The sequence below is a fragment of the Drosophila miranda genome, assembly GCF_003369915.1.
Source record: "Drosophila miranda strain MSH22 chromosome Y unlocalized genomic scaffold, D.miranda_PacBio2.1 Contig_Y2_pilon, whole genome shotgun sequence".
NCBI lineage: Eukaryota > Metazoa > Arthropoda > Insecta > Diptera > Drosophilidae > Drosophila > Drosophila miranda.
Window position 1 is genome coordinate 27,679,690 of NW_022881614.1, and position 60,948 is coordinate 27,740,637.

The 60,948-nt window shown below is 46.8% G+C and overlaps 1 protein-coding gene and 2 pseudogenes across 2 annotated transcripts; 1 reads left to right on the forward strand and 2 right to left on the reverse strand.

The window, feature by feature from the left end:
- Nucleotides 1–1,255: 1,255 nt before the first annotated feature.
- LOC117192572 lies at nucleotides 1,256–27,539 on the forward strand (annotated as a pseudogene).
- A 23-nt stretch (nucleotides 27,540–27,562) lies between these two features.
- LOC117192569 (probable phenylalanine--tRNA ligase, mitochondrial) lies at nucleotides 27,563–29,138 on the reverse strand. Of its 2 annotated transcripts, none has more exons than XM_033397282.1 (2): nucleotides 27,849–29,138; nucleotides 27,563–27,797 (listed from the first exon to the last, which is right to left on the reverse strand). In XM_033397282.1, exons 1-2 carry the CDS (start codon nucleotides 29,061–29,063, stop codon nucleotides 27,630–27,632), a joined length of 1,383 nt encoding a protein of 460 aa, XP_033253173.1. In that variant the 5' UTR covers nucleotides 29,064–29,138; the 3' UTR covers nucleotides 27,563–27,629. The 2 variants fall into 2 exon arrangements, with proteins under 2 accessions (XP_033253173.1, XP_033253174.1); XM_033397283.1 differs by having other exon boundaries at nucleotides 27,733–27,792.
- A 2,013-nt stretch (nucleotides 29,139–31,151) lies between these two features.
- On the reverse strand, nucleotides 31,152–60,585 carry LOC117192565 (annotated as a pseudogene).
- Nucleotides 60,586–60,948: the final 363 nt, after the last annotated feature.

A 60,948-nucleotide genomic window follows, 5' to 3' on the forward strand; every position in this document is an offset into this window, starting at 1 on the left:
TCTTCGTATGCTTTAGCACCAAAGCAACTCATTTGGAAGTCGTTCGGGATCTATCTACAGAATCCTTTCTGGCAGCATTAAGGCGTTTTATAAGTCTACGTCCCAAACCTCGAATCATCTGGTCAGACAACGCTACAAATTTTGTAGGAGCAAAAAATGAGCTTTTGGAGCTTCGGCAAATGTTCCTCAGCGATCCTCATACGTCGGCTGTGTCACATCTCTGCGTTTCTAGTGGAATCGACTGGAAATTCATCCCCCCTCGCTCACCTCATTTTGGGGGTTTGTGGGAGGCGGCTGTTAAAGCAGCTAAATATCATTTTCATCGCATCGTCGGGACCTACATTTTTACTCTTGATGAAATTCAGACCTTGGCTTGTGAAATCTCTGCTTTGTTAAATTCCCGTCCGCTTTATGCAATTACAGAAAGTCCCGATGATCTAGATGTGCTCACGCCAAACCACTTTCTCAATGGAGCCCCGAAAGCTGCATTCGACGAGCCAGATGTGGCGCATCTCCGGGTCAACCTACTTAGTCGATGGCAGCGGCTGTGTCAAATGAAGCAGGCGTTTTGGAGAAAATGGAGCACGGCGTATCTTTCGATTCTTCAGGAGCGGAGCAAGTGGCGGTCATCGTCTCCAAACATCAAGCTAGGAGCGCTCGTCATGATCAAGGAGGAAACGCTGACACCATTAAGGTGGCCGCTTGGCCGCATTGAGAGCGTCATCCCAGGAAAAGATGGAACCATCAGAGTAGCCGTCATCCGCACTCAAAAAGGCCTTTTCAAGAGGGCCGTTGGAAAAATAGCGGTTCTGCCCCTTCAGGATGGATCTGTTGAAAGCCTTTGCCTTCCAACGGGGGGTGAATGTTCGGAGCAGAACCCAGCCGATTAGCTGCTTGCCAAATAGCACCTAATTCTTGGCCCTCAGCCGCTTATTTTGTTTGTTACTTATGTCTATGTCACTCATTTGTTTGTTAAAGCTCTGCGCTTGCTTGCCCTGCTAAACGCTCTCTGCCAGCTCGCTCTTCGCTATCTCCGCTTTGCGTCTGCCTACCGACGTCGGCCGAGCGAAGCTGCGCTTAGCGATCGGAGCGGCAATGTAAAGGGCAGGCAAGCCACACTTGCAATTTGGATGTCACGCATTAAAGAACATATCGTAATTTTATTTCTGCGCCGAGTTTTGTTTAATTCGAAATAATTAGTCGGCCAATTGGGGATAAAAATATTGTATGTACATTTATAATATGTAATATTTAAATTACGCTTAGACAGGCAGTACTCCAGACCAACCAGTTCTTACTTTCTCTGCGGGCCGACAGTGGGGTCACGTCGCTTTCGCAGTCAACAGTCAGCACTGGCTCAGTCAACGCTGGCAACTGGTCGCGCGAGCAATGGAAAAGTCGCATCTCAAATTTCCCCATGATATGCGCGATGTGGAAGAGTCCACGAATGCCGAACTGCTCGAGTACTTCAAAGGTGTGTCCGATCTAGCATGTTGCCTGGGTGTAGTGTAACGTGCAACGAGTCCTGTTCGAAAACGGGCGTTCCGATTTGAGAGAGCTGGGCACGCTAATAATTATCCGGCTCTAGCTCGTCGGCTTTGGGGGTGGAGTTGTTCCTCCCTCAGATCAACCCAGACTCGAGGCTTCAATTACTAATAATATTGCCAGAATTTAGCGTGCTGCGACTTGTGCTAGAACGGTAGATTTGACGAGAAGAAGATACGAAGCTAAAGAGGATAGAGAACAGGAAGAGAGAGGGAAGCGAAAGGAAAGAAGGATAAAGAGGAAAGGGAAGTGAGAACCAAGGAAAACGGAGTGACATCGGTGTATATGTCCGCCGATGTTATGCGGAGTCTGGACCCACCCTGCCTTTGGTCATCCACGGAATAGCAGTTCTTCGATGACCCCTTTTTGACCCTTTTACGAAAACGCGCGAGCTAGCATTGAGTCCATTTTGTTCTTTTATCTAAACTTCAACATTATTTCCTTAAAACAAAAATTAAATCCGATGTGGCAACATAGTAAATGATCTTAATAACTACTAAAATTAGGTGATTAGTAATGGTTGGGTATATGAGGATATTTGATAATGTAATGAGTATATATATATAATAAGACTGTAATTCGAGTTAAGTTCTAATTAAATTCATAAATTTCGCTTTTCGCATAACATGGGAAAATCATTGAATACTTTACGTTCGTTACTTTCGCTTTTCGCACAAATGTGGAAAAATCATTAAATCTTTTAACTTCTGAGTGAGTCGAAAATCAAAGAGGCGGTCTGGCTGACACAACGTGATCTCGTATGCGGAGTTCAGTCGATGACCGGATGCAGATGGCATCTCTAATTAGCCAACGATCAGATCGCTCAAGGCAAAGCCTCAATAGGCAGGGGTCAGAGGGTTTAAATTCGCGAGGTTGGGCAAGGATCAGTTGGTTTTCAAAACTACGTACATTTCAACTTCTGGAAGGTATGCTTACTCACTCACTGTTCAATTTCCACCGACGAAAGATCGATCTTCCCGCGTAGGCTGAAAACAAGCGTTAATTCGGAAAGGTGGTTTACAGTACGGAGACTCTATCTCTTGCTACAACTCAGAATTCCTAACTTCGACCTACTCCTTGTACGTGGAGCCACAGAACTTTTGGGAGAATTTCTCCCTGACAATTCAATCCGAACTTACTGACAACAATAGCTTGTGAATATTTATAAATATAGCTTAAGCATGATATGAGTTTAACGAATGTGTAACGAACATGAATTAAACTAGCGATGTCTTAACAATACTTATAACTGCAAATTCTGAACACATTTCCCGAACTCCCAGTGGGATCTTGAACGTTAATGAGGTTGGCTGATAATTATTCTTCATGAATATACAAATTTTGTGAGATTTTATACTTTAAACATTAGGATGGTAATAGACGAGGCTAGCATCCGCTGAACCCTATGATTTGGTGAACTGTGCTCCCTGAAGCTGCTGGAAGAGGAATCCTGGACAGAGTCGGGGCGAAGAGGACAGCCGAAGGCGGAGAATTCTGCCTCTGTTTGGCCGTCGATTGGGCAACCAGGAAGACGATGGCCGCAGGTGGCTTTATCACTGTAGCATGGTCTGCGTTCGGCAACCAAGAAAACGAAGGCCGCAGGTGGCTTTATCACTGTAGCATGGTCTGCGTTCGGCAACCAATTAAACGAAGGCCGCAGGTGGCTTTATCACTGTAGCATGGTCTGCGTTCGGCAACCAAGGAAACGAAGGCCGCAGGTGGCTTTATCACTGTAGCATGGTCTGCGTTCGGCAACCAAGAAAACGAAGGCCGCAGGTGGCTTTAGCACTGCCGCATGGTCTGCGCTCGGGCAACCAAGAGAACGATGGCCGCAGGTGGCTTTAGCACTGCAGCATCCCTGATTTGCTCCTGCTTCTTCTTCACGCGCCTTGGCGCGCGCTGCTGTTTAACCCTGTCTAGGGTGCTCCTCGCAGGCGAAGGGTTCCAAGCGGGAAGGCGTTTGCTTATTCCAGCCCCCGGCTGACTGCGCTCTGCGGCTTACTTAGCCGGCGACTGGGCGATGGGGTGCGTTTAAATAGCGGGGGTCGCTGCCCCACGCAACAAGCGAAAGACCGTCCGGTCTTTGGAGCTGTGGCGTCTTTCTTCCGAGCGGGATCTGTCGCGAGACTCCACTTGTACGAGCAAGGGAATCAGCGGGTGCGTGAGCTGCAGAAAATCAGATGAAAACCTGTTCTGTGGATTTTTCCAATCGCACTCACCCAAAATCGCGATAAACCGAAAGGTATGTCTTTTCCGTACCGTGTCGAGTTGTTTCACAAGGGAATTTTCCTATGATGGCACTTCTTACAAAAGATTCGTTTGCGCGCACAACCGTTCTCGACGAGATCTTTAACCGGAAAAGGAATTTGACATGGCCTGTCCGATGTCCAAAGCATCTTGACTTTCAATTTTTCTTTCAAACCTCAACCGATTAATCTTCCCGCCAAACCTATCGACTTCTTCTATGTCGCTTCAGGCCCGCTACAAAGCCCCCCACCAGATCAGACTAGGGGTGGTTACATCTCCTAGGCTGATACCGCATGAAGCGACTTATCATTGTCGTACGTCCTTTGCGTGGTAGTTACCCAAAGATCGTCCTTGCAAGTCTTCCAATTCATAATACGCACCGCCAAGCTGTCATCGAACTCGAGCCTTTACAAACGCTTGTCCGAATTTGGCACTGTACCCTGTTTGGAAGCAGCTTTGCTTGAAGTTCCTCCGGAACACTTCCTGACCTACGGCGAAATCTACTTGTCTTGAGCGCAGGTTGTATCGCTTCTCGTTTTGATCGTGCATCTTCTGCATTTGTTCACAGGCGCCCTTGCGTATGATTTCGAGCGAGTCGGGTCTGTTGAATACCAAGGATCGATCGTCTAGTAACTTTAATTTCCTGAGTAGCGAATATGTCGACCCGGCCGTGACCATATGCTGGCCAAACACCATGTAGTACGGGGTAGTCCCTATACTAGCATGAGACGCGGATCTTAGCGCACATGAAATGCGACTTAGGTGCTCGTCCCAATCCTTTTGATCGGTTCGTAGGTACGCCCTGATCCCGCTAATCACTGACCGGTTCACACGGTCAGAGGCGCTCGCTTGCAGTGAATGCACGGCCGTGTAGCGCTTGTAGCAGGGAATGCTGAGTTTTTTGTGGCGCCATCTAGTGCTCAGAGTGGCAGGCGAACGACAGGTCAAGGGAAAACCAACAAGACGGTAACAGGTCAAAACGTCAGGCTATCTCTGTTGAAAATGCATCCAGGGACCTGTTAGAGGATTTGCCGCCAGAACGTTGGCGTCCCTATCGGCTATTCCCTCGTGAAAGTCAATTGAGTCGGTTGCGTATCGGTCCGACGGAAAGGAAAACCAAGAATTTAGTGAAGAGAAAAACTTTAGGGAATCTAAATATCTAAATCCAAGATTCGACTGCGAGATTCTTGGTTGAAGGCGAGTGGGCTATTCAGTCGTCAGAAGCCGTATAGCGCTGAGTCCGGTTGGGGTAAGTGCTGCGGGAAGAGAAGAGAAGGGCTAAAGGAGAATAAAGAGTTGTCCCATTTGTAGTCTTGGCGCTTAGTAAATCGAGTTAATCAGTGCGGATTCGATCGTCCAAGGAAGCCAGCCAGAAAACAACAACAGCCGCAAGCCTAACAAAGTGGCGTTTAAACCTTTGGGATTGTCTGGAAAGCGCTCAGCCATCGGAGAAGCGAGCGTGGAAGCAGAGGGAGAAGACATTTGGGGAACGCTCGGTCCCCCCAAGCGGCTAGCTTCCCGAGGCGTTGGCGTCGGCACTTTAGTAGTCGAGCGCGACGCGGCAGATAAGGAGGGCCCGTCCCTTGGTCGCGAGCAGATCGGCGGAGAGAAAGTGTTAATCTAGCACCGTCGGAGATTGGCCGTTTGGCCTTTTTCTTTGCTTTCGCGTACCTTTCACCTGCAGAAGCAGGGGAAAGAATTTGAGTTGTTCCCGTTCGCCCAGGAGGTGGAAAGGAAACATAGATAACAGTCGGGAGAAAGAGAATAGAAAAAAAAAGAGGAAGCAACGGATTGACGGAGTAATTGTATTCGTGTTTGTAAATGTGTAATTAATTATGATTTCTGTGCGGAGCTAATTAGGAGAGATTTAGATTTGATTCCGGTAGTGGCTTCTCGTGACTCTCGCCGATCTGCAAATATGATTTCCCCCAACCTTGTGCCCATTTAATTGTTCTTCCACCACAGCAGCTTTAGGTATTCATCGAGGAAAGCGCTTTCGCCGATGGAGCCATAAACTGGAGAAAAGGTATGAGTGGACTTAAATTCTATTATTAATAAATACAACTTGAAACAAGGGAACTAGGGCCGGTCGGTGAGTGAGAGGGAGAAGTGCCCACTCGAATTGGTTTCGTAACATTACGGAGTCAGCAAGCAAGTTAGTTTGTCCATTTCGGACTTATTTAGTATATCGTTTGTATGACACATAGCCAAGTATTTGTAGGAATTTTATACATATATTTCATTTAGCTACTCTTTTAATGTGGGTGATTATATTATGGTATTTGCGGGTAATGTTAGTGTTTTAGCCAGTAAGTGAATAAACTTTATAATGTATTAATCTACCGCTTTGCTTTCGCTGGCAAATTCCCCATGTAGGACGCCCCGGACAAAGGGGCCATTCCGTCATTAAATCGAACGGTTTGGAATGGCCATGGTAGGGTGGGCGACACGACCTCGACAACACCAGAGGCGGAGTTGAGATACCTTTCCAGCACACATCCACAATTCTATTCAGGGATAAACAGTGTCTCCCGGTTAAGCATTTTCGTCGTGACACGCTACTTCATTCGCGGTATAATGCGTATAGGCCACCAGCAGGAGGGGGGCAAGAACATCACTCCAATAGCCGACGAGCAGAGGCCGGAAACCCAAAGCGTGTGCTTCCCTTCGCTGACTGACAGCTAGCCTGGCAGGATTTATATACACAGACGTGCGTAGATGACACGTTACATTTATGAATCATAGATATAGTATTATAATTAAAAATTGGCGCCCAACGTGGGGCCACACCTATTCAGGTGTGACACCATCAACACTGTGACATCCTTTTTTTTTGTCTTTAAAACTTCCCGATTCAGTATAGACGCATTGACCAAAATTGTTTCTCTGGAAGTGGTCATTGCTCAAGAATATCTTCTTTTCTCAACACCAAGTAGAGGGCTTGTCAGACGATTCGGAAAACGGAAGCAGAAGTTTTGACTTTTCATCCGGCCACGTCTGAGGAGCGTTTCGAAAAGTGCATCGATCTTAATAATACCCTACTTTTTCTGAGGCAGGAGTCTTAAACATGGTCTTTCGGGCGCATAGGACTGCAGAGGGAATCTCGTTTACTTACGGAACCCTGCCCACGGCTGAAGGACTGTGCGGAAGGCTTAGCCATTGCTGCTGATGAGCTTTAGCGCGTTGGACATACTCGGATTAATCTTGATTATAGAATTCCGTTGGCCACGAGTGAAATCAGAAGCAGCATGCTCATTTCAAGTGTAGAGTGCCGAGCCGAGATGTTTGGACGACAGCGGCGCGAATCAAAGCAGCAGCTGGCCACGGCTCGCGCCTGCAGTTGTTGTTGGTTTTGATTAGACAGCGACAAGTGCAAGGCGTCTGCGCGCGTACACATTCTTTTCATTTTCTTTTGTGCTTAGGAATTGGGGTCTCAATTAGCATAGGGTCCGTTTCGCATGGGGATTAGCTATGCGTAAGGCAAACATTTTTATGACTTTATTTTATCGTATCATATTCTTTGCGTTCTATTCTTGTGGTTTACATTCCATGTGTGTTATTTGGTAGGGCTGTTGATTTGCTAGCTCTCTCGCTGTACAAGGGAAGCGAGACTTGAGAACAGCTGTGCCGTTTGCTGGGCCATTGACCCTAAGTTGGCAACGTAGGAAGCTATAAATTATAACACGAGGAATCAGTTCTCTTTGCAATTTGAGTTCACGTACAATTACTTATTATTTTTGAATTTTTAGGTCATCTTAGGTTTGCTAGCATAAGTTATCTGACTTTTAACTAGAATACTTAATTTAGTTTTACTATTAACACATTTTTAACTTTGGTTTTGTCTGCGTTTGATAAGTAAGTGTTTAGGTTTTGTCGTGTAGTTTTTGTGGGACATATCTTTGTCAGGACAGTTAGCAATTAAGTTTGATTTATTTTTTTTACAATGGAGAACCCCGATAACGAGCCTGAACCGGCTCCGGCGCCAAAATGCCAGTTGTGTGGGAAAACTTTGGCTTCGGCTCCTACATTGAAAACAAAGTGCAGCCACGAGTTTCACAAAACTTGTATTGAGTCACATGTCAAGACCCATACTACCTGTCCCACATGCAAGACGCTATGCGTCGATAGAAGTACTCCTCATAATACCAGGTCCCAGGCCAAGCAAAACGATGCAGCAGCCATAACCGCTGAAAGAGTTAGTAGCATGGTTACACAGGCCATCAGCACGATGCAAAACGAGGTGGTAGCCCAGCTCACGGACAAAATGGCTCAAATCATTCAGTCCAGCATAGCAGCAAATTTCCAAGAGACTGGCAATAGCATTCCTCAAGGGAATAGACGTGGGGAAGCGGATAATCCGGTCCAACAAAATAGGGACAGAGAAGGGGAGGAAACATTCCGACAGGGACTGAATAGTCAGTATTCAGCACAGTTTCCGAGCTACGACCGTCCAAGCAGTGCAGTCTCAGATCTGAGTCAGCGACCGGACAAAGTCGCCCATATCCTCAATAGTTGGAAATTACGTTTTAATGGTACCCAAGAAGGATTGAGCATTGATAATTTTCTCTATAGGGTAGAGGCTTTGACGCATCAGGCTCTCGAAGGAAATTTTCCAGTTCTGTGCAGTAACGCCAGTCTGCTTTTTGACGGAAAGGCCAGAGATTTTTATTGGCGTTACCACAAAACTTCCGGACCGATGAGATGGGACCGGTTATGCCAAGCCCTAAGAAAGCAGTTTAGGGATTCTCGAACCGATGTGGATATCAGAGAAGCGATAAGGGACAGGAAGCAAAAAGAAAAAGAAAATTTCGATTCCTTCCACGACGCCCTGATACAGCTGATGGATGATTTGGAAACTCCCATGTCAGAGAAAGCGATTGTGGAAACTTTACGGCGCAATTTGCGACCTGAAATTAGACATGAGCTCCTGAATGTCCAAATCGACTCCGTAGAACGCTTGAGAGAAGTCTGTCGTAGAAGGGAGGGTTTTCTCGACGACGTTAGGCGGAGTCATGGGTACCAGAAATTGATTACTTTCCGGAAACAGGTTGCGGAATTGGTAGAGGAAGCCCAATTAGAGGAGGCCTCCGAATTCTCGGATGTAGAAGAAGAGGACGAGGTGGCAGCCATGGCACTGATTTGCTGGAACTGCGAAAGGAGGGGCATCGCTACCACGATTGCGATAGCAAAAGGAAAATTTGTTGCTTTGGGTGCGGAGCACCTAATAAATATAAGCCGTCGTGTAGCAAATGCCAAAAAAACGGCAAAGTGAACACCCAGCCTCGCCAGCCGGTCAGTGTTCAGCGCAAGCAGTCGAGTGCAGAGGCGAAATCCCAGTAGGGATACTTAAAACTACCGCCCAGCTTCCGTCTGAGAAATCAGAATCCGACATACACCAAGCTTTAGTCTGGCCACAACTAGTCCATGCCAGATCCCATTCGCTTTTCACCAACGACCAACCCAGTAATAAGTCCCTCACAAGGAGTGCAAGAAGGATGAGAGCGTTCCGGCAGGCGGCGAAAGCGATAAATTGCATTCGTTACAAGCAGAAGGACAAGCGTCCATATGCGGAAGTTCGCCTGTTGGATCAAACGGTCCTTGGTCTATTGGACACCGGAGCAGCTATGAGTGTTATAGGCGGAAAGTTAGCAGAACGCGTAATCCAAAGCCGAATTCCTTTTAAGAGAGGAGTTGTAAATGCTTCCACTGCGGATGGACGGAGGCAAGAGGTAGTGGGACGACTGCGGACACCGGTGCAGTATATGGGTGCAGTGAAGGACCTTGAGCTGCACATTATTCCATCGCTCAGCCAGGACTTGTATTTAGGGATCGACTTTTGGTCAAGTTTCGATTTATTACCACCCAGCATGTCGCTGGCGGAGATAGTTCATGAACCGCAGAACCTCAGCCGAGGGGAAATGGACCAGTTGCAAGCGACCATCAATTTATTTCCTTCGTTTTCCGTTTCCGGTCTAGGAAAGACGGCTCTGCTTTCGCATTCAATTGATGTAGGTGATGCAAAAGCCGTGAAGCAGAGACACTTCCCTGTATCTCCTGCGGTAGAGAAATTGTTATATGCGGAGATAGATCGGATGCTCAGCTTAGGGGTGATAGAGGAATCCGATAGTGCGTGGTCATCACCGGTAGTATTGGTGCAGAAGCCAGGAAAGGTGAGGCTATGTTTAGATAGTAGGAAAGTTAACGCGGTGACCAAAAAAGACGCGTATCCGTTACCACAAATTGATGGGATTCTAGGACGTCTACCTAAGGCGTTGTTTATTTCGAGCCTGGATCTTAAGGATGCCTATTGGCAAGTTCCCTTAGAGCCGAGCTCACGCGATAAAACAGCGTTCACGGTTCCGGGGAAACCTCTCTACCAGTATAAGGTAATGCCTTTTGGTCTCACTAATGCTTCGCAGACCATGACAAGGCTGATGGACAAGGTAATTCCGGCCAGTTTAAGAAATGAAGTTTTTGTGTACCTGGACGACCTTTTGATTGTGTCGGACAGTTTTGAGTCACATCGGAGGGTGTTGAGTGAAGTGGCAAGTTACATTAAAGCGGCAGGGTTAACGCTGAATGTGGAGAAAAGCAAGTTTTGCATGAAGTCAGTGCGGTATTTGGGGCATATAGTAGGCGAAGGGGTGATTCGTACAGATCCGGATAAGATTTCGGCCATGTCCGATTTTCCTTTGCCAAAATCCCTAAAGTCTCTGCGTCGCTTCCTAGGTATGGTAGGCTGGTACAGGAAGTTTATAAGCAACTTCGCATCGGTAGCCGCGCCTCTCACGGACTTGCTCAAACCCAGACAGAAATTTTCAATGACTCCAGAGGGTCAGGAGGCTTTTGAAAAGTTGAAGGAGATGCTTTGCTCAGCGCCAGTTTTGCGTAGTCCTGATTTTAGCAAACCATTCTATGTTCACTGCGACGCTAGCAAGACAGGCGTTGGGGGAGTGCTGGTGCAGAAGACGCCGGAGGGGGACGAATATCCGATTGCGTTTGTATCGAAAAAACTCAACAAAGCCCAAAAGAATTATTCGGTCACCGAACAAGAATGTCTGGCCGCAATAGTTTGCATAAATAGGTTCAGAGCTTATATCGAGGGGCATGAATTTACTGTAATCACTGATCACGCCTCTTTAAAGTGGCTCATGTCACAAACTGACTTACACTCACGTCTAGCCCGATGGGCATTAAAGCTGCAGAGTTTCTCGTTTAAAATCGAGCATCGTAGCGGCAGGCTTAATGTGGTTCCGGATGCTCTTTCTCGCGTAAATGAGGAGGAAGTGGCGACTCTAGACGCGAGCAATGGGTTGTTGGTGGATTTGGAATCGCCAGAATTCAAGGCAGAAGATTACGTGGAGATCGTAGAAAGGGTTAGGGCCAATATTGATAAGTTGCCAGATCTCAAAATTGTAGATAACTTGTTGTATCGTAGGTCAGATCACGCGACAGGAGAGGTGCTACATGATGTGTTCATTTGGAAACTCTGGATTCCTCAAGGGTTAGTGGTTGACGTTTTGCGTAACGCGCACGACAATCCACTGGCTTCCCATGGAGGCATTCACAAAACCCTAGAAAGGATACGGCGGTATTATTACTGGCCTGGTTTGGTTGCCGATGTGAAGAAGTATATCCAGGCTTGTGATGTCTGCAAGACTACCAAGGCCCCCAATACAATCCAGAGACCGAAGATTGGAATTGCGCCCGAGTCACAACGTTTCTTCCAGAAATTATATGTAGATTTCCTGGGGCCATATCCCCGTTCAAGAAGTGGACATATAGGCATCTTCATCGTCCTCGATCACTATTCTAAATATGTGTTTCTTAAGGCAGTGAAGAAGTTGACCGCGGACGTGGTAGTCAAATACATGCAGCAAGATCTTTTTCATGCTTTCGGGGTTCCGGAGACAATAGTATCCGACAATGGCACACAATTTAAGTCTGAGGCATTCCAAAAGCTACTCCGGGAATATAAAGTTTCGCACACTCTCACGGCCCTGTACGCACCGCAAGCTAATGCTTCCGAACGTGTAAATCGCTCGGTGATTGCAGCAATCCGATCTTATGTGCGCGAGGATCAGAAGGACTGGGACGAGCACCTCAGCAGCATTTGCTGCGCATTGCGTTCGGCGGTGCATGCAAGTCTGAATGCAACTCCTTATTATATGGTGTTCGGACAGCATTTCATCACTTCCGGGGCAACATACAAGCTTCTGAGAGCATTGCGGGTGATGGACGACAGGTCAGCAGTTTTCTCGCGGGAGGATTCATTAGACTTGTTTCGAAGCAAGGCTCTAGAAGTCATGAAAAAACAGAACGATAAGAATGAACGGCAGTATAACTTACGGTCGAGAGACATATCCTACAATGTCGGCCAGGAGGTGTTCCGAAGAAATTTCAGGCAGAGCAATTTTCAGTCAGGGTACAGCGCGAAGTTGGGTCCGGCCTTTCTGAAGGCCAGGGTCAAAAAGAAGATAGGGCAGGCCTACTATGAGTTAGAGGATTTGCAGGGTCGTTACGTAGGACGGTTTCACGCGAAAGATCTTCGTCAGTAAACCAACTGCTTCAAGCTGTCCTGTTATCATTCTTGGGAGTGTAACCCCAAGCCTGATCTTTCGGGGGGGCTTTTGTAGCGCTTGTAGCAGGGAATGCTGAGTTTTTTGTGGCGCCATCTAGTGCTCAGAGTGGCAGGCGAACGACAGGTCAAGGGAAAACCAACAAGACGGTAACAGGTCAAAACGTCAGGCTATCTCTGTTGAAAATGCATCCAGGGACCTGTTAGAGGATTTGCCGCCAGAACGTTGGCGTCCCTATCGGCTATTCCCTCGTGAAAGTCAATTGAGTCGGTTGCGTATCGGTCCGACGGAAAGGAAAACCAAGAATTTAGTGAAGAGAAAAACTTTAGGGAATCTAAATATCTAAATCCAAGATTCGACTCCGAGATTCTTGGTTGAAGGCGAGTGGGCTATTCAGTCGTCAGAAGCCGTATAGCGCTGAGTCCGGTTGGGGTAAGTGCTGCGGGAAGAGAAGAGAAGGGCTAAAGGAGAATAAAGAGTTGTCCCATTTGTAGTCTAGGCGCTTAGTAAATCGAGTTAATCAGTGCGGATTCGATCGTCCAAGGAAGCCAGCCTGCAAACAACAACAGCCGCAAGCCTAACAAAGTGGCGTTTTAACCTTTGGGGTTGTTCGGGAAAGCGCTCAGCCATCGGAGAAGCGAGCGTGGAAGCAGAGGGAGAAGACATTTGGGGAACGCTCGGTCCCCCCAAGCGGCTAGCTTCCCGAGGCGTTGGCGTCGGCACTTTAGTAGTCGAGCGCGACGCGGCAGATAAGGAGGGCCCGTCCCTTGGTCGCGAGCAGATCGGCGGAGAGAAAGTGTTAATCTAGCACCGTCGGAGATTGGCCGTTTGGCCTTTTTCTTTGCTTTCGCGTACCTTTCACCTGCAGAAGCAGGGGAAAGAATTTGAGTTGTTCCCGTTCGCCCAGGAGGTGGAAAGGAAACATAGATAACAGTCGGGAGAAAGAGAATAGAAAAAAAAAGAGGAAGCAACGGATTGACGGAGTAATTGTATTCGTGTTTGTAAATGTGTAATTAATTATGATTTCTGTGCGGAGCTAATTAGGAGAGATTTAGATTTGATTCCGGTAGTGGCTTGTCGTGACTCTCGCCGATCTGCAAATATGATTTCCCCCAACCTTGTGCCCATTTAAGTGTTCTTCCACCACAGCAGCTTTAGGTATTCATCGAGGAAAGCGCTTTCGCCGATGGAGCCATAAACTGGAGAAAAGGTATGAGTGGACTTAAATTCTATTATTAATAAATACAACTTGAAACAAGGGAACTAGGGCCGGTCGGTGAGTGAGAGGGAGAAGTGCCCACTCGAATTGGTTTCGTAACATTACGGAGTCAGCAAGCAAGTTAGTTTGTCCATTTCGGACTTATTTAGTATATCGTTTGTATGACACATAGCCAAGTATTTGTAGGAATTTTATACATATATTTCATTTAGCTACTCTTTTAATGTGGGTGATTATATTATGGTATTTGCGGGTAATGTTAGTGTTTTAGCCAGTAAGTGAATAAACTTTATAATGTATTAATCTACCGCTTTGCTTTCGCTGGCAAATTCCCCATGTAGGACGCCCCGGACAAAGGGGCCATTCCGTCATTAAATCGAACGGTTTGGAATGGCCATGGTAGGGTGGGCGACACGACCTCGACAACACCAGAGGCGGAGTTGAGATACCTTTCCAGCACACATCCACAATTCTATTCAGGGATAAACAGTGTCTCCCGGTTAAGCATTTTCGTCGTGACACGCTACTTCATTCGCGGTATAATGCGTATAGGCCACCAGCAGGAGGGGGCAAGAACATCACTCCAATAGCCGACGAGCAGAGGCCGGAAACCCAAAGCGTGTGCTTCCCTTCGCTGAATGACAGAATGACTCAGACTAATTATATACACAGACGTGCGTAGTTGAGACGTTACAGCCGTTAAAGTGTGTGTTATTTCAAACCGACTAAAACGATTCGGATCGGAACTGGGATCTATTATCAGATTATCAGATTTCGGGAACACCAAACGTCATGAATAATTCAGTTTCGAGATACTTAACCACCATGTCAGCGCTTATTTTCTTGACGGGCTTCAGGAAGACGTATTTCGAGAAGTGGTCCAGTACGATAAAAATGCCTATGTTTCCGCCTCTCGACCTGGGATAAGGTCCCAGGAAATCCACGAACAGTCTTTGAAAGAACCGCTGACTCTCCGGCGCTTTCCCTAACGGAGGTCGAAGAACATAATTCGGGGCTTTGGTCGTCTTACACACGAGACAAGCATTGATGTGTGCTTTTACGTCGGGTACTAGACCAGGCCAGAAATAATGTCGCCTTATGCGTTCAATAGTCTTGTGGATTCCTCCGTGGGACGCTAACGAATTGTCGTGAGCGCGCGCAAGCACGTCGGGAACCATTATCTTTGGTATCCACAGCTTCCAAGCGTACTCGTCGTGAACTTGTTCTCCGGTCAGATGTTCAGCGCGACGGTACACAAATCCCTTATCCGTTTTTAAGTCAGGCAGCTGGTCCTGGTTAGCCTGGACCTTCTGTACTAAATCCGTATATTCGGACGATAAGAAGTGTTTAGAAGATAAATCGACCAACGATCCATCAGGTGAATCCAAAGCTGCTACTTCAGCTTCGTTGACCCGGGACAAAAAATCGGGTACTACGTTCTGCGCACCTTTACGATGTTCGATCTTGAATCGATACCTCTGCAGAGCAATGGCCCAACGAGCTAACCGGGAACTTAGATCTGTGTTGGACATAAGCCATTTTAACGAGGCGTGATCGGTTATGATCGTGAACTCATGACCTTCCACGTATGCTCTGAAGTTCTTCAAAGATACTATTGCCGCCAAGCATTCCTGCTCCGTCACAGTGTAATTACGTTGCGCTCTGTTTAACTTCTTTGAAACGAAGGCAATAGGGCATTCGTCTCCCTCTTTGGACAACTGTACTAATACTCCTCCCACTCCCGTTTTGCTGGCGTCGCAATGAATGTAGAAAGGTTTTGTAAAATCTGGACTTCTCAGTACCGGGGCTTCACAGAGACATTGCTTCAAGGCGTCAAAAGCTTTTACCGCTTCATCCGTCAAAGCGAATTTCCGTTTGGTGGTCATGACGTCCGTTAATGGAGCAGAGAGCGAAGCGAATGGTACGAATTTACGATACCATCCGCATAAACCCATAAAACTTCCCAGTCCCTTTAGAGTTTTGGGTAAGGGATAACTGGTGATCGCCTTGATCTTCTCGGGATCTGTTCGGATACCCCCTATGACATGACCTAGGTAACGCACTCGTCGCATGCAGAAATGACTTTTAGCAATATTGATCGTCAATCCTGCTTGTTTCAGATGCCTAGATATCTCTGACAAAACCTCTAGGTGCTTTTAAAAATTCGAGGAAACAACTAATAAATCGTCTAAATAAACGAATACTGCGTTCCGCAACCGGGCTGGAACTACTTTATCCATTAAGCGAGACATGGTGCTGGTGGCATTACACAATCCAAACGGCATTACCTTGAATTGGTACAGAGGCCTAACCGGAACCGTAAACGCGGTCTTATCACGAGACATGAGCTGTAACGGTACTTGCCAGTAGGCGTCCTTTAAATCGAGACTCGTGATGTATTCTGGTTTCGGCAGTCGGCTAAGAATGCCACTAATCTGAGGCAAAGGATAAGCGTCCTTTTCTGTGAAACCGTTTACCTTTCGACAATCTAAGCAGATCCGAACCTTTCCGGGCTTAGTAACCATTACTATCGGTGAGGACCACGGACTGTCCGATTCCTCAATCACACCTAACTGTAACATCCGGTCTATTTCGGTATACATGGCCTTTTCAACGGCTGGCGAAACAGGAAAATGACTTTGTTTTACTGGCTTGGCATTTCCTACGTCGATCACGTGTGTGATTAAGTTCGTTTTACCTAAGCCATTTACAGCGAACGAGGGATAAGCGTCTATGACCTTGGACAGTTGGCCCTTTTGGGTTCTGGTTAACGAATGTTGTTCCTCACTATCCTTCGTTCGCGGAGCCTCTATTTCTGATACCCGCAACCTACTAGGCAGTAAATCGTATAAATTCCAGAAATCGATTCCGAGATATAGGTCACGTTTCAATGAAGGAATCAAATAAATCTCTAGTGACTATTTATCACCTCCGTATTCGATGTCTATCCTCATTTTCCCTGCTATCCGTTGTGCTCTTCCATCAGCGGTTTTAGCATTTTCCGTGATTCTCTTGTAAGGTACGTTTCCGCACATCACTTCGCTCGCTAAGTTACCTCCTATACAGCTGATGGACGCTCCTGAATCCAGCAAACCGTATACTGTGCGGTCTAACAGTTGAATCGGTAAAAACGGACGAGGATCTTTAGCCATTTCAGAGAGAGAGCGCTTAGATACGCCACACCTGATTTACTCTTCTTGCCAGAATCGAATCATCCGCTTCTTTCCACGAGATTTATTCTTCCCTACGGTCTCTGGTAATTCACAGTCAGTTAAAATTTTTTTTGATCCGAGTTTGCAATCCAACGCTAAATCATTGTTGCTTTTTTGAAAGTCCGGTGTAATCAGTGATGTCACTGCTGTTGGCTCCGAAGTTAATCGGTGTTTGTGCCTTGATGGCGAAGCACACTCGAAGTCTTCAGTTTGTACTGCGACTTCGGCGTGCTGGACTTGGAGTTTTTTGTACACTTTTCGCAACTTGGTTTATAAGTGTTCGCGGCTCCACAGCCGTAACAAAAAACTTTTCGTTCTGAAACGCAATCTTGATATCTGTGACCGGTCTGATGACAGTTCCAGCAGATTAACGAGATGGCTTCTACCGCCAACTCCCTCTCGGTGTCTGAGTCTTCTCGTAGCTCCCGATCTAGCAGTAGTTCTGATACTTCACGTCGAAATGGAACAGCTTTGGTATACCAAAAACATCTCCAGCCTGCGGCACACTTCCCTGAGCTCCTGTACACTTTTTAAATCGACATTCAACAGCTCATGGCGAATTTCCGGACGCAGGTTGTTCTTTAATACACGAACCAACTTCCGAATGGTCCAGGGTACTTCCAACTGATCGGTCAAGTTAGAGATGCTATCGTAAAAACTATCGAAAGTCTCGCTTGCCCTCTGCTTTCGGTTTCGGATCAGCTCTTCGATGTCAACGTCATCTTTTTCTTGGCGAAACTGAAGTCGTAAGGCAGCACATAAAGTATTCCATTGGACTTCAACTACGGCCTTGTGATGTCGCCAGTAGAACTCGTTAGCTTTGCCTTCAAACAAAACACTCACATTCCGGCAAAGCACGGAAAAATTTCCTTCCAATGTTTGATGGGTCAATGACTCTACTCTATATATGAAGTTATCTATCGATACTCCGACTCCCGAGAACTTAATTTTCCAGCCATTAAGTATATGGACTACTTTGTCCGGTCTCTGGGATAAATCAGAAAAACCGCTTCTCAATGGTGACGGATGAGCTATGCTTTGGGGTTCTAGTCTATGGCCAGGACTAGTTCCCTCACCATAGTTGGTTGCTTGCAACTGCTCGGACAACGGCGTTGAAGAACGGTCTAAAGCTGCGGTGACCGTGGACTGACTTGAGGTTCGGGTTAACTGTTGCATTGAATCAACTACCGAGCTTTGAATCAGTTCTGCCATTCGTTTGCTTAGTGAAGTGAGCAATCTCTGTTCCATTGCCACCAGATCTATATTTTTAGAAGAACTCGCTTCTTCTCCCCCTTTTGCACGTTCCTTAGACTGAGCGCGAGTATTTTGCGCTACTACCTTCGGCACCGCCCCGCTTACAGATCTACACCTGCCTTTACATACCGGGCAAACATTGCTAGTCTTTAAATGGGTGGTCATACAGGGAAGATGGAACACGTGCTCGCAAACCGATCGGAATACCTCATCCGTGGTCAGTATGGCTTTCTGGCACAGCGCGCACAGCGGGCTGACGCCTTCACCTGCCCCTTGAGCTTCCTTTCCGGGAGATCTGTCCAAACCCATGGCCAGAAATACTATACTCAAAGTCGTGCCTATAATTCTTCCTAACTTTGTTTTATTCACCTACAATTCCGTTAATAACTTTAATGCCAATGATGAACTCAATTGACTAACTTGAACTCACTTGAACTAACTTTAACTAACTTGGTCTAGCTTGAACTCAATGCAGCTACGCAGCGAATCGTAAGGTCCTAATCATACAACCGATATCTCCCTCACCACGGAAAAAGATTAGAGTTACTACTCTCAAGAAAATCGCTTTGTCGTGGGCAGTCAGGAATCTCCAGACTTATTCCTCAAAACGAACGATGTACCCGTCAGCAGCTTACACCGAAGCGGACAGACAACTGTTCAGCAACGGTTTGTCGGTTTTCCAGCTTTCGATGGCTACCTCTAATGCTTCTTCAGAAAAATCAGCCGAAGGTTTTCTCCAGCGACCGTGGATAAAGAGACTCTCGAAAGCTGTCTATTTATTTTCCGACGCGGCAGCGTAAAAGAACCCATCTAACGTTGAACACCAATAAGTGGCCTAACGTCGCTTGCCTATTTGGAAAAATCGTCACCGAACCAGTAATCCGCGGTCAGAAGGGAATACGGGTATTCTCTCTATCTGTCTTCCAAGCGGACTCTAACACGGCAATAACTCCTCCGGAAAATAAAAGCGGAAAATTTAGAAAAGGGAAAAAATGAAAGAATCTATCTAATCATCCAGGAGTCCCCGTGGAATATTTCGAACTACCCACTGGGGCCCCACGTTGGGCGCCACTTTTAATATTATTAATAATTATAACTGTAACGTGCAACGAGTCCTGTTCGAAAGCGGGCGTTCCGATTTGAGAGAGCTGGGCACGCTAATAATTATCCGGCTCTAGCTCGTCGGCTTTGGGGGTGGAGTTGTTGCTCCCTCAGATCAACCCAGACTCGAGGCTTCAATTACTAATAATATTGCCAGAACTTAGCGTGCTGCGACTTGTGCTAGAACGGTAGATTTGACGAGAAGAAGATACGAAGCTAAAGAGGATAGAGAACAGGAAGAGAGAGGGAAGCGAAAGGAAAGAAGGATAAAGAGGAAAGGGAAGTGAGAACCAAGGAAAATGGAGTGACATCGGTGTATATGTCCGCAGATGTTATGCGGAGTCTGGAACCACCCTGCCTTTGGTCATCCTCACGGAATAGCCGTTCTTCGATGACCCCTTTTTGACCCTTTTACGAAAACGCGCGAGCTAGCATTGAGTCCATTTTGTTCTTTTATCTAAACATCAACATTATTTCCTTAAAACAAAAATTAAATCCGATGTGGCAACATAGTAAATGATCTTAATAACTACGAAAATTAGGTGATTAGTAATGGTTGGGTATATGAGGATATTTGATAATGTAATGAGTATATATATAATAAGACTGTAATTCGAGTTAAGTTCTAATTAAATTCATAAATTTCGCTTTTCGCATAACATGGGAAAATCATTGAATACTTTAAGTTCGTTACTTTCGCTTTTCGCACAAATGTGGAAAAATCATTAAATCTTTTAACTTCTGAGTGAGTCGAAAATCAAAGAGGCGGTCTGGCTGACACAACGTGATCTCGTATACGGAGTTCAGTCGATGATCGGATGCAGATGGCATCTCTAATTAGCCAACGATCAGATCGCTCAAGGCAAAGCCTCAATAGGCAGGGGTCAGAGGTTTTAAATTCGCGAGGTTGGGCAAGGATCAGTTGGTTTTCAAAACTACGTACATTTCAACTTTTGGAAGGTATGCTTACTCACTCACTGTTCAATTTCCACCGACGAAAGATCGATCTTCCCGCGTAGGCTGAAAACAAGCGTTAATTCGGAAAGGTGGTTTACAGTACGGAGACTCTATCTCTTGCTACAACTCAGAATTCCTAACTTCGACCTACTCCTTGTACGTGGAGCCACAGAACTTTTGGGAGAATTTCTCCCTGACAATTCAATCCGAACTTACTGACAACAATAGCTTGTGAATATTTATAAAGATAGCTTAAGCATGATATGAGTTTAACGAATGTGTAACGAACATGAATTAAACTAGCGATGTCTTAACAATACTTATAACTGCAAATTCTGAACACATTTCCCGAACTCCCAGTGGGATCTTGAACGTTAATGAGGTTGGCTGATAATTATTCTTCATGAATATACAAATTTTGTGAGATTTTATACTTTAAACATTAGGATGGTAATAGACGAGGCTAGCATCCGCTGAACCCTATGATTTGGTGAACTGTGCTCCCTGAAGCTGCTGGAAGAGGAATCCTGGACAGAGTCGGGGCGAAGAGGACAGCCGAAGGCGGAGAATTCTGCCTCTGTTTGGCCGACGATTGGGCAACCAGGAAGACGATGGCCGCAGGTGGCTTTATCACTGTAGCATGGTCTGCGTTCGGCAACCAAGAAAACGAAGGCCGCAGGTGGCTTTATCACTGTAGCATGGTCTGCGTTCGGCAACCAAGGAAACGAAGGCCGCAGGTGGCTTTATCACTGTAGCATGGTCTGCGTTCGGCAACCAAGTAAACGAAGGCCGCAGGTGGCTTTATCACTGTAGCATGGTCTGCGTTCGGCAACCAAGAAAACGAAGGCCGCAGGTGGCTTTAGCACTGCCGCATGGTCTGCGCTCGGGCAACCAAGAGAACGATGGCCGCAGGTGGCTTTAGCACTGCAGCATCCCTGATTTGCTCCTGCTTCTTCTTCACGCGCCTTGGCGCGCGCTGCTGTTTAACCCTGTCTAGGGTGCTCCTCGCAGGCGAGGGGGTTCCAAGCGGGAAGGCGTTTGCTTATTCCAGCCCCCGGCTGACTGCGCTCTGCGGCTTACTTAGCCGGCGACTGGACGATGGGGTGCGTTTAAATAGCGTGGGTCGCTGCCCCACGCAACAAGCGAAAGACCGTCCGGTCTTTGGAGCTGTGGCGTCTTTCTTCCGAGCGGGATCTGTCGCGAGACTCCACTTGTACGAGCAAGGGAATCAGCGGGTGCGTGAGCTGCAGAAAATCAGATGAAAACCTGTTCTGTGGATTTTTCCAATCGTACTCACCCAAAATCGCGATCAACCGAAAGGTATGTCTTTTCCGTACCGTGTCGAGTTGTTTCACAAGGGAATTTTCCTATGATGGCACTTCTTACAAAAGATTCGTTTGCGCGCACAACCGTTCTCGACGAGATCTTTAACCGGAGAAGGAATTTGACATGGCCTGTCCGATGTCCAAAGCATCTCTGCGCGTCAACAGGTCAATTCGCTTCTAGCTCTTGCTTAAGCCGGTTGTGTTTTTTTCTTGCTCCCGCATTCTCCGCCCTTTGCCTAAATATCATACAACATTGTTGTGTCTTTGTTTTGATTTATTATCGCATCTCTTTAATTTGATTCTACTTTGTGTTAACCACCAGTGTTTTGTTTGTAAACAAGTGTTTAATATAAATTCAATATTGCAACGTAACACATCGGACTCGTGCAGGCAATTTGTTATTGTTTTTTGCCCAGTCTGCTTTTCGTTATCGCTTCTTCGGTGTGCACTGTTCTCGCGCATCAGCGTTTGCATCGCCCACACTCTCTCGTGAGCATACGCGGGCTTCTCGCATTGTTGCTCTCACTCTCTCTGGATTGCCTACACTCTCCCTCTCTGTGGACTTTTCTTTTGTGTCTCTGCTTTGGTGAGTTTACCGCTCGTTTTCTGCACTTCGTTGGATCATCTGCTTTGAATTATTGCCGCTGCAGCTGATTGTCTGGCTCGCTCTGCTGTCTGCTCTCCTACTTTACCTGCTATCTCACTCCGTTCTCTTATTATTCGTGCACAGTGATTCTACTGCTGTCAATAATGGCAATCGTTTGTAGTGCAAAGAAATGTGAATTCGGTGGTGTTATCATTGGTGATTCATTTCTTAGCTGCTGGCTGTGCGACAATTTTGCCCACATAAAATGTGCTGGTGGTGGAAATTTTGGCCGGCTGAATGATCTGATCTCGAAACGCATGGGCCTGTCTTGGTCATGTCTGGCTTGTCGGGAGATTGAGGCCGAAATGCGCACATTTATGAGACAGACTCGAACTGGGTTTCTGGATGTCCGGAAACAATTTGTGGCTCTCAACGAGAAATTTCTTGCCCTTGAATCACAGTTTCTTGGGCTCAAACTCTTGAGCGAATCGCCTAGACGGAAAATTCCGCATAATGATACCAATCTCTTGCAACCTAATCCGATTGGTACGCCTGCCTCCCACCTTCATCCATCGGAAGCATTTCCGTGTAGGCATGCCACGCCGTTGTCTGTAAATCCGCCAACGGTGGCTCCGGAGTTCTTTACACCGAGCAATGTGCTTCCTTCGAGCACCCAACTCCCCAACAGCATCAATCCCATCCCTGCAGTTTCTGTGGCCGGCACTTCTGACGCGGTGAGGGCTTCTAGTGCGGGTGTGCTGGTTGCTGACGACGTCTTGCCAATTACTGCTCCAATTCCTGCTCCAATTCCTGCTGCAATTCCTGCTGCAATTCCTGCTGCAATTCCTACTCCAATTCCTGCTACAGCCATTGCTGCCAATTCCTCTGCCCTTGTACCGAGATCTCTTTTAGGTGTGGCTCCACCATCTCGATCTCGCTCGGGACTTCAACTTAAAGCAGTGGTCCCTCGGAAAGCAATATTTGTTTCTCGTCTTATTCCTGAGGCTACAACGGAGGATGTTAAACAACATCTTGCCACTAAACTTAACACTTCGCCTGTTGATATAGTTGTGACTAAATTTTCATTTAAACATAAGCGCAACATATCATCATTTAAAATTCTTCTCCCTGATTCTTTACTATCCTGTTCTCTAGAACCGTCAATATGGCCTGAGCATACAATTGTGCATGAGTTCCTTCTCAAAGACTCGAACTCGAATCCAAGAATTACCGAACATGCTCCAAAAAACTAATGTACTATTTTTCCATGCACTATCAGAACGTTCGCAGTTTGCTGGGAAAGTTGCGTCAAATTCATACTAATAGCGCGTCCTTTGATTTCGATGCCATCGCGTTTACCGAAACCTGGCTTAACTCCTCTGTCAATGATCACGAAATTTTCATTGATAGTTACACTATTTATAGAATGGACCGCCCATCTTTTGCAGGTGGGGTTCTGATTGCAGTTAAATCTGTTTTCTCATCTGAGTTATTCCCATTCAATAACATTCATGGAATTGAATTTGTTGCAGTCAAAGTTCGTGTTGGCTCCGCATTTTTCTATTTAACCTGCTCTTACATTCCTCCCAGGTCTGATGCTGAGCTTTACTTACACCACCTTTCAGCAATTAATAATGTTGTTTCTACATTAGGGTGCAATGATCGAATTATTGTCATGGGGGACTTTAACCTCCCATTTCTTTCTTGGCTGCCTTGTAATGACGCTAACCTGTTGTTTCCCAATTGCCATAATGACTTTATCAATGGGCTAACGGATATTTCCCTTGTCCAAATTAATGCCGTTAAAAACATTAGGGACAGACTTCTTGACCTCGTTTTTGTTAACGATGGTTCTCTTACTACTGTATCTAGAGCAAGCCCAATATCTCTCCCTGAAGATCCTTACCATCCAACTTTGTTGATATCACTGGAGTGTACACAATCTGGAGGTGCTGACAGTTCCATGGCTCCTTGTCACATAAAGTGTTTTCGCAAAACAAACTTTATTGATTTAGATCTACATCTCTCGCGTGTTGATTGGTCGTTTCTTTATTCATTACCGAACATAGATGCAACTGTTAACTCGTTTTATAGTTCTATTTACTCCGCCCTTAATACGTTTGTTCCAGATATCACTGTACCTGTATCGTCCAAGCCTCCCTGGTTCTCCAAGTATTTGTCATACTTAAAAAATAATAAATCCCGGCTCTATAAAAAGTACCAGAAGTCGGGCTCCACGTTGGCCTTAGCTCTATACTCCTCCGCTCGCTCTCTGTTCCTTGCCGTCAATAGTCAGTGTTATAATCATTACCTTTCACAATGTAGTAGTAATTTTCGTAGTGATCCTAAAAAATTCTATTCGTTCGTTAATTCTAAGCGCAAGTCAAACGTTTTTCCTCCGTCCCTTCATTACCAGAACAAAACAGAAGCTTCTGCTGTTGGTATTGCAAATTTATTCGCTAACTTTTTCCAAACAACGTACTCGTCTCATATTTACAACGCATCCACTCCGTATCCGTACCAGCTACCTCAAGCTAACAGTATTTTTCTGCCCTTTTTCGAGGAAAGCGTTGTTCTTGAAGGTTTGTCATCTATGGACATATCGTTTTCTGCGGGTCCAGATAAGGTACCAAGTTGCATCTTAAAACACTGTGCCCAGTCCCTTTGCAAGCCCTTGACCTTTCTCTTCAACCTCTCCTTGGAACAGTCTTGTCTCCCAGTAATTTGGAATGAGTCCTACATCATTCCGCTTCACAAAAAAGGTTCAAGATCAAACATTGAAAACTATCGTGGTATCGCAAAGCTTTCCGCCATCCCGAAGCTTCTTGAGTTCCTGGTCACCCGGCAACTGCAACATCTTTGTTGCAGCTTGATATCTCCGTCGCAACACGGTTTTTTCAGACATCGTTCAACATCGACTAACCTTCTTGAGTTTTCTAACCTAATCCACCGTGGTTTTCAAATTGGTTTGCAGACGGATGTAGTTTTTACGGACTTCAGCAAGGCATTCGATTCTGTGAACCATGCTCTGCTTATTCAAAAGCTCTCCTTATTAGGGTTCCCAACGAATCTTCTAGATTGGATTTTGTCCTATCTCTCTAACCGTACTCAACGTGTTTTGTTTTCTAACGTGTTGTCAAATACTGTTAATGTTACTTCAGGTGTGCCACAGGGAAGTCATCTGGGCCCGCTTCTGTTTATTTTATTTGTGAACGACCTTCCTCAAGTTATAACATACTCTACTACACTAATGTATGCTGATGATGTCAAAATCTGTCTTTCTTACTCTGATTGGTATATGCACACACGCCTTCAACTTGATCTAAGTGAACTACTATTGTGGTGTTCAACTAATCTTCTTTTTCTGAACCTTTCCAAATGCAAACTTATGACATTTTACCGTCGCGCTCCTCATTTTGTCTCATATGTTCTAGGAAATCATGTCCTTGAGCGAATTTCGAGTTCAAATGACCTCGGAGTCCTTTTTGATCATAAGATGTGTTTCAACACCCATATAGCTGCAACTGTAAATAAAGCTAAGGGTGTTTTAGCGTTCATCAAGCGTTGGTCCAAGGAGTTTGACGACCCGTACGGTACGAAACAACTGTACATCTCGTTAGTACGTCCTATATTGGAGTATTGTTCTTGTGTGTGGAGCCCGCAGTATAAAGAGCAGCAGGCTGTTATTGAATCCGTGCAAAAGCAATTTTTAATTTTTGCCCTTCGGAACTTTAACTGGGACTCGGGTAGAATCTTGCCACCCTACCGGTCTAGGCTAAATCTTATCGACCTGCCGTCGTTGCACCATCGCAGAATATGCAATGGCGTAATGTTCGTGCACAAGATCCTTCTTGGGACTGTTGACTCCCAAACTCTCTTGGGTCAGATTGACTTGGCCGTTCCATCCAGACCTACCCGTACTTTTAGGCCTATCCGTCTACCCATATGTAGGTCTAATTATGCTGATCATGAACCTTTTAGGGTTTTATGCCATAATTATAACTCCCTCTGTCTAACCCTATCCCCTGAACTGTCTCTTAAACTAATTGCATGCAATATTTATAATCATTTAAATTTAGCTAACTTTTAACTTATCTTTTTCTGCCTTTAGTAACTAAGTACCATTATTAACAGATAATTTGTTAATTTAATAAATAAATAAAAGTAACCCTGCGCCTGTTAACAGGTCAAAGTAACCCTGTGCCTGTCAAAGGGTGGCAGGAGAGATCGATATCATGGTCTTGACTTTCAATTTTTCTTTCAAATCTCAACCGATTAATCTTCCCGCCAAACCTATCGACTTCTTCTATGTCGCTTCAGGCCCGCTACAGTACCTGGTGTAACCTGATTCGTTTTCAGGCGAGCGGAATGGTTTTGTTCAGGTTGGAGCCGAGGGCTACTTCTTTCCAAACAATTTTAAAGACGAGGCGGAGATGTATTACAACTTTGAGGCGCGACCGAATGACGTCTGGATAGTGACAGTGCCCAGATCAGGCACCACTTGTACACAGGAGCTGATCTGGCTGCTGGCCAATGGCCTGGACTGTGAGCAGGCCCAGCGGCGACCTCTCACCGACCGTTTTCCCTTCTTCGAGTTGGTCCACTGACAATTCTGCTGGGCATCATAGTATTCACTGCGTCTTTTTCCCTTAGATTTCCACTCTTCATGCACAGCCAGGTCAAGGCAGAGCTTCTGGAGGAGAACCATGAATCAGCTGATGCCTTGGAATTCATTGAGAAGATTTCCCGGCCGGGATACGAGGTCCTAAGTGAAGTGCCTTCTTCCCAGCGACGCTTCATCAAGACGCACTTTCTATTCTCCTTGCTGCCGCCGAGTGTTTTGCAGAACAAATGCAAGGTTCGACTCTTTGTTAAGCATTTTTTTTTCATAACAAATGTAATCCAACTACGTATGTATTTCAGATCGGTTACGTTGCCCGCAATCCCAAGGACGTTGCAGTCTCCTATTACCACTTGAACCAACTCTTCCGCACGCAGGGATACATTGGCGACTTTGAGCGCTTCTGGCGATACTTCCAACGAGGATTAAGTCGGAGATCTGTCAAAACATCTGTCATATTAAAGCTTCTCCATCGAATGTACTTTGCAGATCCCTGGCTACCGTACTACAGCCATGTGAATGAAGCCCAGAACAATTGCCACTTGTCCAACGTTCTCTTTCTGCGTTACGAGGACATGCTGAAGGATCTGCCAGGCACTGTGCATAGAATTGGTTCCTTTTTGGATTGTAGACCGACTGCCGCAGACCTCGACAAACTACTCATCTGAGCATTGAAAACTTCCGCGTGAACAAGTCCGTGAACATGCATGAAATGGCCTCCGTTGGAATCCTGAACAAAAACGAGGCGGGATTCGACCGGAGAGGCGGTGGAGAGAGTGCCAAAAATGGTCCGCACACTCAAATGGAGTTTGTCGATAATCCCAAGCTGCTGAAATGCGCCAACGAATGGATCGAACAGAATGTTAAATGCTTTAAGACCATATGAAAGTGTGGAGAAATCTAGCTCGACGTCACCTGATTTTGCTTGGCACTTTTACTGTTTGTTTCTTTTTGGTTTAAGTTGAGGCTGAACTATACTAGAACTAACGTATTTGCACATTGAAACTATCCACACTGGCATTCGCTATCTGCTTGTGTATATCGTTAACCTCCGCCTGGGTCAGGGTGCGCCCCATATGCCGATAGACAAGGCGGAAGCCCACGCTCGACTTGCCCGTCTTTGGATGCTTAAATTTGTCCACAAGACTGATCTGAGAGAAAAAGAGTTAGATTTATAGGGACTTATCCTCCACTCTACTTACTTGTTCCACAATGTCACCAGCCACCGTCCGAACCAGATCGTAGAAATCGTTGGGCGAGAAGCCAGCATCAACCTCCACATCGGAGGGCAGCCAGAAGGACAGGTCGTTGGTACACTGCGGATAGTGGGAGATGGGTTTGTACTTTGGCAGATTGTGCAGATCCTTTTCGATGAACTGCGAAAGGAAGCCGCTGTCATTGGACCAGAACAGGCGAATGTCCGGTATATCAAAGAGCACCATAGCCAGACGCTCGAGGCCGACACCAAAAGCGTAGCCAATTGACTGGTGGACGCCGGACTGCTGGAGGATTTCGTGGCGAATAATGCCACAGCCAAGAACCTCCAGCCAGTTGTTTTTGAAGTAGATCTCCAACTCCCAGGAGGGTTGCGTGAAAGGGAAATATGTTTCTACCCAGCGGTACTTGATGCGAGGACCGAACAATTCCTTTGTCAGACCCACAAGGACGTGTTTCATCTCGTGCTCCATCAGTTTAACCGCTTCCAGAGTGTGGCAGGGCTGCTTCGTCTGGTCCATGCATTTCGATGAGGGAAGAATCAGTTTTGGATCGGCCAATGAGCCCGTCCAAGTCTCCTCGAACAGCTCCAGGCCAGGATTGCGCTCAAAGAGCTTGTCTTTAGTGACTAATCGCACTGCATCTGCCTGATGGAACACCGGGTAGTGGGTACTGTCGATCTCATCGCGCCGATACACTTCCCCCACCACCAGGAAATTGTCCAGTCCACCAGAGATCAATTCAACCTGGTGGGCCGTGGTGTGGGCGCGGAGCAGTTGGTGCTGGTTAATGTAGTAGCAGTCTGATTTCTGGCGACTCACATGATCGCTGGGTATCAGCAGGTTGTCGAAATTCTGCTGCACTGTCACCACAGGATTCAGTTTGTCGTAGACGGAAAACAGTGGATTTCCGCGCTGATTCCGGTAGGCTCCATAAAAGTAATTTACGATGCGCTGGCGAATGATGGACAGGGGATGATCCCTCTGGAGGTCCTTATTCGCTCCCAGGTACGACAGAATTTTGGGCGTTACATTCGTCCAGCTGTCGGTGGCGTACGTGCTCCCATTCACCACCAGTTGTGGCTGCGCGGGAGGCGGTGACTTTTCCACAACAGCATTGCTGCCCAGCCAACGGCTCTGGCTGCAGTTCCCCGTGCGGAGAGAGTATCTGGAGCAGCCCTGCACACGTAGGTTCAGATGCATTTTCGTGGCCTATTTTATTTATTTATATGAACAATTGCATATTATAACACACAACAGAGCAGTAAAATCAGCTGGGAAAATGTAGGTATCGACCCACGGAAATATACCAAAATAAACCGTCTCATTTTAAAAACATACCGTAAATATACTGACGAACTCAAGTTCTTTATACATATTCCTCGTTTTTGATATTCCGTCCAATATTTATAGCTAGACAGATTTCTCAGCTGTGCCCACATAATTTTACCCAACTGGTGAACCTATTTTATACTTGACTGGTTTATTTTAAACACTTGCTTTTATTGGATTTCGCTTAAAAAAGAGTTTTAGCGGAAAAGTTAAAAAAAAAAATGTAAGAGAGTAATCGTTCCTTTGCTCAATTTTAATATTCCGTAAAATAATGCTGGCTTAGTAAAACCTTCAGCCCAGCCCAAATAATTTTATCCGATTGATGAATCAATTTTTTACAAGATTAACGACTTTTTTTTATTGTATTTTGACTAAAACACGGTTTAAACAAAAAAGTAAAAAAAAACCGTAGCAATGTTGTCATGTCAATGTTGCTGGTAATTGTCGACTTGTTCCTAATCAGAGTATGGGCATTTGTATACCCTATTTCGTTAATTTAATATGAAGACACTCTAAAACATAATTAATAAAGAAATTGTCTCAAATTGATTTATTGTAAACGTATACATTCATTTGATTAGTTTCCTGTATATCCTGATCCCGGTACTCATTCTTAACTCTATTATATCCTTTTCCATAGGGTATGCCATAGGTGTTGTTCATGTTGCGGGGGAGGTATCCCTTGTTAGGCATCCCTATAAATTCCGAAAATGGTTATTATAAATAATATAAAAACGAGGGGGAACGTTGTGAGTTGCAGCGGACACCGCAACTCTACAGTTATACCCGATACTAAGTCAGTATGGCTCTCCTCCGGCAGACGCCGCTAATATTGAACGACACGACAAAGAGTGCGTGCGAGAGAGACAGAAAATCAGTATGAGCGTGACGTCGGGGGCTGCGTAGCCAGTGCAAATTGATTTGTTCCTTTTGGCTATAAAAATGGTCTGATCTGATCCAGATTCAGCAATCTGATAGATATGGTCATTATCTATGATTCTGCGTTTTTAGTTTTCTCGTATCCTCAATATTGTGGATGCAACAGATTTTCGTCCTTTGTGGGGGCGGAAGGGGATGGGGCGAAATTTTGAGATATACGTTTTAAAGTGAGATCTAACAGGAGTGCGGATACCAAATTTGGTTACTCTAGCCTTAATAGTCTCTGAGATTTGTGGATGCCCCAGATTTTCATCCTTTGCGGGGGCGGAAGGGGGTGTGGCGAAATTTTGAAACAAACTCGTCTCGGTCCGATATATTAGGAGTCTGGATACCAAATTTGGTTGCTCTAGCTTTTATAGTCTCTGAGATTTAGGCGCTAATGTTTTACTCTAAGCAAAGCCGGCTATGCTACGTGTGTGTTAGAGAGACACAGGGCGAGAAAAAATGAAATTGTTTTCTTGATGCTGGCTATAATAATAATACGATCTCATTCAAATTCTGCAGTCTAAGAGATATGGTCATTCTCTACGATTCTGCGTTTTTGGTTTTCTCGTATCTTTAAAATTGTGGATGCCACAGATTTTCGTCCTTTGTGGGGGCGGAAGTGGGCGGGGCGAAGTTTTGAAATATTTTTGTAGCAGTGACATATCACAGAAGTCTGGATCCAAAACATCGTTGCTCTAGCTCTTATAGTCTTTGAGCACTAGGCGCTAATAGGGACGGACAGACGGACAGACGGACGGACGGACAGACGGACGGACGGACAGACAGACATGGCTCAATCGACTCGGCTATTGATGCTGATCAAGAATATATATACTTTATGAGGTCGGAAACGATTCCTTCTGGACGTTACACACATCCACTTTTACCACAAATCTAATATACCCCAATACTCATTTGAGTATCGGGTATAAATATACCCCAATACTCATTTTGAGTATCGGGTATAATAAACTTTTCTGAAGTTTTCCACCAGAATACATATGTACGTACTATCAGTATATAGATTTTGGGTGATTTAAAAGTCAAATTCTTGCATCCTTGGATATTTATTAGGTCGGTATTATTGTATGTACATTTATAATATGTCAGTATATAAATGGTATGCCTATAAACAAAGGTTATGTATTCTTATTTGAAAAATTCTGAAATCGCAGCTGACATTATGGATCCGACATATCAGGACTGTTACGGAAACAATAATAGCGGAGAAATTATATGTACGTATTGCAAAATAATAGCTAATCTATGTAAAATGTATAATCCTTCAGTTCGACCGATCCAAAACTAGCTTTAGTTAATTCGAGTATCATACTCGTATGCTCCCTGCTAATCTGTGAGAGTGATTAGGCCTTACAGTTGACGACACGTTAAAGTTCATGCAGAGAAACTAAAAATAAATACACGCTAGTCACTTTTTGAAGATCGATATATGGTTGCTATTTCCTAATGTGATTCGGGAGCAGAACTCGAGTGCGTCACCAGTTTCTTTGAATGGACTCTTGCGTCCATCGAGTGTCGGCTCCCGCACCTTGGATCTGTTCTATTCCTTTTTACAATTAAAGGCTATGGTTATACGCGTAGTGATAATTTGATTATTCTATTTTTTCGCATTTAGTTGAATTCTTGTCCTTCCAGTCTATAGAGAGCGTTTGCATCTACTTGAGGGCCTCCTTGGCCCGCTGCTCCCACTCGGCCCGGCGCTGATGGATGCCCTTGAATTCGCCCACTGTCGCCGATCTCTCGATTGGCGTGCCGGACATGGACATGGACATGGCACCTGTGGCTTGAACTCCTGCTCCTGCAGCGGAGGCAGTGGTGGTGGGTGGAGCTGCCTGTACCGACGAAGCTGGTGCTGATGATGGGGCCTGTTTCAGTTGCAGCGACAAGCGCTCGTTCGCAGGCTTGGCGCCTCCATTGTTGCTGTTGCTCAGGTTGTTCCGGACTCCATTGCTGACCTTGATGGGGGCAGGTAGCTTACCACCTTCTGCTGTGTATTGGTCGCTTTCTGCAGGCTACTGCTGATGTGGCTGTTGTTGTGGTTATTGTTGTTGTGGTTGTGGCTGCTGTTGAGATTGCGGAAGTCGGCAACCGAGTTCCGGTTGCTGGTGGGATGTTGGGAGGATGTCTTGGTAAACTCACTGCTGACCTGCGCCTCGTACTTGGGCGACAGTTTGTCCAGCTTCTCCTCGCTGTTGGACTGGTTCTCCTTATCACTGTCCACACTCTGGCTCCCGCTGGGTGTTGACATCTTCTTAGGTGTTGGCTGGGCAGGGGTTACCACCTCCTCGTCCTTCACCTTCAGCGAGCGGCGGGCAAACACTTTCATCAGTTCCGGCGTGGGGTCGTCCTTGCTCGGAGAGGCGTTGCCATTGCAGCTGGCAAAGGATTTTTTGCGCAGCACCACGGGATTAGTATTTCCATTGACCTCGGTCAGCTCCGGTGTCTTTGGCGGAGTGGCAGGAGTTAGAGCACTCACAGCTGGTGGCATCTCCGCCTTGCTGATTGATTGCTTTCGCTGCTCCGCCAGATTACGCTCCTTCCGCTCCTCGTTGAGGAAGAGCCGCTTGCGCTCCTCCAGAGAAAGGCGGTTTACCTTGTTCTCCTTCTGTATGATATGCTGGTCCCTCGGGGCTGCCCCCAGCTTGGCGGTGGAGACCGGGATGGGGATGCCGTTGCTCTTTGGTGTAATGGGTGTCGTGACAGGCGTGTTCGCGGATGAGAGTGTCTCGCTGCTGCCAAAGCTGGTCCGCACGCTGGTCGCGCTTACAGAACGCGGCTGCCTGCCCAGATTCGGCTCCAGGGCCTGCCTAAGGTTAAGGTTAAGTGGAACAGTGCTAGGACCCAGCGGCATCTCTGTGTGCTCAACAACCTCCCCCCCTGCCCCACTGCTCCGCCGCAGGCTGAGGTCATCGCTGCTCTCGCTTCGCTCGGTGGGGGATTTCAGGTTCTTGGCCAGCACCAGGTGGTTAGACTTCTTGTGCAGGCTCGCCTGATCCACGCGGTTCAGCTGGATCTTCATGAACTCCGGCTCGACTGGAGTCTCCACATTGCTGGAGTTGCGGCGGCTGCTGCCGCCGCTGTTGTTGTTGTTCTTAGCCGGAGTTGCGGGAGGGCTGTGTGAGAGCTTTGCACTCTTGGTCAGTGGGCTGGCCGGGCTGGGAGTGCAGATGGCCGTGCTGGTTATTATCTTCCTTCCGAGGTCCAGTAGCTTTGGACGCTCCGGCTGCAGTTTGGCTGCTGGCGTGGCCTGCTCCACGTTCAGCTCTTTGCTGACTGTGGCCGATTTGCGCAGGACACTCACCAGCGGCGACTTTACGATCATGTCGATGTTCTGCTCTATCTGGGAGATGTTGGCTGGGCCGGGACAGGACTGTACCAGGAGCTTGTTGCTCCGTTGTGGTGAGCTCTTCGCCAGCGCCGGCAGCTGGCCCGTAGACTCCGCGCGCCCCTGCAGCAGCTTGTTGTCGTTGATCTCGAATCCCAAGGACACGCACTTGGTGTTCGGCGAGAGGGGCGAGCGCGGGGACTGTGGCGGAGAGCTCTGCTTGTAGTAGGAGGGCAGGCGGAAGCTGATCGAGAGGTCGGGCAGACTGGGCATGTGGTTGTGCACGACGGTCGAGTCGACTACGGCCTCCCGCTCTTCCTGGTAGTTGCGGAAGCTACGCGACTTCTCGACCGTCTTGCGTTGCTTCTCCTCGTAATAGAGCGGCGAGGGCTCGTCCGTGCTGGTCTCCAGCGAGTTGGAGGAGCTCGAGTTCTGGCCCACCGAGTCGCTGGAGCGGCACAGTTTCTGCTGGAAGGCGCTGATCCCCACGATCCGTGGCTTGCGCTCGAAGTGGGAGGTGGTCTCGGCCTTGACCTGTTGCTCGCGGACCAGGGTTGTAGATTGGAACGTGTCGTTGCCCCGGGTGATCTTGGAGAGCAGGTTGGTGATGTCGTTTGAGGCACTGCTGTTCGGGATGCCGGCGGGCGAGCTGGAGCCCAGTTCCTGGGGGATGTAGCGTTGGCGTGCAGCAGGTCCCGACTTGGGCTTGGGCGCCATCTGCGGCTGGGTAGTGAGCCCTGCCCCTAAGTTGCCGACTATTGCGTTGCGGCCGTGGCTGGCCTCGATGTGGATCTCACGCTTAATCATCTGGCGGGTCTCCTGCACGAGCTGCTGTCGCGACTTGTCCGGTATCAGAAACGGCTCTCGAAAGCCCGTCTCCAGGCAGGAGTTTGATATCTGGAGCTTCTTGGCCATGCTCTGGCTGGAGTCGGTGTCTTCGAGGCCATCGTTGCCCCTGGCAATGCTGCGCTTCGAGTTTCTGTGGATAAGCCGCCGCAGGAGTCCGCTCTCAGTGCTCTCTATGGCGGCCAGGGCATCGTCCCCATCAGTGGACGACTCGCCCCTGCTCTCGAGCACTGTGTTTGCCTTGGTCACCTTGGCGGTGCTGGTGGTGGTGGATTTGTTCGTGGGGGCTCGCAGTCCGAAGATCTGCGCCGTGGTGGAAAACGTGCTCGTCACCTGACTGGTCGTTCGTGTCGCCTGTTCGATTGTCTTGGTTCGCTTCGTCGTGATGGAGCTCGAGCTTGAGTTGGGGGCCGTCTTGTTGCTGGGGCTGGGGCTGGGATTCATGGCAGCGGTCGTCTTCGGTGGCAGAGAGCGAGTCCTGCTCTTGAGGTCAACATCTGCGGGAACAAAGGAGGATGCACATTAGCTGGGAACTCTGAGAGCCTCTGGGGTCACTTACCACGGACTGCTTTCAGGCCCGGACATGTCTTCTGCATATCCTCGTTGGCTTCTGGTATGGAGGACTGGAGATACGAGCAGAAATCAGTATCATATGTTATCAAGGCCATGGGCGCATCTTCACTCACCTCCAATGTCCTGCGGTGCTGTCGGCTGGGTCCCTTCTTCTTGGCCGGCCTGATGGCCATCTTGTGCTTGGCCGCCGCGTGGGACAGCCGGTGGCTGTCCTCCATCGAGACGGAGGAGCTGGTCGACACCCGCGAGTGGTACCTGTGGCTCTGGCTCTGGGTCTGGCTCTGCTGGCTGTCCTCCGTTTCCTCGGCGCTGGTCACGCTCTGCAGACTCAGCGAGGACACCTCGCTCTGGCTGTGTCCACGGGTCTGACTGGGACCCACCGCGGCGCTGCGGCTCTGGCCTCCGGCCACCCGTCTCTGCGGCGATGCCGGACTGCGGGGCAGGCCCAGATCCTCGTCGGAGGCATCGGGTCGATTGCGTCGCTTGCGTAGGACGTCTGTGAGCTCCGCCTTAAATGGAAAGCAAAGCGAAATGTGGTAATCTGCTGCTTCTTAGACGTATGGTTAGGGGGGGGGCGGGTGAGGGGGCGGCTGTGCCGTTACCCAGCTCTTCCACCGGAACACGAAGCGAGCGCGCAGGCAGCTGCGGCCGAGACGACTCTCGCCGATGCTAGAGCCGCTCAGCCTCATCTTGAACGGATTCTGCTTGAAGTCGATCATTTCGAGTGCCTCAATGCGGTGTCGAGGCTACGAATGACTGCGAACGTGGTCGATTGGTTAGCTGTTGGGGAACTGTGGAGCTGTGCAACTGTGTCCCTGCGACTCCTGAATGGGCCCAACCCTTAAGTCTTACCGTAAACCAGAGCTTGAATGGATTGGCCTGCACTTTGAGGGAACCCGTGCTTCCGGCTACCATCTTCGAGGCTCTCTAATTTCCATTTCCATTCCATTTCGCCATTTCCATTTCAATTTCACTCTCGTTTTTCCCTCGTCGAGGGTCGATCTGCTCATCTGCTCTGCCCTCTGTTCTGCCGCGAGACCATTTTCAGTTGCACATTGCACTTGGATGCGCATACATCTGCGGCGCTGGCTGATGTGGTTTTTCTGGCTTTGTCTCAGTGGAAAGTGAAATCATTGGGATCGCGTGCCGCCTCCATCGGAGACAGACAACAATAGCCCTTGTTAGTGCCCCGCTCATTATTTATTTATTTATTTATTAAATTATTTAGGCTTCTAGCTCTTGCTTAAGCCGGTTGTGTTTTTTTTCTTGCTCCCGCATTCTCCGCCCTTTGCCTAAATATCATACAACATTGTTGTGTCTTTGTTTTGATTTATTATCGCATCTCTTTAATTTGATTCTACTTTGTGTTAACCACCAGTGTTTTGTTTGTAAACAAGTGTTAAATATAAATTCAATATTGCAACGTAACACATCGGACTCGTGCAGGCAATTTGTTATTGTTTTTTGCCCAGTCTGCTTTTCGTTATCGCTTCTTCGGTGTGCACTGTTCTCGCGCATCAGCGTTTGCATCGCCCACACTCTCTCGTGAGCATACGCGGGCTTCTCGCATTGTTGCTCTCACTCTCTCTGGATTGCCTATACTCTCCCTCTCTGTGGACTTTTCTTTTGTGTCTCTGATTTGGTGAGTTTACTGCTCGTTTTCTGCACTTCGTTGGATCATCTGCTTTGAATTATTGCCGCTGCAGCTGATTGTCTGGCTCGCTCTGCTGTCTGCTCTCCTACTTTACCTGCGATCTCACTCCGTTCTCTTATTATTCGTGCACAGTGATTCTACTGCTGTCAATAATGGCAATCGTTTGTAGTGCAAAGAAATGTGAATTCGGTGGTGTTATCATTGGTGATTCATTTCTTAGCTGCTGGCTGTGCGACAATTTTGCCCACATAAAATGTGCTGGTGGTGGAAATTTTGGCCGGCTGAATGATCTGATCTCGAAACGCATGGGCCTGTCTTGGTCATGTCTGGCTTGTCGGGAGATTGAGGCCGAAATGCGCACATTTATGAGACAGACTCGAACTGGGTTTCTGGATGTCCGGAAAGAATTTGTGGCTCTCAACGAGAAATTTCTTGCCCTTGAATCACAGTTTCTTGGGCTCAAACTCTTGAGCGAATCGCCTAGACGGAAAATTCCGCATAATGATACCAATCTCTTGCAACCTAATCCGATTGGTACGCCTGCCTCCCACCTTCATCCATCGGAAGCATTTCCGTGTAGGCATGCCACGCCGTTGTCTGTAAATCCGCCAACGGTGGCTCCGGAGTTCTTTACACCGAGCAATGTGCTTCCTTCGAGCACCCAACTCCCCAACAGCATCAATCCCATCCCTGCAGTTTCTGTGGCCGTCACTTCTGACGCGGTGAGTGCTCCTAGTGCGGGTGTGCTGGTTGCTGACGACGTCTTGCCAATTCCTGCTCCAATTCCTGCTCCAACTCCTGCTCCAATTCCTGCTGCAATTCCTACTCCAATTCCTGCTACAGCCATTGCTGCCAATTCCTCTGCCCTTGTACCGAGATCTCTTTTAGTAGTGGCTCCACCATCTCGATCTCGCTCGGGACTTCAACTTAAAGCAGTGGTCCCTCGGAAAGCAATATTTGTTTCTCGTCTTATTCCTGAGGCTACAACGGAGGATGTTAAACAACATCTTGCCGCTAAAATTAACACTTCGCCTGTTGATATAGTTGTGACTAAATTTACATTTAAACATAAGCGCAACATATCATCCTTTAAAATTCTTCTCCCTGATTCTTTACTATCCTGTTCTCTAGAACCGTCAATATGGCCTGAGCATACAATTGTGCATGAGTTCCTTCTCAAAGATTCGAACTCGAATCCAAGAATTACCGAACATGCTCCAAAAAACTGATGTACTATTTTTCCATGCACTATCAGAACGTTCGCAGTTTGCTGGGAAAGTTGCGTCAAATTCATACTAATAGCGCGTTCTTTGATTTCGATGCCATCGCGTTTACCGAAACCTGGCTTAACTCCTCTGTCAATGATCACGAAATTTTCATTGATAGTTACACTATTTATAGAATGGACCGCCCATCTTTTGCAGGTGGGGTTCTGATTGCAGTTAAATCTGTTTTCTCATCTGAGTTATTCCCATTCAATAACATTCATGGAATTGAATTTGTTGCAGTCAAAGTTCGTGTTGGCTCCGCATTTTTCTAGTTAACCTGCTCTTACATTCCTCCCAGGTCTGATGCTGAGCTTTACTTACACCACCTTTCAGCAATTAATAATGTTGTTTCTACATTAGGGTGCAATGATCGAATTATTGTCATGGGGGACTTTAACCTCTCATTTCTTTCTTGGCTGCCTTGTAATGACGCTAACCTGTTGTTTCCCAATTGCCATAATGACTTTATCAATGGGCTAACGGATATTTCCCTTGTCCAAATTAATGCCGTTAAAAACATTAGGGACAGACTTCTTGACCTCGTTTTTGTTAACGATGGTTCTCTTGCTACTATATCTAGAGCAAGCCCAATATCTCTCCCTGAAGATCCTTACCATCCAACTTTGTTGATATCACTGGAGTGTACACAATCTGGAGGTGCTGACAGTTCCATGGCTCCTTGTCACATAAAGTGTTTTCGCAAAACAAACTTTATTGATTTAGATCTACATCTCTCGCGTGTTGATTGGTCGTTTCTTTATTCATTACCGAACATAGATGCAACTGTTAACTCGTTTTATAGTTCTATTTACTCCGCCCTTAATACGTTTGTTCCAGATATCACTGTACCTGTATCGTCCAAGCCTCCCTGGTTCTCCAAGTATTTGTCATACTTAAAAAATAATAAATCCCGGCTCTATAAAAAGTGCCAGAAGTCGGGCTCCACGTTGGCCTTAGCTCTATACTCCTCCGCTCGCTCTCTGTTCCTTGCCGTCAATAGCCAGTGTTATAATCATTACCTTTCACAATGTAGTAGTAACTTTCGTAGTGATCCTAAAAAATTCTATTCGTTCGTTAATTCTAAGCGCAAGTCAAACGTTTTTCCTCCGTCTCTTCATTACCAGAACAAAACAGAAGCTTCTGCTGTTGGTATTGCAAATTTATTCGCTAACTTTTTCCAAACAACGTACTCGTCTCATATTTACAACGCATCCACTCCGTATCCGTACCAGCTACCTCAAGCTAACAGCATTTTTCTGCCCTTTTTCGAGGAAAGCGTTGTTCTGGAAGGTTTGTCATCTATGGACATATCGTTTTCTGCGGGTCCAGATAAAGTACCAAGTTGCATCTTAAAACACTGTGCCCAGTCCCTTTGCAAACCCTTGACCTTTCTCTTCAACCTCTCCTTGGAACAGTCTTGTCTCCCAGTAATTTGGAATGAGTCCTACATCATTCCGCTTCACAAAAAAGGTTCAAGATCAAACATTGAAAACTATCGTGGTATCGCAAAGCTTTCCGCCATCCCGAAGCTTCTTGAGTTCCTGGTCACCCGGCAACTGCAACATCTTTGTTGCAGCTTGATATCTCCGTCGCAACACGGTTTTTTCAGACATCGTTCAACATCGACTAACCTTCTTGAGTTTTCTAACCTAATCCACCGTGGTTTTCAAATTGGTTTGCAGACGGATGTAGTTTTTACGGACTTCAGCAAGGCAATCGATTCTGTGAACCATGCTCTGCTTATTCAAAAGCCCTCTTTATTAGGGTTCCCAACGAATCTTCTAGATTGGATTTTGTCCTATCTCTCTAACAGTATTCAACGTGTTTTGTTTTCTAACGTGTTGTCAAATACTGTTAATGTTACTTCAGGTGTGCCACAGGGAAGTCATCTGGGCCCGCTTCTGTTTATTTTATTTGTGAACGACCTTCCTCAAGTTATAACATACTCTACTACACTAATGTATGCTGATGATGTCAAAATCTGTCTTTCTTACTCTGATTGGTATTTGCACACACGCCTTCAACTTGATCTAAGTGAACTACTATTGTGGTGTTCAACTAATCTTCTTTTTCTGAACCTTTCCAAATGCAAACTTATGACATTTTACCGTCGCGCTCCTCATTTTGTCTCATATGTTCTAGGAAATCATGTCCTTGAGCGAATTTCGAGTTCAAATGACCTCGGAGTCCTTTTTGATCATAAGATGTGTTTCAACACCCATATAGCTGCAACTGTAAATAAAGCTAAGGGTGTTTTAGCGTTCATCAAGCGTTGGTCCAAGGAGTTTGACGACCCGTACGTTACGAAACAACTGTACATCTCGTTAGTACGTCCTATATTGGAGTATTGTTCTTGTGTGTGGAGCCCGCAGTATAAAGAGCAGCAGGCTGTTATTGAATTCGTGCAAAAGCAATTTTTAATTTTTGCCCTTCGTAACTTTAACTGGGACTCGGGTAGAATCTTGCCACCCTACCGGTCTAGGCTAAATCTTATTGACCTGCCGTCGTTGTACCATCGCAGAATATGCAATGGCGTAATGTTCGTGCACAAGCTCCTTCTTGGGACTGTTGACTCCCAAACTCTCTTGGGTCAGATTGACTTGGCCGTTCCATCCAGACCTACCCGTACTTTTAGGCCTATCCGTCTACCCATATGTAGGTCTAATTATGCTGATCATGAACCTTTTAGGGTTTTATGCCATAATTATAACTCCCTCTGTCAAACCCTATCCCCTGAACTGTCTCTTAAACTAATTGCATGCAATATTTATAATCATTTAAATTTAGCTAACTTTTAACTTATCCTTTTCCGCCTTTAGTAACGAAGTACCATTATTAACAGATAATTTGTTAATTTAATAAATAAATAAATATGCTCGTTCCTCGGGCTGCTCTTCAGCTTTTCAAAGGAAAATTGACCAGTCTTTCAGTGGGCGATTAGCACCAGACCAGCCCAGAAGATATACGAAAAGGTTTTCTGTGCTTACAGACAGAATAAGCGGTTCAAAGTGCCTCGAAGCGGTACAGACTGCACTAGCATCACCGATCAGTGATCAATGGTCACTTGCTGATAGAAACTCCATTTGCGACCGAATCTTAATCTCTAATGACTGGGATCTGGTACTCAGGAATCGCAGTAGAATATGTGCATCCACAGCTACCCCGCAGTACCGGCTGAATCAAGTATTTTGGGTGCTCTTCACTAGCCTAGACGCTAGGGATCGTGGACCGGACCGGACCGGATCAGACCGAATCGAATCGAAACGAGAACCGCGAGCACGCTGCCTTGGTCTTCACTGGCAAATGGCTAGATGCAAACTGATTTAGCGGAAAGCTTTGCAGGAGTTCAATAGCATAGAAACAGAAAGAAATGCGATTTATTTGCTAACCAGGTTGGCAAATAAGCTGCCAGGGGAATGGAATGGAACGGGATGGGATGGCATGGGATGGCATGGCATTGGGTGGGATAGAGAGCGAGTGGAGCCAAGTGGACTAACAAGAAGCGGCCAGGCGGCCAAGCGACCAAGCGACCAAGCGGCCAAGCAACCATCGGCCTGGCAACTCGTTTGTCCAGAAACCGGAGAAGCAATAGAAGCAACATAAGAGGAAGAAGCCGCAAATTGCCACGCGTTGGGGGTGGGGAGCAATAGAGCGATAGAGCGGTGGCACGATGGGATGGTTTACTGCAACTGCAGTTCGGTTTCCAGTTGCGCCACGACGCGTGCCTTTCCTCCTTTTCCATCTTTCACTCTTTCCCTGCGGCTCAGCGGTTTGCTGCTCCACCAAAAAGCACAGACAACATAGCGTTTCGGACTCCTACGCAATTCAGAATGAATCTAGGAGAAATGTGAAGGAATCTCTGCTCTAGTCCAATCAAGGCCCCAGTTCACTGAACTCAATCCCCGAATGAATGAGGACTTGTTGAATTCCCAGATAATTCAGCTAATCAGTTGACTGCCTTGTAAACTCTGTTCCAGAGTCTCTGATTGCCTCACCGAACGAGACCCTTGCCCAACGAGAAGCAGCCGCACAAAAGAATGAATCGATCGTATGTGAGTCAATAGCCATTGACTGCTGGAGATTTGGTCACATCACAGCTGCTGATATGCCAACAAAAGCACAAATTAAATTTGATTAAAATCAACTTAGATTGATTGCAGCACAAACAGAAACAGAAACCCCAAGCGGATTCCCAAGAGACCATCCATGGTATCCAAAGAAAAGCTTTGTTGTAGAAATAGATGTGGAAAAAATGAGTGAAAAGTAGTAATCATCAATCACTGGAGGGAGGCTAAAGATGCTAACAAGTTAGTGTGATATCCTCTGCTTTTATAGTTTTAATAGATAGAGTTTGAAAGACTAGAGGAGGAGTCCTCTGGTTAGTTCCTAGAACCGACTTACCTTCAGGACAATCGATAGGCTGCAGGCCGTCGCCGATTCGGAGAAGACGCTGTCGTGTGACTGCGAAAGAGTCTCACGAGAGAAGTCCCTGTGAAACGAGAGGTGGGAACGGTCTTAGACACACTCGGATCTAATCGGTGGGATGGACCACTCACCCGTCGACGTCCAAGAGACGGCCCTCGCTGAGACTGCGCTGGCTGTCGGAGATGTCGGCGGCCCCATCGCCGCCCCCCGTGCTAGCGTTGCCCTCCCGCTCCCCCCCAGTTCCTGCGTGGAGTCGCCGACGCTGCGCAGGTGTCGCTGCTGGTGCCGCTGCTCCGAGAAGTAGCTGCTGCGGCTCAGGCTGCGCGTCTCGGGGAAGACGGCCACGCCCAGCTGACGCTGGCGCTGTGTCTGGTACATGGCGTCCGCCGGGAAATCCTGCTGCTGCTGCTGTTGCTGTTGCTGCTGTTCGGAGTTGTGCTGCGCCTGTTTGCTGGCCCTTTTCTTGCCCAGGAGCACGCTCAGCAGCTCATCGCGGTGCAAGCCGTAGGACTTGGACTTGGGCAGCGACTGCGTCTGGTAGCTCTCGCCCAGCGACTGCTGGTTCAGCGGGGAGCCCGGCGAGGAGGCGGCGGCCGAGGAGGCGGGGGACGAGCTAACACTGCGCAGATTCTTCTCGCTGGAGCTGCTGGCCGGCGGCGGCAAGGTGTTGCAGGAGCCAGGTCTAGGTCCAGGTCCGGGTCCGGGTCTAGGTGCTGGAGACGGGCTGTCCGCAGAGCTGTTGATGGTGCGACGCCGAAAGATGCGGCGCAGATTACGCAGCGGATCGAAACGCCGACGCTTCTGCTGCTGCTGCAGTTGTTGCTCTGGAAGGATAAAGGCCCAGGATCAGACATAAATTTTGACGCATAAACATGTTTATTTTTTGTTTGGAAACTACTTTTATACGGAATAAAGAGACATATGGCATAGGGCTTGCTGTGAATAGTTATCCATCCGCATACCCCTAGAGCATAGATCAAAATTCTGGCGTACATTCAAAAATGTCATGGAACCAAATCCAATTTGAAAAGTTCATACATTGGCTAGAGAAATGCAGCCCTTCAAAGTCAGATGTTCGATCAGCTGTTGGTGCGAGTGGTGCTAAAAGGCGGGAAACTTGTTCTTGACTTTGAGAGCTTGTAAGTTTCGTAAATTCTATAAAAAATGGGTACTTGAATGGCACACAGAAAGCCACGGGTATGTAGAATGTCTTAAGAAACCAAACGATCTTGTTCCTATTTGTGGGTTTGTTTTTGGGCGTATTTGTTTGGGGCTTTGCCATCCAAAATTGAAGAAAACTCTAACAATTTGCCTTTAATTTGGAGCCATCTTGTAACCATCTTGTGCCACCCTGTCACCCACTGTTATTCTTTTACGGGTATAGGTTTTCAGGTTAGGCTGAATTTGGCTCAATATTTGGATTGATATCAAAAGAAATGATGGATATTTAAGCAACTGAAGAGCAGAGAAGAACGATTAAGTAAGGAGCTTGCCAAAATGCGGTAGAAATATGAGCAGTTTAGGGAGAGGAGGCTCTGAATCAACAACGAAGAAAGTAAATAACTAAATAAATGCCTGTTATTTATCCCGAATTCCGATTCTTGGTAGTAGCTCCTCCAGCACTTGGGAACACTTCCGATGAGATAAGCGGTAAGAATCATGATTCCGATTTCCATCCTACTTCCTCAGTTACTCACAGCCCGGAGACCATGACCATCCATCGATTGCTAATAGAATCTTTCTCAGGGTAGGAGCCAAAGAAACGTAGCGGAAAGGCGGAGCGATACGAAATAAACAATAAATGAGCGAGAACGAAGCGAATCGAAAAACATGCCCATAATAGGCAAAAATTTGAGGGCCTTCAATTGGGAACTCCCAAATCAGCGAAAAAAGGGGAAGGCGAGGGTGACAGGTGGAAAAAACGTGACAGATATAGATAGATAGATAGTGCACGCACACTGAGAGAAATGATTATGAATAAGCTTCAATCCAGCACCACGTGCACAGAAAAGTAGGGACCATTTATGACCAGAAATCCATATTTATATATATCTATATATATAGATTTATATAGAACCTCTTGGACGCCATTCCAGAGACGTAATAAGCCAGAATCGTAAAATATAATCAATTGAAGTGGAATTGCTGGGTCGCCCGTCGTCTTCTATTTAACAATTGTTTATTTCATTTCGATAGGGCGATAATATGGTGAGAGAGAGGGAGACAGAGAGTGGCTGCAGGTAGATTCCTTATCGATCGATATGGAATGTTGAATGTGGAATACATATGTAGCTACACGATACCAAACTCAGTGCAGAACATCTCTTGATTGTAGCCGGGCATTGCTGGGTCGCCCGTCGTCTTCTATTTAACAATTGTTTATTTCATTTCGATAGGGCGATAATATGGTGAGAGAGAGGGAGACAGAGAGTGGCTGCAGGTAGATTCCTTATCGATCGATATGGAATGTTGAATGTGGAATACATATGTAGCTACACGATACCAAACTCAGTGCAGAACATCTCTTGATTGTAGCCGGGCATTCGGTGGTTTCCAAGCCATCTAGTAGCTCCCTTTCTCTGGAGAGATCATCCTCATCTCCAGGAGTTCCGGGAACTCCACAAGTGATTCACTCTGCAAGGCATTGCATTCATGGATGTGTGTTATGTGTCATGCCGTCGAAGAAAGTTTACTAAACACAGACCAGACCAGAAAAAAAGTGTACGTGGAAGAGAACCCAACTCTCAACAGAACGGAAGCCACTATATACGAGTATGTATATGCATATTGATTTCTAAAATACTGAAGACAACGTTGCGATTGGACCTTCTCCCAATGTGCCGCCTAATCAAAGTGTTCGGGGTCTGCCTATTCGCATGCCGGTCACGTTTTGGGGGCACGCGAACACGGCCAGATAGTACATACAAAGGTATACGGATTATTTGCCCGATGCTGACGATTAGTTCCAGCCGCCCAAGTCGAGGAGCAGGCGAAGGGCACTTGCGCGTCATTCTATTTATTACCTTTTGGGGGGTGCCTCGGTCTCGCCTCCTCTGGAAATTGATTGGGGACCTGCTGCTAATGGAATTTTAACCGCCAAACAGGGGGTAGGGCAGGGGTACGAGTACGAGTACGAGTACCTCCTTCTGACAAGTGACAATCGCGTATTTATAGAATGCTAATTGGGTCAGCGAAGGCGAACCCTTCTGGGACTGAGAGCGGCCTTAATATGGAAGGCCCTTGCAAATTTACGAAGGAAAAAGGGGCAGACCCCTGTATTTTATTACTTCTAATCCATCTAAAGTCCATTGAGCAAGATCTGTTTTTGCTTGGGTTCCCGTTTGGCTGTTTTCGCTTTTTCGCGTGCTGTCATCGGTTGGAGTTCCGCGAATGTGGGCGAAACTGTTTGCTTGCGTCTTTGTCTCCGCCATGTCATTGTCAGATTTTGTAATACATCAAATAGACTCAAGTCTTTTCAATTTGGCAACATGATGCACTGCGATAATGAATGATTTCGATTGTCTCTAAACTCCCCGAGTGCCCACTGTACCCGGGGCGGAGTGCGTGGGCCGCGGGAGTGTTGCCTCCGACAGTTTCACTGACACCAATTCCTACTCGAAACCATTCGATTCTCGATGTGCGATTCCAAAAAGGTTCGGTGCGGCGTGTGGGTTCATTTATTAATTAATCATTGGCAAACTGTTGCCACACCACACAACGCCACAACATCATGATAAATGCAAATCCGCTGCAGTAATTGGCGAGTTTTGTAAGCCACCACCAGGCACCAGTACGAGTATGTGAGCGGATGTGGGCATTGCCAGTCTTCGGCTTGGGGAAGGTCAAGTGAGCCAGAGTCGCGCTGCGCCACGTCCAGTCGAGTGGAATTAGAATAGTGAGCCCCAAGCCAGGGGAGGCGAGCACGGAGGCCCCGAGAGTTGCACTTTTCCACGACTGTTCTTATGAGCGAGCAGGTCTTGAGCCCTTCAGACGCTGAATATATTCTGTAGGCCCGTAAGCCGCTACAAGGCAAGCTTCTAGAATTGGATATTCTTTCCATGGATTAGCCGAGGCCTAGCCTTGGGTCTGGGCCAGTGAAAAGGGTACAGGACTACGTGGGTGCCTGCAACGCTTTTCCAAATAGAAAATGATGTCAAAACAAATATCACTCACGTTTCGCAGATAGCGTATATCAATTGATACCATTATTTACTTTATATTTGAGCCATTGTTCAGGGCAAACGTTGTATTGTGTGGAAGAAGCCACCAATTAGTACAGAAATCTACCATCCGGCAGCTCCTACCAGCCGCCAATGAAGCACAAATCGGAAAAGAGACTTTGAACTACACGAAGAACAGAGATGATAACCAATATCAAGTATAGGGAATTGGGCTTTTGAAGAGAACAGAGATGATAACCATGCACCATTCTATCCCGAACGAAGAGTTCTCTAATCTGGCTGTGGAAATAGTCCCCAGAAGGAGTATGACCGTAGACTCCCTCTCTATTCCAATCTATCGATTGGTCTTATCCCAGACCTTGTTTATATAACAATGGGTCTGATAAGGAAGCAGCGAGTCGGCTCTCTGCCAATCTGCATGTTGTTTTAATCGCCCAAAAGCCCAAAGACGTTGACTGCCATCGGTCGGGAGCGTGCTGAATGGCCGGCACGCCGGTCCGCCCGGGCCAAACAAATCACACCAACAATCGACGCTCTGCGAGACGCACGAAATTGGTTACACAACTCTTGGCACTCGGCACTTCAATTAGAGGCGTCTGGCCGTTGCCGTTGCCGCTGCCTCAATTAGGGCCTGCACAGTACGGGGATTGAACCCGAAAAATCATCGTCGCTTGATAAGCCCCTCTGACTCGGCCCAAAATTTATATAATATCGCTCTAAGGTGGCATATAGTATATATTATGATTGTTTACAGTCGAAATGCATGGAATTTTTCTATCCCAAAAAAACAATACACGCAATAAACAATAAACAATACATTTTATTACCTGTTTAAATAAATGAATTCCGAAAATAGCCGCAGATGTTCTGTTCAATTGAGAAATTCCCCGCGATGTTTACTCTACTGATTGTTGCTCCTTGTAAACAAGCCCCCCAGTCCCCAACTCCACTTCACACTTGAAAAATTCACTTTAGAGAACCACAAAAATGCACTCTACTTAATGACTCCGCGATGTGCCAGGTATTTGTTGGTGCTTGGCCGATAATATTGATTACAAATTATGCGGATTTAATAACGGATGGAACGAACAGCGGTTGAGTTTTTCAATTCGATTCCACTTCGATGGCAGGGTAGCGAGGGTATCAGCGACTGCGATAGCGACAGCGACGACAATTCAATTAGTGCAATAACCGGCGTACGAAATCGTTTCAACTGTACAGGTGGAGCGGAGCGCACAGAATGAATTGAATCAATGGGAAGGCGGCGACTGCCGTCGCACGGAACACAGAAATCGAAATCGAAATCCACGAAAACGAAGCGAACGAAACCCCAGCCGAGGCGAACTCAAATCAAATTAAACACTGAACTCAACTGAACCGAACCGAAGAGAGCCCCAAGCGAACAACAACAGTCATCGACAGCGTCGCGTCGCATGTCTTGGCCTATTGGCTGTGTCGCACTCTTAGCCAGATTGGCAAATCGGGCTGATTTGGCGCTCTTTGCGGCCTGCCTGCCTGTCAGGGGCCAAGCCAACCCAAGACCCTGCACAATGGGCAGCAGCCGAAGAGATCCAGCATACAGCATACATTCAATTTATGGGTTTCAAAAGTGTAGTACGACCCGCTGTCTGGGTGGATCGTGATCTCACCCACTGTGCAGCGACCAGGTATTTATGCACACAAATATATGCTGAAATGTACACATTGTTATTGCTGATGGAAATTGTTGTTGCTATTGGTGTTGTCATAACAACAGAAACACTTCGGGTGGCCCCAAAATGAAGTGAAATCCCATTCCATGCCTGTTCTTATTTGCATTCCCATTTCACCGCGGAATAGAACAGAACATTTTTGGTCGATTCTCGCTTTGCGGAGAAAGTCGTCGGCGATAATTAGCACGTGGGGTTTGTACGAGTATTACCCACAATTATATAAACATTATCCAGTTATTCGGCTGGCCCAAGCCCCAAACTAGAGGACAAACAAAGCGCGTATTTCGCGCTCATTGTATCTGCATCTGCAGCTGTATTCGTATTCGTATCTCTGGTGGTGGTGCGGTACCCAAAGCCATAAGCCCCATCTAATTATTACAAATCTGACCTTACAGGGCTTTTCCGAACATCTCTTCCAACAATTCCAACTCGACTGAGCCCGGACTGTGCTCGCTTTGTACATTGATGTGTGAAATGAAATGAAATGAATCCCTAAACTATATGCTTCCATTCCTGTATCACTATCATCCCTTGAGTCGAGATTAAAGCCTACCCCAACAAGTATTTGATATCCATGCCACCCCAGGAGTTCCTGCAGCAGCCACCTTTGGGGATGTCAGTCTGTTTGTAGTGGGGCGGATCGAAGCTCAACTCTCCCACAACGCAATTGATGTAGCCGTCATAAGAAATGAAAACCGTTATGTTTCGTGGTATATATATAATTATGTGTGTGTGTATTTGGTTGGACGGTCGCGCGGTAGATCCGCCGTCTGAAGCGGGGGTGAAATCGTAACTGCTTAACTCTATGCCTTATGGTGCTTTTTCTGCCGTGAGTGCCGGGTGGATCGTGGATTGTGGATCCGAGCGCCCCTCCGAGCGCGCGAGAGCGAGTTGGGACCGGGGCGCACGGAGTTGGCACAGTCCGCGGAAATTGTTTACGGCTGGCCTGAACATCCTCCCCCCCCCTTGCAGGATTGCAAAGTATAATGGGGTGGCCTATGGCTAAGCGTACGCCCCGGACCCGATTCATCCCAAAAAAGGCGCTCTGGACTTGACAAGGACGTCGACTCAGTGTCGCTCCACGGTCGGATAGGCGTGAGGATGAGCAAAACGGGGGTTGCTCTTGAGGAATCTGCGGGGAGACGAGTGTGTCGTTCGTCGTGAGCCGATATAGATGGCGACGGTACAGTCGCGGCTGAGCGGGCTGGACGACGAGGGCGGCGTTTTGCATGGTTCGATTTAGATGGCGACGATGCTCCCGAGGCTGAGCGGGCCGGACGACGAGACGTGGGTACGTGGAGTAGCGTGTGGTTGTTTTTGCCGGAGTGTTGGTGAGCCAGGCAGTTCCCGCAATACTGGTTGATAAGGACAGCTCGGAGTTTCTCTTCGGGACTCAGGAGAAGAAATTGGTGGTAGGTCCGTAGCGGATGGACTCCTTGGCAGATTCGACAACGGTAGGAGCCAATTTCCCGAGCACGTCGGTTCTCCCTGGTGCGGTTGGCGCGGGGACGTGGGGCCATATCTGGGTGCGGAGAACTTCGAGTTCAGGCTTGAATTCGGTCCGGAGCGTAGAGCTTTCATACAGTGCATATTTTGGAAATATTTCCGTCGGTCAGGAGACCGTTCGAGAACTTCTGCGGAGGGAGCTGGAAGGAAATTGCTGTCGTAAAAAGACCCCGAGTCTTCTACCAGTGTGATAGGTCGTCTGGAAATTTGACTCGAGAACGTTGAGATTTGATTCATCACCTGAGGCACTGGACCTGTGAGTACCCAGCCGAAAATGGTCTCCTGCCCGAGCAGAGAGCCACAGATGTTGGTCAATGAGCCACTTAACTGAATGGACGGAAGGATATTCGCGGCCAATTCCGGAATAACGTAGGCTGTGGCATTTAGTTGTAAGCCCGGCTTAGTCGGAGAACGGATGGAAAAACTGCAGAGCTTCTTTGACTGAGCGGATACGGCATTATTTAGGCCGGAGATCTGTGCCTGGATACGTTGGAATGGCAATTTGATCATGTCCACAAGACGTTCTGTAATGAACGTCGCCTCTGAGCCAGAGTCGATCAGAGCGCGGGCGTGGAAAGTTTTTCCCAGGTGGCAAATATTAACGATGGCCGTGCCTAGGAGGACAGCACTCTTACCGGAGGCGAAATATGACTGAACGTTTGGCTGGGCTTCGGACGAACTTGGATTTTGTACGCTTGGTACTCGTAGATGTAGCTCAGGCCACGCTGAGGAATTTTGTGCCGTTGTGGAAATCGCCTCGCTGGAGTTTGCTGGATTGCTACGGTGCAGAAGCGTATGGTGCCGGTCTCCACAAATTATGCAATTGTGGGCGCTTTGGCATGCTCGTATCTATCTGGTGGCCCCTTGCAAAGCAGTTCAAACAAAGCTGCTTTTGCTTAATGTAGTCGGAGCGAGCGCGAGCATTTGAAGGAAGTAAGGGCAATCCCGGATTGGATGATACTCTTTGGAGCAGAGATCACACGTGCTCCTCGTTTGATTCACTGTGGTCTCGAACGAGTGGGCACTCCTAAGATAAGGACTTCCTTGAGACCGAAACGGATTGCTTCTCGAATTGTCTGCAGTGCGTATGCTCGCCCTGGAGTGGGCCTGAGTCTCCATGCCTGGATGGTCGTCCTCGGTCACTTCGAGAGACAGGTACCGCTCCGCCAGGAACTTGTCCATGGCGTGCCAGGTGGGAATTTCGGACATGTGCGTCACGGATTGCTCCCAAAGCTCTAAGGTCATCTTTGGCAGCTTAGCGGAAATGAGGTACACTAAAACTCCGTCAGCGAAAACGCTGTCTGTGGAGACCTCGGAATGGGTGAGTGTCGTGAGGCACTTGTGGACGGCCCTCTGGAGCTCTTTTAGCGCTGCTGCTGACTCGGTACGGGTTTGGGGCAGACTGAAAAGGATCTTCAGCTGGGCATTGAGTATCAGCCTCCTGTTTTGGAAACGCTCACGGAGGGCGTTCCATGCGGACGCGAAACCCTCGTTCGTAAGTGGAGCCTGTGCCACTATGTCGTGGGCTTCACCGCTGGTCTTTTTGTTGAGGTGGAACAGTTTTTCCACTGGAGCCAACCTTGGGTTTTTCTATGTAGATGGCGGTGAACAGGTCTCGGAACGTGGGCCACTGCTGGTAGTCCCCACTGAAAACTTCAGTGTCACATGGAGGGAGGCGGCAACCGCCGGAAGTCGGCACTTGAACGGCCAGTTGCGGCGTGTGAGGGACAGTCGGGGGCTCGAGCTGATCGTTCAGTTCGGCCAGGCATTGCGCGTAGACCGCGTAGCAGTCATCGTACATCTCTTGGACATAAGCTACACCCTCTGGATCCTCTTCCGCCATCGTCACCGAACAGGCCGCGAACTCCGCGTCCACCTTTGCCCACAGGCTTCGGAGTTGTTCTCGATGGACTTGGGAGAGCGAGCGGGTTGGTGTGCTAGCATCTGGAGCGCTGAGCTTCTGGTCGAAGCGGGTCAGTCTGATTGCAGCCAAGGCAAACTTAGACTGTGCGGAACTTGCGGCCATAGTGCTAGGAGCCGTGCGAGGGACTCCCGAGGGGAGCAAAAAATCCTCGAAGGCATGTGGTGCGTGAGCCCTGGACGTGGTCGGAACTCGCTCAGCTGGGGCCGGACGGGAAGATGTGGGCGTAGTGACTGAGCCGTTGGAGCTGGGTGGATGGGTCAAACTCAGCGAACTCACCCGCTTAAACTTCTTGCGAGATTTCTTCTCAACAGTGGGCATGTTTGCTGATGGATGGCGGAAATGGCGACGTGGAAGTTCAGAACTACGAACCGTGGATATGTGGTTTTGGTGGAATTTATTGCGAGTATTTAAATTATGGAAATAGTACACCGTGGCCGGAATATATAGATATAAATACTACGATTGAACTACGGTTAAAAACAATATACTCTCGAAATGCAGGGTAGCGCGTCACTTGGCGTTCCGTTACGGTCAAGCGCGGCACCGAAAAATATTCTCCCAACAACTACAACGCAGGCAAACGGTGGAGAAGCGAAAGCGAAAAGAAAAACGAAAAGAATGCACCGCTGCTGCTGCTTGTATGTGTGTATGTATGGCTGTAAGTGCTATGTACCGCGGCTTGGGTTGAAGAGATGTCAAACAAGGGGTAAAACAGGGGATAACCGTTTTATATACAATATGTATGTATATTATATATGTACATAGATGTGCAAGAATATGCTAATTTAAAATGCGTACGTATAGATATGTAAGATAAATACATACATGTACATATGTGCAGTATGTATGGATCGTAATTTTGTTGGTAGTATAATTAGTTAAATAAGGAGGCGCAGTGATTTGTTATTTTATTTCCTTATAAAACCGACAAACTATGGAACGTTGAGCATGCACGGAATAAACCACAAAAATAATTGCAAGAATATGCCTTTATGTTTGTTGCCAGCCGCTTGGATTGCGTTGCGATGTGTACATACATGTACATATGTATGTATGTTAGCAACGAAAGCTCAGCTGGTAGCTGGGAGAGGTAAGAATGTTATTTACACTGGATCGGAAGCTGAACGCAGGAGTTAGCTCGGATCAAATTAAACCTTTGGAGAAGTAGGAAGCCACAACCGTTGGCAGAACGAAGTATGGTTTAATTTGGAGCTAGAGCGAGAAATAAATACATATGTACATATGCCACGGGAACTCGGACTGGGATGGAAAACTCGCACAAAATCACTGCACTGTTGTTAGGCACAATCGAAGAGTACTTATCTTGAACTTGGAGCGATCCGCCGATGCTGGCTGGGGTGAGCTTCTCCTTATGGGGAGGGCGAAGATCCGGCTCTAAGGACCAATGTTTGTAGTGGGGCGGATCGAAGCTCAACTCTCCCACAACGCAATTGATGTAGCCGTCATAAGAAATGAAAACCGTTATGTTTCGTGGTATATATATAAATATGTGTGTGTGTATTTGGTTGGACGGTCGCGCGGTAGATCGGCCGTCTGAAGCGGGGGTGAAATCGTAACTGCTTAACTCTATGCCTTATGGTGCTTTTTCTGCCGTGAGCGCCGTGTGGATCGTGGATTGTGGATCCGAGCGCCCCTCCGAGCGCGCGAGAGCGAGTTGGGACCGGGGCGCACGGAGTTGGCACAGTGCGCGGAAATTGTTTACGGCTGGCCTGAACACAGTCAAAGCCATGCCAGAAGCCGCTGGGGAAACCATCAGATGAAGCAGAAAGCTCCACTACGGAAGGCAATTCCCAGTCGGTACCAAAGGCAATTTCATAATCCCACATTCCGTACTTGAATGATTTCGCATCTGTGTGCCATCGAATAAACAATAAGCCAATTAATCGAGCTTTTTCCAAGGATATGATGGGAGCATGGGAGCAATTTGGTAACAAAACTCACCGGCATTTGCGGGCTCGAGGCCACCGTTTCCGGGGCTGGAGATGGGCGTGGAGGTGGCGGGCCCCCCATGTGACCTGCTGACGTTGCCCTCCGGCAGTGACAATGAACCATCGGCACTCGCATCTAACTCGAGCTCCAGCGGCGGCGAGTTTTCCCTCACACACGACATCAGGCCGGAAGACATGCTGGAACGAAACAACAAAACAAAAGGGTTTTTTATGAGCTGAAATGTAACAAATATTTTGATGTTAGAGCTACTCCTTGGACTGGGATGGATGGTTCCGCGATGGTTCCCGTCACTCACTTGCCCCGACACCTCGCTAATGGATCGATCGTCCTAATGTCACAGCTCCTAACAGGAATGGCAAGGATGGTGGGGAAATTAAATGTCACATTGCAATCGCGATAAAAGCCAACCAAACTGACAGCAGTTCAGCGTGAGGAAAAGGTGGAGAAGGTTACTCCGACTTTTGCAGACTTTAAATTATTTTGCACTCATTTTGTCACTATTCTTTAACCACATCATAATTAATATGTGTGTGGGACCCACAACCCACTTGATCAATGAATCAACCAATAAATAAATGCCATGAGGCCCAGACCCAGACACAGACCCAAGCCCAGGCCCAAGAGCAAAATGCATTGTCCATTTGTGCAGTAAATTCGCTTAAAATTGAAATTGAAATGGAAGAGCCGCTGCAGCGGTGCAGGCCGGGCGGCGGGCCAAAGGCATTTCAAGGAAAACTATTTTCAAATAAGAATTCGTCTTCGCTGCTGAACTCTGTGGCCTGCTGCCTGTTGACAACGTGGATGCGATGCCGCTGCCTTTGGCTATTGTATTGTTTCTGGCTTCTTTCGGCGCCAGACGAATGAGGCGGGACGTGAGTCATGGGGGTGAAGTGATTCACTCCAAGCTCGGGGATGCCGAATGATCACAGACGCTGTTATATGTACATATGTATGTTTATACGGGTATATATATTAATTTATGTGTATTTTCTCATTTCTTAACAATTCGAAGCACGTTTACTTTTCCCCTGGCAATCGCAGAGTACAGATCCATCAATGGAAGCCACAGCCACGCCACAGCCAAGAGCCACTGTTTTCTTATATTTGTCAGCACTATCTATATAGAAACTATGGGCCCAAGGAACACACCAAAAATCCAAAATGCAGGTGCAATTTAAGTAGGTGTCATGCCTGTACTGTAATTTGAAACCCTTAAACCCATTTTTCGTAGCATACTTTCGGGCACCACATTTGTGTAGAATGCATGTAGAAATCACGTAAAATGTACATTTGAAGGCGGGGAAAGACTCGGAACAGTTGAGCCATTTTGAAGATGGGCTACATGATTTTTACACAACGAACGAAAGCGACCTTTTCCAATAGATATGGGGCTTTAGAATTTTTGAATGAAATATATTTTTTCTTTTCGGAAAACATGTCCTTTTTTATAGACCAGACCGCACCAGAAAGCCCTGAGAGCTAACCTAGTTAACGCAGTTAGCCTCGTTAGTCAAGCAGCCAGCTCCATGTGTGTCCCAAAGTATATACCCTCTTCACACACACCCCTTCAGTGCGCCTCGCGCGGGTGGCAGTTAAAGAATTTTTTTTCGCATCGAAATGGAAACTGCAGCCACGGAATCGTGTCGCCACTTGTGGGTGCAGTAACCATGGCACGCCGATGGGGATGATGATGATGAGCAAAGCAATCCACACACAACTGGAAAATTTTCATTTCGTTTTAGCGTTGATTAATTAAATGGAATGACTGCCACCAGGGGGGTCTGGAGTCTGGATCACAAAATATGGTTTGGCATAGAATTTGGGGGAATGCCAAGGCCGAGTTCATTACGGACTGCTGCCAATTGAGCTGGGAGTGTGTGGTAAATTAGTGCACTAGCTATTCCTTGATAATTCTACGATTTGTGGAATCATTGATGTATGTAGAATCATTCGGGTTTCCCCAAAAGCAACGCCCAAGAGGAGCCACACGAAAAGGCGTCCACATTTGGCGACAATACAGACCGTGTACGGGGCGACATACGATATCATCTGTATCTGTGGACGAGTGCGGGTATCTCAACGGGAAAATCTAACAAGTTAACTTTGACTTTCATTTGCATTTTGCAGATGGGCACACACTCTCTAACCTCACGATACGATACCTCTGCGGTGGCAAAGGGGGCAAACATTGAACAAAAACTATCCTCGAAAGCCGTATCTTTCAATACCCTTTCGGGGTCTTTCAGACTGGTAACATAACAACTCCAGAGGGGAACTTCCAAACGATCCTTTTTATTAAATTAAATTAACAAATTAAATTAACAAATTATCTGTTAATAATGGTACTTAGATTAAAAGCGGAAAAAGATAAGTTAAAAGTTAGCTAAATTTAAATGATTATAAATATTGCATGCAATTAGTTTAAGAGACAGTTCAGGGGATAGGGTTTGACAGAGGGAGTTATAATTATGGCATAAAACCCAAAGGTTCATGATCAGCATAATTAGACCTACATATGGGTAGACGGATAGGCCTAAAAGTACGGGTAGGTCTGGATGGAACGGCCAAGTCAATCTGACCCAAGACAGTTTGGGAGTCAACAGTCCAAGAAGGAGCTTGTGCACGAACATTACGCCATTGCATATTCTGCGATGGTGCAACGACGGCAGGTCGATAAGATTTAGCCTAGACCGGTAGGGTGGCAAGATTCTACCCGAGTCCCAGTTAAAGTTCCGAAGGGCAAAAATTAAAAATTGCTTTTGCACGGATTCAATAACAGCCTGCTGCTCTTTATACTGCGGGCTCCACACACCAGAACAATACTCCAATATAGGACGTACTAACGAGATGTACAGTTGTTTCGTAACGTACGGGTCGTCAAACTCCTTGGACCAACGCTTGATGAACGCTAAAACACCCTTAGCTTTATTTACAGTTGCAGCTATATGGGTGTTGAAACACATCTTATGATCAAAAAGGACTCCGAGGTCATTTGAACTCGAAATTCGCTCAAGGACATGATTTCCTAGAACATATGAGACAAAATGAGGAGCGCGACGGTAAAATGTCATAAGTTTGCATTTGGAAAGGTTCAGAAAAAGAAGATTAGTTGAACACCACAATAGTAGTTCACTTAGATCAAGTTGATCTAAGATCTAGAAGATTCGTTGGGAACCCTAATAAAGAGAGCTTTTGAATAAGCAGAGCATGGTTCACAGAATCGAATGCCTTGCTGAAGTCCGTAAAAACTACATCCGTCTGCAAACCAATTTGAAAACCCCGGTGGATTAGGTTAGAAAACTCAAGAAGGTTAGTCGATGTTGAACGATGTCTGAAAAAACCGTGTTGCGACGGAGATATCAAGCTGCAACAAAGATGTTGCAGTTGCCGGGTGACCAGGAACTCAAGAAGCTTCGGGATGGCGGAAAGCTTTGCGATACCACGATAGTTTTCAATGTTTGATCTTGAACCTTTTTTGTGAAGCGCAATGATGTAGGACTCATTCCAAATTACTGGGAGACAAGACTGTTCCAAGGAGAGGTTGAAGAGAAAGGTCAAGGGCTTGCAAAGGGACTGGGCACAGTGTTTTAAGATGCAACTTGGTACCTTATCTGGACCACGCAGAAAACGATATGTCCATAGATGACAAACCTTCCAGAACAACGCTTTCCTCGAAAAAGGGCAGAAAAATGCTGTTATCTTGAGGTAGCTGGTACGGATACGGAGTGGATGCGTTGTAAATATGAGACGAGTACGTTGTTTGGAAAAAGTTAGCGAATAAATTTGCAATACCAACAGCAGAAGCTTCTGTTTTGTTCTGGTAATGAAGGGACGGAGGAAAAACGTTTGACTTGCGCTTAGAATTAACGAACGAATAGAATTTTTTAGGATCACTACGAAAGTTACTACTACATTGTGAAAGGTAATGATTATAACACTGACTATTGACGGCAAGGAACAGAGAGCCAGCGGAGAAGTATAGAGCTAAGGCCAACGTGGAGCCCGACTTCTGGTACTTTTTATAGAGCCGGGATTTATTATTTTTTAAGTATGACAAATACTTGGAGAACCAGGGAGGCTTGGACGATACAGGTACAGTGATATCTGGAACAAACGTATTAAGGGCGGAGTAAATAGAACTATAAAACGAGTTAACAGTTGCATCTATGTTCGGGAATGAATAAAGAAACGACCAATCAACACGCGAGAGATGTAGATCTAAATCCATAAAGTTTGTTTTGCGAAAACACTTTATGTGACAAGGAGCCATGGAACTGTCAGCACCTCCAGATTGTGTACACTCCAGTGATATCAACAAAGTTGGATGGTAAGGATCTTCAGGGAGAGATATTGGGCTTGCTCTAGATACAGTAGCAAGAGAACCATCGTTAACAAAAAACGAGGTCAAGAAGTCTGTCCCTAATGTTTTTAACGGCATTAATTTGGACAAGGGAAATATCCGTTAGCCCATTGATAAAGTCATAATGGCAATTGGGAAACAACAGGTTAGCGTCATCACAAGGCAGCCAAGAAAGAAATGGGAGGTTAAAGTCCCCCATGACAATAATTCGATCATTGCACCCTAATGTAGAAACAACATAATTAATTGCTGAAAGGTGGTGTAAGTAAAGCTCATCATCAGACCTGGGAGGAATGTAAGAGCAGGTTAAATAGAAAAATGCGGAGCCAACACGAACTTTGACTGCAACAAATTCAATTCCATGAATGTTATTGAATGGGAATAACTCAGATGAGAAAACAGATTTAACTGCAATCAGAACCCCACCTGCAAAAGATGGGCGGTCCATTCTATAAATAGTGTAACTATCAATGAAAATTTCGGGATCATTGACAGAGGAGTTAAGCCAGGTTTCGGTAAACGCGATGGCATCGAAATCAAAGGACGCGCTATTAGTATGAATTTGACGCAATTTTCCCAGCAAACTGCGAACGTTCTGATAGTGCATGGAAAAATAGTACATCAGTTTTTTGGAGCATGTTCGGTAATTCTTGGATTCGAGTTCGAATCTTTGAGAAGGAACTCATGCACAATTGTATGCTCAGGCCATATTGACGGTTCTAGAGAACAGGATAGTAGAGAATCAGGGAGAAGAATTTTAAAGGATGATATGTTGCGCTTATGTTTAAATGTAAATTTAGTCACAACTATATCAACAGGCGAAGTGTTAAGTTTAGCGGCAAGATGTTGTTTAACATCCTCCGTTGTAGCCTCAGGAATAAGACGAGAAACAAATATTGCTTTCCGAGGGACCACTGCTTTAAGTTGAAGTCCCGAGCGAGATCGAGATGGTGGAGCCACTCCTAAAAGAGATCTCGGTACAAGGGCAGAGGAATTGGCAGCAATGGCTGTAGCAGGAATTGGAGTAGGAATTGGAGCAGGAATTGGAGCAGGTATTGGCAAGACGTCGTCAGCAACCAGCACACCCGCACTAGGAGCACTCACCGCGTCAGAAGTGACGGCCACAGAAACTGCAGGGATGGGATTGATGCTGTTGGGGAGTTGGGTGCTCGAAGGAAGCACATTGCTCGGTGTAAAGAACTCCGGAGCCACCGTTGGCGGATTTACAGACAACGGCGTGGCATGACTACACGGAAATGCTTCCGATGGATGAAGGTGGGAGGCAGGCGTACCAAACGGATTAGGTTGCAAGAGATTGGTATCATTATGCGGAATTTTCCGTCTAGGCGATTCGCTTTGTGTAAATACTTTTGGAAAGAGTATCATAGCCGAAACAGAAACACAAACAAAACCAACTAACAATAAACAGAGGCAGGCAGCCACTACACAACGAACATTATAATTATGTACAGCTTTTGCATAGACCCAAACAGGGGCTCCATCGAACGAAAGCCAAATAAACTCGGAGAAGAAACTGCATGCTCATCGTACATTGTACGATGCAAAACCCCGCCATTGCGACTGCCACTCTGGGGTATTACCGCACTGAATGGAGCTGTCTGCCATTAACTTTTATGACCAACACTTCGCAGGCCTCGACTTTGAACAATACGCGGATTGGGGGCGGCCCTGAAGGTCGCCGCGAATTGTGAAAATGCCAAACCCAAACCCAAACAAAAGTTAGACACGAGAAACTGCAGCGAAAGTGTAAATTACAAATTGGAATACAACCAATTTGCCACACTTTCATTGTGGGTATTGAATTGAATGGTTTTCTTGAATATTGAATAGTTTGAATAATTTGGGAAGCACTGCGATGATCCAGTCCAATCTACAGGGCTATGCAATGGTTGCACTTTGCTGATGTTTCAAGAACTGCGAATGTCACACAATGTATTTGCCAAATGGGCGTTTACCTGATAGTAAATGTGGGAAATATTTGTTCTTAACAGCGACGTTTAAGGTGTAACCCAAGAAATGTGCAATTGGAACACAAAGTAATTGGAGCACAGTACCGATAAGATGCGTCTTGCATTCTCAATAAATTAATCAAATGTTTGTAATAATAGGGATTTTCTATAGGCATCTTAGCACCGAATGGAAAACCGGGGGCTAATCGGTGATACCTTTGTGTATGTCCTCAGGGGGAAGACCTTTTTCCTGCTCTCGCTTACAATGCCATCCTTGTTCTCCTGCTCCCCTGCTCTCTGTGTAAGCTCCCCCTCCGTAGTTCTATTCGGTTGGGGCCTGTTTTCACTCCATTTGACACAAATGAACGGGGACCTTTGCACGCGTAGCCCCCTTCCCATGGCCCCCTTCGCCCATTCGTATCAATCAATCTGTATATGATGAATGGCAGATAGATGATAGAGCATTGAAAATCAATAGGAAAGGGCAGCGAATTCTTATAACAGGGTCGCTGGCTGATGGTGATGACGCAGCGATTGCTGATTCAGATGCTGCCCCGCCGATGTTGTTGATTTCTCGGACTCACTGGTGGCCAGATCTGGTGTGGGCCTGATGCTCCAATTTAGGTGTACCTACCGCGTATCATCGATGCTGGCATCCAAGTCCGAATTCGAAGCCATTGCGGGGGATCGTTTGGACAGATGTCTGTCCCGCAGAATATAGTATTTCCTACATATGTTTGTTTATTTGCCACACACTTGTTCCCTGTTTCGAGAATTATCCGCGATACCCCAACATGTGGCTGCTGGCTACTGGCTGCTGGGTTTTGGGCTTCGGAATCGCAGATGTTGCGGGAGATGGATGGCGGCGGCGGCCTGCGAGTGCAACATTTTATGCGAGTCTGTGCGTGTCCAAGGTCAAGGAGCGCAACTGCGAGGGAGCTCTCTCTTCCTTTCGCTCGGAGAGAAGCCAGAAGCTCTAGAAGCTATACACACATACACTCCGCGCCACACGAATAGCACCGAAAGTTATGGGAAAGCTACAAAAGCTGATTGGAGTTTGTTTTCTCGCTCTATAGCAGAATAAATTCGTTTGTTT

Bases quoted from the DNA above. Each gene is read 5' to 3' on its own strand.
- LOC117192569 (XM_033397282.1), bottom strand. From the start codon at position 29,063: ATGCATCTGAACCTACGTGTGCAGGGCTGCTCCAGATACTCTCTCCGC. The intron at 27,798-27,848 runs GTAAGTAGAGTG...TTTTTCTCTCAG, and splicing joins CTGGTGACATTGTGGAACAA to ATCAGTCTTGTGGACAAATT.